This window comes from Malaclemys terrapin, chromosome 2, assembly GCF_027887155.1.
Source record: "Malaclemys terrapin pileata isolate rMalTer1 chromosome 2, rMalTer1.hap1, whole genome shotgun sequence".
In the NCBI taxonomy this organism is placed as follows: Eukaryota; Metazoa; Chordata; order Testudines; family Emydidae; genus Malaclemys; species Malaclemys terrapin.
The window spans coordinates 132,270,829-132,325,952 of NC_071506.1; the positions used below are offsets into that span (position 1 = coordinate 132,270,829).

A 55,124-nucleotide genomic window follows, 5' to 3' on the forward strand; every position below is an offset into this window, starting at 1 on the left:
GACCGCCCTGTAATCAGGGTCCAGGTCTGTGCTGTTTTGTCCTTTTGACATTATGCTCCGTTAGCTGACTAGTGTGAGTGCTCTGTAATCAGGATGCAAGTAACCTCCCCCTCGCTTTCGAGGGAATTGAGCTCTTTGGTAACTTGAGCAGTGTGACCACCCTGTAACTAGGGTCCAGGTCTTTGCCCACTTGCTCGTTTGGCATTACGCCTTATTGTGGCCCTGTAGTCAGCATGACAACCCTGTAATCAGGGTGCATGTCACAAGTATCTGTAGAATCGGACATATTGTGCCCTTTGATACTTTGAGGAGCTTGACCTTCCTGTAATTCAGGTTACGGTCTCTGCTATTTGGCTAATCCCAGTGACCACCCTGTAATCAGGGTACAAGTTGCATCTCTCTTTTGAAATCCGGGGGATTAGAACCATTTCAGTAACATGGGCAGCTTGACCTCCCTGTAACTAGGGTTTGGTCTCCGAGGCCCTTTGGTCTCTTGGCCCTGTGCTTTCTTCACAGTGTGAGGTGAGTGACCAACCTGTAATCAGGGAATCTGGTCTTGGCCCTCTGGTCTCTTGGCACTAGGCCAAGTGAGCCAACTGGTCTGAATGAGCACCCTGTAAACAGGGTACAGGTCTCCTCAGACACTATTTATGCTGCCCCCATGAAACTGTGTCCAGAGTCCTGGCCCTTCACACTGCGCTTCCAACTTGCCGGGAATTCTGCAGCCAAGTCTCCTGCTTTCTTCCTCATGTACTGTGCTCTTGGAGACCCAACATCCTGCTCACGTTGCAGGTAAGCTCAGAACGGGAGGGTCCTGTGTCAGTTCGGGACTAAGTCAATCCCGGCAGTATACCTGCTGACATAGATTTTGGAATATTTGTCAATTAATTCCATACTGCCCTTCATCATCCAGTTGCTCTTCATTTTGTATGGAGACTGCCTGGTGTAATAGTTGTCAACGGGAAACCTGGAAATTGTGGCTCTGGAGTCAGATGGGTCTGGTCCTTTTCCCACTCAGTGGGGCTGAGGAGGGGGGGAGAGTCCTTATGGAAGTGTCTGAGGACCACATCTTGGAGCTGAATATGCAGTGTGTCTGCAGACCCAGAAAACCACATCGGATCCGTAGTTTACACTCAGTTTGAATTTGGGACGTGGAGTTGTCATAAGTGCGTCTGATTTACACACTCGTGTGTGTTATCTCTGTTTCAGGCTGCTCCAAGCACAAGTGGACAAGAAGGAAATGTCAGGAATGTCGAGCAAAGACGAGGAAAGAGGACAAGTCACGAAGATGGAGAAGAAGGAAAGGGACTTTGGGCACAGTGACCTCTCTGTAATCAGATCTCTGGTCATGTAATGACACTGTATGGGGATCTCGAGCCTTTTAATACCTTGAGCAGCGTGACCACCCTGTAATTAGGGTCCAGGTCTGTGCTGTTTTGTCCTTTTGACATTATGCTCCGTTAGCTGGCTAGTGAGAGTGACTGCCCTGTAATCAGGGTGCAAGTCATCTCCCCCTGGCTTTCGAGGGAATTGAGCTCTTCGGTAACTTGAGCATGTGACCGCCCCGTAACTAGGGTCCAGGTCTTTGCCCACTTGCTCGTTTTGCATTACGCCTTGTTGTAGTCCTGTTATCAGTGTGGAAGTCATATTCCTATTGCTTCTGGGGGATACCGAGCTCTTTGGAACCCTGAGCAGTGTGACTCACCTCCCTGTAATTTGGAGTCAGGTCTCTGCCCTCTTGCTGTTTTGGCATCATGCCCTGCTGATAATCTAGTCAAAGTGACCACCTGTAATTGGGGTGCATGTCACACCACTCTGTAGTATAGGAAATACTTAACCTTTTGATACCGTGCGGAGCGTGACCTCCCTGTAATTTAGGGATAGGTCTCTACCCTTTTGCTCCCTGGCTTTATGCACCTTTATCTTTCTAATCAGAGTGACCACCCTGTAATTAGGGTGCAGGTCAAATCCCTCTAATTTATCAGGGATTAGGGTTAGTTTAGGGCCTTTAGCAGCATGACCACCCTGTAATCAGGGTTCAGGTCTAAACTTGTCTTCTGTGATTATGCTCCTTAATTCAGCTAATCAGAGTGACCACCTTGTAATCAGGGTGAGAGTCATATTTCCCTCGCTTATGAGAGTTACTGATGTCTTTCTTACTTGAGCCGGGTGACCTCCCTGTAACGAGGGTTGAGGTCTCTGTCCTTTGATCTTCTGGGATTGTGTCTTGTTCTCAGCCTGGTCAGTTTGACTGCCCTGTAATGAGGATGCAGGTCATGTGCCTCTTATTTAGGGAGGACTAGGTTCCCCTTAGTGCTTTGGGCTGAGTGATCACCCTGTAAGAAGGGTTCAGGTCTCCTTCTATTTTCTTTCTTGTTAATTAATTAATTAATTAGCCATTAATCGGCTAGCCCAAGGGACCGCCCTGTAAGAAGGGTTCAGGTCCTTTCCCCTTTGGCTCCTTTGGGTTGTTGGGCTAGTCACTTGGATCCCACCCTGTAATCAGGGTGCAGGTCTTGTCCCTTTTCCCTTTGTTTTTTTGAGGGGAGGAAGATTGGTCGAGTTTAACACTGTGGGTCGAGTGACCCGTTGCGATGAGCTCTCTTTCTGTTCTGGGAAGTCCCCCTTTGTTTTGTACGGATGCGTTTGCGAGAGCACGTGATACAAGTGGGTGTGCAAGATTTTTAATTTTTAGTTATTTATTTTTATTTTTTTACGTTAAATCGCTGCAGCGCTTTTTCTTTACTCTTCTCAGAATTGGAAAAAGAGCTCACAGTGTATTAATGTATTTATCCTCCTCCTCCCCACAAAAGGGAAGAGTAAGGGCTCAGATGTCATCTTTTAGTGCCTTGGACAGTGTGACCTCCCTGTAAACAGGAATCTGGTCTCTCCACTTCTGCTCTGTTTAGGTAGAGCTCCTTTTAGTGGGCTGATGGCAATGACTGGCCTTTAAGGAGGACAATTTAGGTCACATGTCTGTGACTCACAGGTAGTGCAGTATCCCTTAGTACTTGGGCAGCATAACCACCCTGTATCCAGGGTTCAGGTCTCTGCCCTTTATTCTTTTGCCACCATTCTACTTCAGCCAGTTGGTATGAGTCCTGACCCTGTAATTAGGGGAGAGTTTGTGTCCCTCTGGCTTCTGGGGGATATTGAGTTCTGTGGAGCCCTGAGCAGTGTGACCGCCCTGTAACTAGGATCCCGGTCTTTGCCCACTTGCTCATTTAACATTACGCCATGTTCTGGCCCACTAGTCAGCATGACAACCCTGTAATCAGGGTGCATGTCACAAGTATGCATAGAATGGGACATATTGAGCTCTTTGATACTTTGAGGAGCTTGACCTTCCTCTAATTCAGGTTATGGTCTCTGCTATTTGGCTAATCCCAGTGACCACCCTGCAATGAGGGTACAAGTTGCATCTCTCTTTTGAAATCCGGGGGATTAGAACCATTTCAGTAACATGGGCAGCTTGACCTCCCTGTAACTAGGGTTTGGTCTCCGAGGCCCTTTGGTCTCTTGGCCCTGTGCTTTCTTCACAGTGTGAGGTGAGTGACCGCCCTGTAATCAGGGAATCTGGTCTTGGCCCTCTGGTCTCTTGGCACTAGGCCAAGTGAGCCAACTGGTCTGAATGAGCACCCTGTAAACAGGGTACAGGTCTCCTCAGACACTATTTATGCTGCCCCCATGAAACTGTGTCCAGAGTCCTGGCCCTTCACCCTGCACTTCCAACTTGCCGAGAATTCTGCAGCCAAGTCTCCTGCTTTCTTCCTCATGTACTGTGCTCTTGGAGACCCAACATCCTGCTCACGTTGCAGGTAAGCTCAGAACGGGAGGGTCCTGTGTCAGTTCGGGACTAAGACAATCCCGGCAGTATACCTGCTGACATAGATTTTGGAATATTTGTCAATTAATTCCATACTGCCCTTCATCATCCAGGTGCTCTTCATTTTGTATGGAGACTGCCTGGTGTAATAGTTGTCAACGGGAAACTTGGAAATTGTGGCTCTGGAGTCAGATGGGTCTGGTCCTTTTCCCACTCAGTGGGGCTGAGGAGGGGGGGAGAGTCCTTATGGAAGTGTCTGAGGACCACATCTTGGAGCTGAATATGCAGTGTGTCTGCAAACCCAGAAAACCACATCGGATCCGTAGTTTACACTCAGTTTGAATTTGGGACGTGGAGTTGTCATAAGTGCGTCTGATTTACACACTCGTGTGTGTTATCTCTGTTTCAGGCTGCTCCAAGCACAAGTGGACAAGAAGGAAATGTCAGGAATGTCGAGCAAAGACTAGAAAAGAGGACAAGTCACGAAGATGGAGAAGAAGGAAAGGGACTTTGGGCACAGTAACCTCCCTGTAATCAGACCTCAGGTCATGTAATGACACTGTATGGGGATCTCGAGCCTTTTAATACCTTGTGCAGCGTGACCACCCTGTAATCAGGGTTCAGGTCTGTGCTGTTTTGTCCTTTAGACATTATGCTCCTTTAGCTGGCTAGTGAGAGTGACTGCCCTGTAACCAGGGTACAAGTCACCTCCCCCTGGCTTTCGAGTTATTTGAGCTCTTCGGTAACGTGAGCAATGTGACCGCCCTGTAACTAGGGTCCAGGTCTTTGCCCACTTGCTCGTTTAACATTACGCCGTGTTCTGGCCCACTAGTCAGCATGACAACCCTGTAATCAGGGTGCATGTCACAAGTATCCATAGAATGGGACATATTGAGCTCTTTGATACTTTGAGGAGCTTGACCTTCCTGTAATTCAGGTTATGGTCTCTGCTATTTGGCTAATCCCAGTGACCACCCTGTAATCAGGGTACGGGTTGCATCTCTCTCTTGAAATCCGGGGGATTAGAACCATTTCAGTAACATGGGCAGCTTGACCTCCCTGTAACTAGGGTTTGGTCTCCGAGGCCCTTTGGTCTCTTGGCCCTGTGCTTTCTTCACAGTGTGAGGTGAGTGACCGCCCTGTAATCAGGGAATCTGGTCTTGGCCCTCTGGTCTCTTGGCACTAGGCCAAGTGAGCCAACTGGTCTGAATGAGCACCCTGTAAACAGGGTACAGGTCTCCTCAGACACTATTTATGCTGCCCCCATGAAACTGTGTCCAGAGTCCTGGCCCTTCACCCTGCACTTCCAACTTGCTGAGAATTCTTCAGCCAAATCTCCTGCTTTCTTCCTCATGTACTGTGCTCTTGGAGACCCAACATCCTGCTCACGTTGCAGGTAAGCTCAGAACGGGAGGGTCCTGTGTCAGTTCGGGACTAAGTCAATCCCGGCAGTATACCTGCTGACATAGATTTTGGAATATTTGTCAATTAATTCCATACTACCCTTCATCATCCAGTTGCTCTTCATTTTGTATGGAGACTGCCTGGTGTAATAGTTGTCAACGGGAAACCTGGAGATTGTGGCTCTGGAGTCAGATGGGTCTGGTCCTTTTCTCACCCAGTGGGGCGGAGGAGGCGGGGAGAGTCCTTCTGGAAGTGTCTGAGGACCACATCTTGGAGCTGAATATCCAGGCTGTCTACAGACCCAGAAAACCAGACTGGATCCATAGTTTACACTCAGTTTGAATTTTGGACGTGGAGTTGTCATAAGTGCATCTGATTTACACACTCGTGTGTGTTATCTCTGTTTCAGGCTGCTCCAAGCACAAGTGGACAAGAAGGAAATGTCAGGAATGTCAAGCAAAGACTAGAAAAGAGGACAAGTCACGAAGATGGAGAAGAAGGAAAGGGACTTTGGGCACAGTAACCTCCCTGTAATCAGACCTCAGGTCATGTAATGACACTGTATGGGGATCTCGAGCCTTTTAATACCTTGTGCAGCGTGACCACCCTGTAATCAGGGTTCAGGTCTGTGCTGTTTTGTCCTTTTGACATTATGCTCCTTTAGCTGGCTAGTGAGAGTGACTGCCCTGTAACCAGGGTGCAAGTCACCTCCCCCTGGCTTTCGAGTGAATTGAGCTCTTCGGTAACGTGAGCAATGTGACCGCCCTGTAACTAGGGTCCAGGTCTTTGCCCACTTGCTCGTTTGGCATTACGCCGTGCTCTGGCCCACTAGTCAGCATGACAACCCTGTAATCAGGGTGCATGTCACAAGTATCTGTAGAATCGGACATATTGTGCCCTTTGATACTTTGAGGAGCTTGACCTTCCTGTAATTCAGGTTACGGTCTCTGCTATTTGGCTAATCCCAGTGACCACCCTGTAATCAGGGTACAAGTTGCATCTCTCTTTTGAAATCCGGGGGATTAGAACCATTTCAGTAACATGGGCAGCTTGACCTCCCTGTAACTAGGGTTTGGTCTCCGAGGCCCTTTGGTCTCTTGGCCCTGTGCTTTCTTCACAGTGTGAGGTGAGTGACCGCCCTGTAATCAGGGAATCTGGTCTTGGCCCTCTGGTCTCTTGGCACTAGGCCATGTGAGCCAACTGGTCTGAATGAGCACCCTGTAAACAGGGTACAGGTCTCCTCAGACACTATTTATGCTGCCCCCATGAAACTGTGTCCAGAATCCTGGCCCTTCACACTGCGCTTCCAACTTGCCGGGAATTCTGCAGCCAAGTCTCCTGCTTTCTTCCTCATGTACTGTGCTCTTGGAGACCCAACATCCTGCTCACGTTGCAGGTAAGCTCAGAACGGGAGGGTCCTGTGTCAGTTCGGGACTAAGACAATCCCGGCAGTATACCTGCTGACATAGATTTTTGAATATTTGTCAATTAATTCCATACTGCCCTTCATCATCCAGTTGCTCTTCATTTTGTATGGAGACTGCCTGGTGTAATAGTTGTCAACGGGAAACCTGGAGATTGTGGCTCTGGAGTCAGATGGGTCTGGTCCTTTTCTCACCCAGTGGGGCGGAGGAGGCGGGGAGAGTCCTTCTGGAAGTGTCTGAGGACCACATCTTGGAGCTGAATATCCAGGCTGTCTACAGACCCAGAAAACCAGACTGGATCCGTAGTTTACACTCAGTTTGAATTTTGGACGTGGAGTTGTCATAAGTGCGTCTGATTTACACACTCGTGTGTGTTATCTCTGTTTCAGGCTGCTCCAAGCACAAGTGGACAAGAAGGAAATGTCAGGAATGTCGAGCAAAGACTAGAAAAGAGGACAAGTCACGAAGATGGAGAAGAAGGAAAGGGACTTTGGGCACAGTAACCTCCCTGTAATCAGACCTCAGGTCATGTAATGACACTGTATGGGGATCTCGAGCCTTTTAATACCTTGTGCAGCGTGACCACCCTGTAATCAGGGTTCAGGTCTGTGCTGTTTTGTCCTTTAGACATTATGCTCCTTTAGCTGGCTAGTGAGAGTGACTGCCCTGTAACCAGGGTACAAGTCACCTCCCCCTGGCTTTCGAGTTATTTGAGCTCTTCGGTAACGTGAGCAATGTGACCGCCCTGTAACTAGGGTCCAGGTCTTTGCCCACTTGCTCGTTTAACATTACGCCGTGTTCTGGCCCACTAGTCAGCATGACAACCCTGTAATCAGGGTGCATGTCACAAGTATCCATAGAATGGGACATATTGAGCTCTTTGATACTTTGAGGAGCTTGACCTTCCTGTAATTCAGGTTATGGTCTCTGCTATTTGGCTAATCCCAGTGACCACCCTGTAATCAGGGTACGGGTTGCATCTCTCTCTTGAAATCCGGGGGATTAGAACCATTTCAGTAACATGGGCAGCTTGACCTCCCTGTAACTAGGGTTTGGTCTCCGAGGCCCTTTGGTCTCTTGGCCCTGTGCTTTCTTCACAGTGTGAGGTGAGTGACCGCCCTGTAATCAGGGAATCTGGTCTTGGCCCTCTGGTCTCTTGGCACTAGGCCAAGTGAGCCAACTGGTCTGAATGAGCACCCTGTAAACAGGGTACAGGTCTCCTCAGACACTATTTATGCTGCCCCCATGAAACTGTGTCCAGAGTCCTGGCCCTTCACCCTGCACTTCCAACTTGCTGAGAATTCTTCAGCCAAATCTCCTGCTTTCTTCCTCATGTACTGTGCTCTTGGAGACCCAACATCCTGCTCACGTTGCAGGTAAGCTCAGAACGGGAGGGTCCTGTGTCAGTTCGGGACTAAGTCAATCCCGGCAGTATACCTGCTGACATAGATTTTGGAATATTTGTCAATTAATTCCATACTACCCTTCATCATCCAGTTGCTCTTCATTTTGTATGGAGACTGCCTGGTGTAATAGTTGTCAACGGGAAACCTGGAGATTGTGGCTCTGGAGTCAGATGGGTCTGGTCCTTTTCTCACCCAGTGGGGCGGAGGAGGCGGGGAGAGTCCTTCTGGAAGTGTCTGAGGACCACATCTTGGAGCTGAATATCCAGGCTGTCTACAGACCCAGAAAACCAGACTGGATCCATAGTTTACACTCAGTTTGAATTTTGGACGTGGAGTTGTCATAAGTGCATCTGATTTACACACTCGTGTGTGTTATCTCTGTTTCAGGCTGCTCCAAGCACAAGTGGACAAGAAGGAAATGTCAGGAATGTCAAGCAAAGACTAGAAAAGAGGACAAGTCACGAAGATGGAGAAGAAGGAAAGGGACTTTGGGCACAGTAACCTCCCTGTAATCAGACCTCAGGTCATGTAATGACACTGTATGGGGATCTCGAGCCTTTTAATACCTTGTGCAGCGTGACCACCCTGTAATCAGGGTTCAGGTCTGTGCTGTTTTGTCCTTTTGACATTATGCTCCTTTAGCTGGCTAGTGAGAGTGACTGCCCTGTAACCAGGGTGCAAGTCACCTCCCCCTGGCTTTCGAGTGAATTGAGCTCTTCGGTAACGTGAGCAATGTGACCGCCCTGTAACTAGGGTCCAGGTCTTTGCCCACTTGCTCGTTTGGCATTACGCCGTGCTCTGGCCCACTAGTCAGCATGACAACCCTGTAATCAGGGTGCATGTCACAAGTATCTGTAGAATCGGACATATTGTGCCCTTTGATACTTTGAGGAGCTTGACCTTCCTGTAATTCAGGTTACGGTCTCTGCTATTTGGCTAATCCCAGTGACCACCCTGTAATCAGGGTACAAGTTGCATCTCTCTTTTGAAATCCGGGGGATTAGAACCATTTCAGTAACATGGGCAGCTTGACCTCCCTGTAACTAGGGTTTGGTCTCCGAGGCCCTTTGGTCTCTTGGCCCTGTGCTTTCTTCACAGTGTGAGGTGAGTGACCGCCCTGTAATCAGGGAATCTGGTCTTGGCCCTCTGGTCTCTTGGCACTAGGCCATGTGAGCCAACTGGTCTGAATGAGCACCCTGTAAACAGGGTACAGGTCTCCTCAGACACTATTTATGCTGCCCCCATGAAACTGTGTCCAGAATCCTGGCCCTTCACACTGCGCTTCCAACTTGCCGGGAATTCTGCAGCCAAGTCTCCTGCTTTCTTCCTCATGTACTGTGCTCTTGGAGACCCAACATCCTGCTCACGTTGCAGGTAAGCTCAGAACGGGAGGGTCCTGTGTCAGTTCGGGACTAAGACAATCCCGGCAGTATACCTGCTGACATAGATTTTGGAATATTTGTCAATTAATTCCATACTGCCCTTCATCATCCAGTTGCTCTTCATTTTGTATGGAGACTGCCTGGTGTAATAGTTGTCAACGGGAAACCTGGAGATTGTGGCTCTGGAGTCAGATGGGTCTGGTCCTTTTCTCACCCAGTGGGGCGGAGGAGGCGGGGAGAGTCCTTCTGGAAGTGTCTGAGGACCACATCTTGGAGCTGAATATCCAGGCTGTCTACAGACCCAGAAAACCAGACTGGATCCGTAGTTTACACTCAGTTTGAATTTTGGACGTGGAGTTGTCATAAGTGCGTCTGATTTACACACTCGTGTGTGTTATCTCTGTTTCAGGCTGCTCCAAGCACAAGTGGACAAGAAGGAAATGTCAGGAATGTCAAGCAAAGACTAGAAAAGAGGACAAGTCACGAAGATGGAGAAGAAGGAAAGGGACTTTGGGCACAGTAACCTCCCTGTAATCAGATCTCAGGTCATGTAATGACACTGTATGGGGATCTCGAGCCTTTTAATACCTTGTGCAGCGTGACCACCCTGTAATCAGGGTTCAGGTCTGTGCTGTTTTGTCCTTTTGACATTATGCTCCTTTAGCTGGCTAGTGAGAGTGACTGCCCTGTAACCAGGGTGCAAGTCACCTCCCCCTGGCTTTCGAGTGAATTGAGCTCTTCGGTAACGTGAGCAATGTGACCGCCCTGTAACTAGGGTCCAGGTCTTTGCCCACTTGCTCGTTTGGCATTACGCCGTGCTCTGGCCCACTAGTCAGCATGACAACCCTGTAATCAGGGTGCATGTCACAAGTATCTGTAGAATCGGACATATTGTGCCCTTTGATACTTTGAGGAGCTTGACCTTCCTGTAATTCAGGTTACGGTCTCTGCTATTTGGCTAATCCCAGTGACCACCCTGTAATCAGGGTACAAGTTGCATCTCTCTTTTGAAATCCGGGGGATTAGAACCATTTCAGTAACATGGGCAGCTTGACCTCCCTGTAACTAGGGTTTGGTCTCCGAGGCCCTTTGGTCTCTTGGCCCTGTGCTTTCTTCACAGTGTGAGGTGAGTGACCGCCCTGTAATCAGGGAATCTGGTCTTGGCCCTCTGGTCTCTTGGCACTAGGCCATGTGAGCCAACTGGTCTGAATGAGCACCCTGTAAACAGGGTACAGGTCTCCTCAGACACTATTTATGCTGCCCCCATGAAACTGTGTCCAGAATCCTGGCCCTTCACACTGCGCTTTCAACTTGCCGGGAATTCTGCAGCCAAGTCTCCTGCTTTCTTCCTCATGTACTGTGCTCTTGGAGACCCAACATCCTGCTCACGTTGCAGGTAAGCTCAGAACGGGAGGGTCCTGTGTCAGTTCGGGACTAAGACAATCCCGGCAGTATACCTGCTGACATAGATTTTGGAATATTTGTCAATTAATTCCATACTGCCCTTCATCATCCAGTTGCTCTTCATTTTGTATGGAGACTGCCTGGTGTAATAGTTGTCAACGGGAAACCTGGAGATTGTGGCTCTGGAGTCAGATGGGTCTGGTCCTTTTCTCACCCAGTGGGGCGGAGGAGGCGGGGAGAGTCCTTCTGGAAGTGTCTGAGGACCACATCTTGGAGCTGAATATCCAGGCTGTCTACAGACCCAGAAAACCAGACTGGATCCGTAGTTTACACTCAGTTTGAATTTTGGACGTGGAGTTGTCATAAGTGCGTCTGATTTACACACTCGTGTGTGTTATCTCTGTTTCAGGCTGCTCCAAGCACAAGTGGACAAGAAGGAAATGTCAGGAATGTCAAGCAAAGACTAGAAAAGAGGACAAGTCACGAAGATGGAGAAGAAGGAAAGGGACTTTGGGCACAGTAACCTCCCTGTAATCAGATCTCAGGTCATGTAATGACACTGTATGGGGATCTCGAGCCTTTTAATACCTTGTGCAGCGTGACCACCCTGTAATCAGGGTTCAGGTCTGTGCTGTTTTGTCCTTTTGACATTATGCTCCTTTAGCTGGCTAGTGAGAGTGACTGCCCTGTAACCAGGGTGCAAGTCACCTCCCCCTGGCTTTCGAGTGAATTGAGCTCTTCGGTAACGTGAGCAATGTGACCGCCCTGTAACTAGGGTCCAGGTCTTTGCCCACTTGCTCGTTTGGCATTACGCCGTGCTCTGGCCCACTAGTCAGCATGACAACCCTGTAATCAGGGTGCATGTCACAAGTATCTGTAGAATCGGACATATTGTGCCCTTTGATACTTTGAGGAGCTTGACCTTCCTGTAATTCAGGTTACGGTCTCTGCTATTTGGCTAATCCCAGTGACCACCCTGTAATCAGGGTACAAGTTGCATCTCTCTTTTGAAATCCGGGGGATTAGAACCATTTCAGTAACATGGGCAGCTTGACCTCCCTGTACCTTGGGTTTGTTCTCCGAAGCCCTTTGGTCTCTTGGCCCTGTGCTTTCTTCACAGTGTGAGGTGAGTGACCAACCTGTAATCAGGGAATCTGGTCTTGGCCCTCTGGTCTCTTGGCACTAGGCCAAGTGAGCCAACTGGTCTGAATGAGCACCCTGTAAACAGGGTACAGGTCTCCTCAGACACTATTTATGCTGCCCCCATGAAACTGTGTCCAGAGTCCTGGCCCTTCACACTGCGCTTCCAACTTGCCGGGAATTCTGCAGCCAAGTCTCCAGCTTTCTTCCTCATGTACTGTGCTCTTGGAGACCCAACATCCTGCTCACGTTGCAGGTAAGCTCAGAACGGGAGGGTCCTGTGTCAGTTCGGGACTAAGTCAATCCCGGCAGTATACCTGCTGACATAGATTTTGGAATATTTGTCAATTAATTCCATACTGCCCTTCATCATCCTGTTGCTCTTCATTTTGTATGGAGACTGCCTGGTGTAATAGTTGTCAACGGGAAACCTGGAAATTGTGGCTCTGGAGTCAGATGGGTCTGGTCCTTTTCCCACTCAGTGGGGCTGAGGAGGGGGGGAGAGTCCTTATGGAAGTGTCTGAGGACCACATCTTGGAGCTGAATATGCAGTGTGTCTGCAGACCCAGAAAACCACATCGGATCCGTAGTTTACACTCAGTTTGAATTTGGGACGTGGAGTTGTCATAAGTGCGTCTGATTTACACACTCGTGTGTGTTATCTCTGTTTCAGGCTGCTCCAAGCACAAGTGGACAAGAAGGAAATGTCAGGAATGTCGAGCAAAGACGAGGAAAGAGGACAAGTCACGAAGATGGAGAAGAAGGAAAGGGACTTTGGGCACAGTGATCTCTCTGTAATCAGATCTCTGGTCATGTAATGACACTGTATGGGGATCTCGAGCCTTTTAATACCTTGAGCAGCGTGACCACCCTGTAATTAGGGTCCAGGTCTGTGCTGTTTTGTCCTTTTGACATTATGCTCCGTTAGCTGGCTAGTGAGAGTGACTGCCCTGTAATCAGGGTGCAAGTCATCTCCCCCGGCTTTCGAGGGAATTGAGCTCTTCGGTAACTTGAGCATGTGACCGCCCCGTAACTAGGGTCCAGGTCTTTGCCCACTTGCTCGTTTTGCATTACGCCTTGTTGTAGTCCTGTTATCAGTGTGGAAGTCATATTCCTATTGCTTCTGGGGGATACCGAGCTCTTTGGAACCCTGAGCAGTGTGACTCACCTCCCTGTAATTTGGAGTCAGGTCTCTGCCCTCTTGCTGTTTTGGCATCATGCCCTGCTGATAATCTAGTCAAAGTGACCACCTGTAATTGGGTTGCATGTCACACCACTCTGTAGTATAGGAAATACTTAACCTTTTGATACCGTGCGGAGCGTGACCTCCCTGTAATTTAGGGACAGGTCTCTACCCTTTTGCTCCCTGGCTTTATGCACCTTTATCTTTCTAATCAGAGTGACCACCCTGTAATTAGGGTGCAGGTCAAATCCCTCTAATTTATCAGGGATTAGGGTTAGTTTAGGGCCTTTAGCAGCATGACCACCCTGTAATCAGGGTTCAGGTCTAAACTTGTCTTCTGTGATTATGCTCCTTAATTCAGCTAATCAGAGTGACCACCTTGTAATCAGGGTGAGAGTCATATTTCCCTCGCTTATGAGAGTTACTGATGTCTTTCTTACTTGAGCCGTGTGACCTCCCTGTAACGAGGGTTGAGGTCTCTGTCCTTTGATCTTCTGGGATTGTGTCTTGTTCTCAGCCTGGTCAGTTTGACTGCCCTGTAATGAGGATGCAGGTCATGTGCCTCTTATTTAGGGAGGACTAGGTTCCCCTTAGTGCTTTGGGCTGAGTGATCACCCTGTAAGTAGGGTTCTGGTCTCCTTCTATTTTCTTTCTTGTTAATTAATTAATTAATTAGCCATTAATCGGCTAGCCCAAGGGACCGCCCTGTAAGAAGGGTTCAGGTCCTTTCCCCTTTGGCTCCTTTGGGTTGTTGGGCTAGTCACTTGGATCCCACCCTGTAATCAGGGTGCAGGTCTTGTCCCTTTTCCCTTTGTTTTTTTGAGGGGAGGAAGATTGGTCGAGTTTAACACTGTGGGTCGAGTGACCCGTTGCGATGAGCTCTCTTTCTGTTCTGGGAAGTCCCCCTTTGTTTTGTACGGATGCGTTTGCGAGAGCACGTGATACAAGTGGGTGTGCAAGATTTTTAATTTTTAGTTATTTATTTTTATTTTTTTACGTTAAATCGCTGCAGCGCTTTTTCTTTACTCTTCTCAGAATTGGAAAAAGAGCTCACAGTGTATTAATGTATTTATCCTCCTCCTCCCCACAAAAGGGAAGAGTAAGGGCTCAGATGTCATCTTTTAGTGCCTTGGACAGTGTGACCTCCCTGTAAACAGGAATCTGGTCTCTCCACTTCTGCTCTGTTTAGGTAGAGCTCCTTTTAGTGGGCTGATGGCAATGACTGGCCTTTAAGGAGGACAATTTAGGTCACATGTCTGTGACTCACAGGTAGTGCAGTATCCCTTAGTACTTGGGCAGCATAACCACCCTGTATCCAGGGTTCAGGTCTCTGCCCTTTATTCTTTTGCCACCATTCTACTTCAGCCAGTTGGTATGAGTCCTGACCCTGTAATTAGGGGAGAGTTTGTGTCCCTCTGGCTTCTGGGGGATATTGAGTTCTGTGGAGCCCTGAGCAGTGTGACCGCCCTGTAACTAGGACCCGGTCCCGGTCTGTAATCAGGGTCCAGGTTTGTCCTTTTGACATTATGCTCCGTTGGCTGGCTATTGAGAATGACTGCCCTGTAATCAGGATGCAAGTCACCTCCCCCTCTCTTTCGAGGGACATTGAGCTCTTTGGTAACTTGAGCAATGTGACCGCCCTGTTACTATGGTCTGGGTCTTTGCCCACTTGCTCGTTTGGTATTACGCCGTGCTCCCGCCCAGTAGTCAGCATGACAACCCTGTAATCAGGGTGCATGTCACAAGTATCTGTAGAATCGGACATATTGTGCCCTTTGGTACTTTGAGGAGCTTTATCATCCTGTAATTCAGTTTATGGTCTCTGTTATTTGGCTAATCCCAGTGACCACCCTGTAATCAGGGTACAGGTTGCATCTCTCTTTTGAAATCTGGTAGATTAGAACCATGGGCAGCTTGACCTCCCTGTAACTAGGGTTTGGTCTCCGAGGCCCTTTGGGTCTCTTGGCATTGTGCTTTCTTCACAGCCTGAGGCGAGTGACTGCCCTGTAATCGGGGATCTGGTCTTTGCCTCGAGTCTCTTGGCACTAGGCCAAGTACAGCCAGCTGGTCTGCATGAGCACCCTGTAAACAGGGTACAGGTCTCATCAGACACTATATATGGTTACCCCCATGAAACTGTGTCCAGAGTCCTGGCCCTTCGCACTGCGCTTCCAACTTGCCTGGAATTCTGCATCCAAGTTTTTTGCTTTTTGCCCTGCTTATCTTGCTCTTGGTCACCTGTCATCCTGCTGCTGTTACTGGTAAGCTATGAAAGAGAGGGTTCCATGGAACCTTTGTAATAAATCTTTTTTTGTACAGTTTTCCTTTTCCAGTTAATTTTGGTATCAATGTTTGTTAACCCTATGTTGCTCTCAATCATCTAATTCCTGACGATTTTGTATGAAGAGTTTTGAACTGCTTGGTGCAGTAGTTGTCAACAAGTAATTTGGAGAGTTTGGCTTTTAGATAGGATTTATTTTGTAACATTCCTGTTCCTTTTTGCTTTCTGTGTATTCTGGTAATTTAGGGAGTCAGCTAGATTTACTTTTCTTAAAATACATATTTAGTCACTTTTAGTTATTCCCCTTTTACATTTGAGGCTTGTTCTCTGCAAATATACATTTTCATTTGTTATTCTGTACATCTGTCCACTTTATTGGTGCATTGCAGAGTTTGAAATGAATACCAGCAATTTGAAAATCAATCTTTTATTTCAATAACTGAATCAGTACTTTATCTTTTTGAATTTTATTTTGTACTGTCTTTAAACATTTAACATGTTTCGGTTATTTTTATCTAGAATTTCAAATGGCATTGCAAGTCTGCTATAACTGTCTTGCACACTCTTTACATCCTCTTAAGAGAATTGGACAAAACAGAAGCAGCCAACTTAAAAACAAGAAAAGAGATGCTAACCACCTGTGAAGAAGAAGAAAGGAAACAAATTCTGAGAGCAAAGTACAGTTGTGTGATCTATTTCAAAGGTAAATCATACTATAAATTCTCATAATGAATATAAATTCATCTAATATAGTTCATTAATAATTTCCTTAAGCAATATTAAATATTTATTGTGTAATGTAATTAACATAGCTTTAAAATAATATTTTTGTTTGCTCTTCTGGTTTATACCATGTCCATAGTATATAAATGCATTGGAAGGATAAAGTGAACAACGTGATTAGTATCTGTTACCTTTTGAATGCTGATTAATGTTAATAGGCAGTATATAACAAACTCTGAAGCACAATAACTTGTGGCACCACAAAACTGAAGAATAGAAAACAGTTTCCTTCTACAATCTTTCAATTCAGTAACTACCTCTGCCACATGAGAACTGATATGTTATCTTATTTTATAATGATGTATGCCCTCTCAAATTGTCTTTTCTAATGAGTCCATAAAGCATGCTTTGTGCATCATACTTTCACATTCTGGTAGAAAAGCAGGATGTATCTTTTTTATTTAATTCAAGAAACTTAATCTTTACTCTGCTTTCATGACATTGCTTGATGATTTGGGCTTCTGTTTAGCAAGTAGTCAGACTTACTTTCATAAAGTCTGTGTTGGCTACAGAAGAAAAGTTATTTGAAAATGATAGAAGAAAACTGAGATGTTGGGTGTGGGTGGCCACCCTGAAGAGTATTTCTCCCAGTTGATAAGAAAGCCCATTTTTATACCAAAATAGTACCATAGCTATGATGCCATATGGAATTTAACTAAATTTCTACCTATCACCAATTAGAAATTGTCAATAGAACTGGTTATTTGCATCTAAATGTTGATTTCATATACCTATGTAACCAAGTATTTAAAATGTGTTTTACCAGGTGACTACCTGATTTCATATAAAATAGTTATACACATCTTAGAAGATGTGCTCCTTTGACTTAAGTGTGTGACTTTTATATAGTTGGGCGACTAATGCTTTATGTACTTTTTGTTTTTACTAACAGGTTTGTCACTAGGCACCAAGGAATAATTGTGAATCTGTAATGCAGAGACCTTAATCACACAAGCACTATAGGATCATAGCTCACTATTATTAAAAATAAATAATAATTTCCTATTGGAAATACAAAGATGTAACTGAAGGGAAGGCATGTGTTTGTATTCTCCACTCATCCTCAATTCCTCTCTCCCCCCGCCCCCCAAATTCAAAAATAGTTATGGTGGAAAGATTAACATTTACTCCAGGTAACACCTACCTTAATATTTTAAAGCTCTGTATCTCTCATACATTGCTAAAAAACAAGCAAACAAAATTAAATGTTCTGGAAACTGGCAGTTACTCCCCCAACTTCACAACTTTCAAACATCTACTCTACTTCAACGGTCACACCAACCAAACTGTACCACACATTCAATTTTAACTTTGCACCTATTGTGTCAGAACAGTTAGAGTATTTTTTGGTAGTTGTGTATATTGATGTACGTGGTAATAGTGGTGTTTTAATAGGTTTTTATGCTTAGTGAATTAAGAGGATGTTGGAGGATGATGATGTGGATGTTTTATGTAGGTATTTTTCTGTTGTTAGTATTTGTGTAGAGGTGAAGTATTTTGTGGTGATGACTGTTTTTCAGGTATTGGTTTAGTGTGAATTGTTGAAAAATTTAGATGATTTTTGCATATGTACATTATTAGATGGACTTAGAGGGCAACGTTGAGGTTGCCTGTTTGGTGCAATTTTATTGGTGTGAAAGTTAATAAATAAATAAATAAATAAATAAAAAGTTAATTTAGAGTACGTGTTTGAAAGCCCTGAGGTTTGAATTTTAAGCTCAACAGGGATCCAGGACCCACCTCAGTTCTTACTGTCATTCCTAATTCCAAAATCTGGGATGAAGATGACCCGGCAGAATAAAGATATCTCCAGAGACTTTCAGGAGTTTAGCATTTCTGCAGCTTTACGGGATTCCTTAAATCTTATTGAGTTTTACAAAGTGTAATAATTGTGGGAAACTTCTGCTTCTGCCAGTTAAGGGTTGAACAATGACCTATATTAAGAGATTTATACTGACAGTTAATTCTGTTCTGTACTAAGATGATTTTGCTAATATCTCCACTTTATGATGTGTGAAATGAATTAACTAGGTTTGATTATACCTACTTGACAAAAGTTGGAATACTTCATGTTTAATTCATAGATTTAACTTTGACTGTCATACCACATTACTTTGCTTTCTGTAACTCTGTATTTATTAATATTTATGTAATTCAATTAATAAAATGTATACATTCAGGTATAGTCTCAGTTCTGTCTTTGGCTAAATAAAAAGGAATCTGGTAAACTTGTGAAGAATTTTGGTATCATTAATTTTAATTTAATTATCATCTTTTTACCCTTTTTTGTGTGGTCATTGGAAGTAACTATCCTGTAATGTTGCAAGTTTCATTTTTCTCTTACATCACACATTTTTTGGCAGATAGCAGTGTGGTCCTCTGGCAAGATCCTCAGCACTGTCTGCAACATTCCAGTTCAGAATTTTTTTAAGTTGATTAATATAATATTTTTATATTTAATTCAATCTCATGTTTGTCAGACATTAACTTTTACAGTGTACTAAATTTTTAATAAGCTGCTACATGTGAGGAAGTGTGGTCTAGTGGTTTAAAGTACTGGTTTGGGATTCAGGAGACCTGGTTTCTATTCCTGGCTGTGCTACTGGTCCACTGTCTGTCCTTGGGCAAGTCACTACACCTACCTGTGCCAGTTTACCCATCTGTTTAAAAAAAAGTGGGGGGAGATGGTGGTGAGATGATTGTACTCACCTCATTTGTGAAGTGTTTTGAGAGCTGAAAAAAGCACTAAACAGAATTTTTACTAAAAATGAGACTCCACATGGGTGGGAGAGAACTAGAGATTATCTTTGGTAAGGGTGCATAAAGATATAATTCACTAAATAAGTATTAATTATGCTAATGTTGTAAAGAAAACTATCTTGGTGAATAATGAATGGAAACACTCTCTCATGCTTGGTATTTGTTAATTCATTTCTAGTGTACCAGATGCTTTTTGTTCCACTGAAATATGTATGGGGATGCACTTTTGATTTATTAATCTTGCTCTATGATTTATTATTCAAAAATGGGCAACTTGAAAAGCAAGTACTCAATATTAGGTGATTGTTCACCCATTGTACAAAAAGTCTAAGGCATGGATAGTCAACAGATAGACCACTGCCAAATCTGGATTGCCAGCTGCTTTTGAATGTACCCTAAAATATTTTTATTTACTTATTATTTATTTTCTCTGGAGTCTGGACCTTGACTATACCTTGACCAAGAAATTTGGACCATGATAAAAAAAAATTGACTACCCCGGTCCAAAGAACGGCAAAGGCTAAAGGAAGCTGTGTTAGTCTGTATTTGCAAAAACAACAGGAGTACTTGTGGCACCTTAGAGAGTAACAAATTTGTTAGTCTCTAAGGTGCCACAAGTACTCCTGTTCTTTTTGAAGGAAGCTGAAACTATATAGATGGGATTAAGGAAGAATGTTTTAGTATTCCAACAGTAATTGCTAGAAGTTGGAGATGAATAGGGTTACCATCTGTCCGTATTTCCCCGGACATGTCCGGCTTTTGCATCTCTAAATAGCTGTCCGGGAGGAATTGGTAACAAGGTTAAAATGTCCAGGGTTTTTTTCTCCCTCCCTCTCTCCCTTCCATGCATAGTGCGGCTGCTGATCGGGCAGCTGGGCCGACTGACCCACTCCCATTGGCCTCCAGCAGCCAGAGCCCTCCCCTGCTCCCCCCTCCCTCTGTCTGCAGTCCTGTGTATCACACAAACCGACCCACCGGGCAGCGTGTTTTGCAAACACATGGAGCCAGAATGGTAAGGGTAGTCCGGGGGGGGGCAGTCAGGGAGCGGGAGAGTGTTGGATGGGTCCCCGGCCTCCACCTGCTACACCCCCCCCTCGGCACGTTCCCCCCCCGTGCAGGGCCGGCTTTAGGAAGGGCGGGGCCCAATTCGAACATTTTTGGTGGGGCCCCGGCAGGGATGACTAACAAAAAAAATAATGTAAAAAAAAGCCTTTCATTTCTTCCATGTATTATTTACTTTCCATAACTATATAAATAATAAAATTATATATTCTGTACATTGCATCATATATGCTGTTGATCGGTTATTAATGAGCTCCATTTCACGTGTCTGGGTCGCCGCCACGCCCTGGGGGTGTGCTAGGGTGACCAGATGTCCTGATTTTATAGGGACAGTCCCGATTTTTGGGTCTTTTTCTTATAGGATCCTATTATCCCCCACCCCCTGTCCCGATTTTTCACACTTGCTGTCTGGTCACCCTAGTGGTGTGCACATGTGTGGGTCCCAGCTGCTCCCTGCCCCCCTCATTGAAGCAGGTGTGCAGGGTTACTGCCCTGGGAACTGCAGGGCACCAGTGGACATGGGGCTGGCTGGAGGCAGGGCAGGGGCTCACTGGAGGTAGGGTCTGGCTGCAGGCAGGGCAAGGGGTGCGGGGCTGGCTGGAGACAGGGGTGTGTGGCTGGCTGGCTTTGGGCAGGGCCGCAGGGGGGTGCGGCAGGGGTTGCCTGGAGACAGGGCAGGGGGTGCGGCAGAGGCTGGCTGTGGGCAGGGGGTGCAGGGCTGGCTGCAGGCAGGGCAGGGGGGCAGGCCTGGTGCGGGCAGAACAGGGGGGGCAGGGCTGGAGGTAGGGCAGGGGTGCAGCAGGGGCTGGCTGTGGACAGGGGGTGCAGGGCTGGCTGGAGACGGGGCTGGCTGCAGGCAGGGCAGGGGGTGCGGGCTGGTGCGGGGACGGGGTGCAGCAGAGGCAGCTGGAGCCCCGGCCCTTTAAATAGCCCCCGAGCCCCCTGCTATCCCAGGGCTCTGGGGGCTATTTAAAGGGCCCAGGGCTCCCCTGCTTCTACTGCCCCGGCCCTTTAAATAGCCGCGGGAGCTCTGGGGAAGCAGCGGGGCTCCAGTGGCTATTTAAAGGGCCGGGTTGGTAGAGGCAGCGGGAGCCCCGGACTTTTTAAATAGCCCCCAGAGCCCCGCAGCCCTACCCCAGGGCTCCAGCAGTGGGGGTCTGGTGGCAACTTAAAGGGCCTGGGGCTCCAGCCCCTGCTGGGAGCCCTAGGTCCTTTAAATTGCCCCCTGGGGAAGCCGAGCCACCCTGGTGTAAGGGGACTGTTGCCCCCTTACTAACACTCAGTGGGGGTGTTTTGGTTGGCTAGCTCCCAGCACTAAAAGGGGAAGGGTCGATGGCAAATCAGGAGCCTGAGACTGACAGTCCCCAGGTACAATGGGGAGAGGCCAATGCTCCAGATCAGCCTGATTGACAGGGCGGGCAGGCTAATCAGAGAGTCAGGAGGCCAGAGGGGGTCCCGTCCTCCCTCCGTGTGAACTGGAATGGCCTGAGTCAGAGAGAGTGGGGCCGAGCTAAGGAGAGAGCAGGGGCCTGAGCTAAGCTGCTGGAAGCAGAGCGGCAGCCCCAAAGCCAGAGCACAGCCCAGAGAGAGCAGAGCTGCCCTGGGAGCAGAGCTGTAGCAACCAGAGCCAGAGGGGCCAGACAAGCAGCCAGGGAGCAGGTCAGAGCTGGGAGCAGAGTCACAGAAGCAGCCTGCAGAGCAGAGCTGTGCTGGGGGCAGAGCTGCAGCAACCAGAGCCAGAGAGGCCAGAGAAGCAGCCCAGGGAGCTGAAGGCAGAGCAGCAGCAGCAGCCGTGCTGAGGCAGAGTGGAGCTGGAGCAGAGGCTGGAGCAGTCCGGAGCTGGGTCTGGGGCAGTCCGGAGCCGTGTGCAGTCCGAGTGCGGTGAGCAGCTGGGGAGAGTGAGGGGGACCCTGGGCAGTGGGCCCAGCACAGGGAGACGCCTCAGCCAAGAGGCCTTGCAAGCCAGACTTGCAGGGGGATCATAACCCCGACCGGGCGGGGGCGACGCTGGAAAAAGGGTCCTGTCACCTAGAGCCTGAGCGCGTGTGGCCACCACTGGAGCAAGTGTCCAACCCACAGCGTCCCTGCAGCACAGACAGGGCCTGAGAAGCAGGCCTGGGACCTACAAGGAACAGACTGAACTGCCCTGATGTTCCAGAGACACTGTTTGTAATGTTCCCTGCCACAGAGCAGGGTGATGTGTTTTCCTTTAACCTTTCCCATTTTTCCTTATTCTTTTTTAAAATTAATTGTTAATTAAACAACTTGTATTTGCTTTAAATTGTATGAAATGATCAGTGGGTCAGGGAGGTGCCCAGTGCAGAGAGAGTACCCCGGAGTGGGGACACCCTAGCCCCTGTCCTGGGTGACCACCGCAGGGTTGGGGGTCGAGCCCCCCAGGAATCCTGGGCCCAGCCTTGTCGGGGTTTATGAGGACTCTGCCAGACAGGAGAGTGGAAGGGGAGCCCTCAAGGGCAGGAAGGCCTCTGGGTAAAGGAAGTGGGAGCGAGGACTCGGATCCTTTCGCTAGCCCACTTCACCGGGGTAGTGCAGAAACCAGGAAAGTTCCCCACAATAGCGGGACCATTCCCCCGCTTACACTGGTACAGCGCACCGGCTCTTGCCGGTACACCGTACCGGGGCTTGGGCCCGGGGCCCGATTCAGGGGAATTGGTTGAATTGGCCTAAAGCCGGCCCTGGTGGGGGTATGGCCACAGCGCCGCAGGGAGGGGAACCCTGAGGTGTGGGGGCTGGGTGGGTACTGGGAGTTCCTCCTGAAGGGATGGGGGTTGGCCAAGGTCACTCAGCCCCGGGGTGTGGGAGGGAGACTGGCTGAGGGCACTCAGAGCCCCAGGAAGTGGGGGGGGGGCTGAGAGGAGGACTGGCCAGGGGCACTCAGAGCTCGGGGGAGGGGCTGTCCGGGGATGTGGGGGGGCACTCACAGCCCCAGGAGGTGGGTGGGGGAGGGGCGCACAGGATTTCAGGAATTCCCTGGCAGTGAAGAGCTGCTGGCGGCAGGGAGGAGCCAGCCGTGACAATCCCCACTTGGGATCCCTGACTAGGCTAGTGGCTATGGGGGCCCGTGGCCAAGCTGCAGTGGAAGGTGACCTGAAGGAAATGCCTCGGCCTCCAGCTAGGAAGGGCCTGGGCCAGCAATGACCCACCGCACAGTGTCCCAGCTCCCTGCCCCACACCTGCGGGGCACGGCCCCTCCTCTGTAGGGAGGTTGGCATGTACCTTAGTGCTGCTTCCTCCATCCCCAAAGGCCTCTCCCAGCCAGTCTCTGGCAACCCCTGCCGTTCAGTACGCACATTACCCTGCTGTGACATACCGGGGGGGGGAACCCCTCGGGGATGGGGGGGCTGTCACACAGCTCGGCAATTTAACCCGGCTGGGCAGGAGAGACTGTCTCCCTGGAGCTGGGGTCTCAGCCCAGGTGTCTCTCTGCCCTTCCCCCCCAGTAGTGCCCCACATTGAGTTCCAGCCCCACATTCACACCCACAAGTGCTGGTGGGTTCCAATCCCAGCTGAACACGCCCACCCGGCCCTAGTGCGGAGCAGAAGGGCCCAGAGCTGCCCCACAGACCCTCTGGCTCTCCGAGCCAGCTCTTACCCATCACTGCAGCACGTCTGGCCCATGCTGAACGCTGCTGCTCTGTGCAGAGAGGCTGGCACTTCTCGCTCCTGCCGTACGAGGGGCAGGTGCTGCTACCGACTGCTCCCCCTAACCCCCGCCCTGCTGCGCTCTGGGGATGCTGCCCTGCTGTGGAGCTCTCAGGTGTCTTGAACTGGAATTTGTTTGGAGAGAAATTGCTAAGGAGCCTTATCAGCCCCGAGTAGAGAGTACCTGGGAGCCTGCCTGGGTCGGGCGGGTCTGGTACAGCCTCCCCCCAGATAAGGCTCTTCCCTGGACCTGCCACTCATTGGAATCTGGAACGATTCCCTCCGAGGTAACACCCGGGGCAGCCAGGGCAGGGCAGGGTACGGCCTGCTCCCCTGGAGCGTTAGGGCTTTCAGGAGTCAGAGGCGCCAGCAGAGCAGGTTGTACGTTAAAGCAGCGAAGGCAGTTGGGGGGCAGAGGAATTGGGTGCTTTGCCATTGCACTTGATCAGCTCAATTTGAAAATTCTTTCAAAGGAAATCCAGATGTATACATCTGACTGGGGTACATGTACACACATACACACGCCCACTCACATGTGCACACACTCATGTGCACATACACATATATACAGACGTACACATACACGCACACACGCTGTCCCTGGAGCGCCCCAGGATGCGACTGACGGGGTGGCTGGCTATTATGGAGGCAGAAGGGGGTTGGGAGAAAATAATCAAGAAGAACTTTTGCTGAAAATGCAAACCTAAGCTGGAAATCTGTGCAGGGCTGGGTCAGCGAAAATGATCTTTTGAGCTGTTCTTATTAACCGTGGTCCTGTACTTCCTGGTTTGCGTCGGACCCAGGCAGGAGACTGGGCTGCTCTGAGCTGTAGAAACCATTGGAATGAGCCAGGTCGGAATGAGCCAGGCCCTCAGAGCCTTCTGCCACCAATCGCCCCAGCAGTCACTGATCCAAACCAAAGCACGTCCTTCCAGTCAGGCAGTTTCATATGCACACGTCAAACCCTTGGTTTGCCACTCAGACACCACGGTGATGGGCACAGTAAGGCCCGAGAGACGCTAAACAGGCAGACAGACAAGGAAATAGTGGCCCTGCCTACAGGTGTGTGTGTGGTGCAAACGGATGAACACCAGTTGCTGGCTGAAGGCACAACCTTAATTCCTGTCTGTCAGCTATCGTTCGCTTGGCAGCCTGAGCTCCGATTTCTAACGCAGCGTTTTGCTCTGGCCTATTGTGGTTCTCATGTCCGGGGGCGCCTTGGCCCCTGGTATCAGGAGCGGTGCTAAGGAGGCTGCTTTTCAAAGGTCCTTAAGTAGGGTTGTCAACTTTCTACTTGCACAAAACCAAACGCCCTTGACCCAACCCCTTTCATGCCCTTCCCCAAGGCCCCACCCCCACTCACTCCAGCCCAGCCCAGCCCACCTCTCTCAGTCGTTCGCTCTCACACCCTCACTCACTTTCACTGGGCTGGAGCTGGGGGTTGGAGCGCAGGGAGGGGTGAGGGCTCCGGTGGGGATGCGAGCTCTGGGATTGGGCTGGAGATTAGGGGGTTGGGGTGCCAGAGGGGGATCCGGGCTGGGACAGAGGGTTGGGGTGCGGACTCTGGGAGGGAGTTTGGGTGCGGGAGGGGGCTCAGGGCTGGGGTAGGGGATTGGGGTGGGGGGGTGGGGTCTGGGAGGGATTAGGGTACAGGAGGGGGTTCCGACCTGGGGCAGGGTTTCTGGGTGCAAGCTCCGGCCAGGCGGCGCTTACCTCAGCCAGCTCCTGGTCAATGGCACACCGGTGCTAATGCAGGCTCCTGACCCCTGGTCTCCCTCTGCTGGCAGGCTCTGAGCAAGGCCTGCCCAGAGAACATGGATGACGAGCTCTCGATCCTGCTGACAGCACCCCCCAGCACAGACAAACTCCAGCACATCTTGGAGGTGAGCAGAATGGGGAGGGGCCGCAGGGGTTTTACCTTAGCCCTGGGGACTCCTAGAAAGAAGAGACTGGAAAATCCATGTTTCTATTGGATCCTTCCGAGTATGCATTGGTGATATAAACTCACTGGGTGACTTTGGGGTAACTCACTTCCCCCTTACGGCATCAGTCTTCTCCACTATCAAATCTACACTGGGGAAGAAGGACAGAAGACCCGACAATCACCTTCACCTCTGGTTGTCTGGTCGTGGGAGCCGAAACCAACTGGACTATCTGCCCCATCTCCTAAACTGCCCTATCTTTCCCTCCTAGGGCCTTGTCCTTAGTGCTCAGCCTGGCCCCTTCCCAGCTTGTCCCTCACCTTTAAAGGACGCTCCAAGCCCCTCCCATGCCTGCTTCCCTTGGGGTCTCTCTCCTGGCTGAGTACAGGTTGCCCTTCTATCTCTCAGCAGGCCTGGGTCCTAGTCACAGGCTGCGTCTTGTCACGTGACCCCCCACACTTATTCCCTTCACCCTAGGGACCTGCATCACCTGGGCCAGGTGCAGTTGAGCGCCAACCCCTTTCCTGGCCATCTCACCCTGGGACAGGTTGAAACTGGTAACCTGTGGGTAACAGTAACTGGTTGCTCCCAAAGGTGCTGAAGACACAATGGAAGAGGAAATCCTTTGGCCTGGATTGAAATTATTCCGACTGAAAGTGAATGAGAGAAAATAGGTCCAGAGTTCTCTTCCTAGCAGCAGAAAATGTAGCGATTGATAGAGGTTCAGGTCAGAAAGGACCATTATGTGCATCTAGTCGCCCCTCCTGTACAACTCAGGGCCTAGAATGTGACCAAGTGGTTCCTTCAGCCAACCATAGCATGGGACTGAGCCAGAGCATGTCTTTTGGAACGACATCCACATGCAGGAGAGCCAGCTGGCTACCAGAAAATCTCTCTTCTGCAGTGACGTGGGATTAAGGGACACGGGGGAAAAGACATGGAGGCTGTGACTAAACTTAGAGCAGCAAGGCCAGGAAAACCAGGGTTAGGTCCCAGGCCTGGCTATCAGATCTGCTGTTTTCTATTCCTGGCTTTGGAACCATGAGCGAGTCTCTGCACCGCTGGGTGCCTCGGTTTCCCCAGCTATCAAATGGAGCTAATCAAGGTTTTGTTTTTTCTCCCCATTTTACAGGGTGGGAAACCGAGACACAGTTGGGACCTGTCTACACTACAGGTCTGTCGTGCGTTTGTAATCTGCTGACCCCCACATGTTGTTCAGAGCCTATGGACAACACAGCTCCTAAAGATACCTTTGTTCTGTGCTTATCCCCTATGTACCAGCAGGGCTGGACAGCATTTCTCACTGTGATGTGGGGAGCAGGTCCTGGGTACTAAGGGTCTGAAGAAGCTCTCAAGAACTAATTTTTTAAAATAATTGTTACCAATGAATTGGCAGAAAACATAGAATCACTGCGGATAAGATTGGGGGGTGACAAAATACAGGCAGAGTGGTAATTCCTGATGGGGAGAGGGCAGTGATACAGAGCGATCTGGCTCATTCGGCCAGCTGGACCCATTCAAAGAAAACAAGTTGGAGCAGAGCCCAATGGAAGGGCCTATACGTGGCAACAAGGCACGCCGGCCACACCTCCAGAATGGGGATGTGGATCCAGGAAAGCAGTGACTCTGAAAAGGATTTAGGGGCCAGAGTGGAGAAGCCACTCAACATGAGCTCCCAGTGTGATGCTGTGGTGAACAGGGCTAAAGCCATCATTAGACGTAGGAGCAGAGCCGTGAGTAGGATAGGGAGGTGACACAGCAGCAGTGAGACTGCTATTGGAATACTGCCTCCAGTGTTGGTGTCCTCCTTTGAAAAAGATGGTCCTAGAAATTGGAGCTGGGGCAGCAAAGAGCCATGAAATGTTCTGAGGGCTGGAGAAAAATGCCTTCTAGTGAGCTATTGAAAGAGCTTAACCTGTTTAGCTTATCAAAAGAAGATTGAAGGGGACTTCATTGAAGTGTTGAAGTGCCTTAATGGAGAGAAAATACTGGGTATTAAAGGGCTCTCTAGTCTAGCAGAGAAAGGCAGAACAAGACCCAATGGCTGGAAGGTGAAAAGAGACAAATTCCTATGACAAATAAGGCACAAATATTCAACAGCGAGGATGATTGACCACAGGAAGAAGCTACCAAGGAAAGTGGTGGATTCTCCATCGCTTGATGTCATTAATAAAGACTAGATGCCTTTCCGGAATGTGTTTGCCCCAAAAGTAGCTATTGTGGTAGACAGGAGGCCTGTGATATGCAAGGGGTCAGATTAGACGCTCTAACTGTCTCTTCCGGCCATAAAGTCTACTCATTTCTGAGAAACCGAGTGTAGCATTGGGAGCAGCCTCTGATGTTTTACTGTCTAGCCGGCTTGCTTCCTAGAATGAACACTCATTGAGCGGGGTGATCCACAGGGAGTAGCTCAAACCTCCAAAGGGTCTGGCCTGCGGCAGGACATTAACACTGCAGGGGAGGGGTGGGTGTGGCAGTGACATCACAAAGGCCTTTTGCAGGACCTCAGCCTATTGGCCAAAGGTGCAGGGGAGGTGGTGACCTCACAGAGGGATGCTGACATCAGCCAGGCAGGACAGGGGCGCAGGGCCAGGGAAACCTCAGAGACACCTGTGGCTTTGCTTCAGCAAGTCTCCTTCTCGAGGGCTCTCTTTGAGGTCTGAGAGAGTATTTGGGTTCACGTATGTGAGCACCAGGAGGAACCTCTTTTGAGTTTTCTCCTTTCTTTTTCCTGATTTCACTAGAAAACTGACGTCCCTGTTTAGAAGGTAAGAGCCTCCGAGAGGTTTGGAACCTGTTCAGTCTGATGCATCTGGCGCCAGCTGAATTTTAGGCATGGAAAACACTAGCTTAAGGGGGCCGAATTTTATTCCCCACCTGGGATTTTGTCCCTTAGAATCACTGGGGACATTAGGGTTTGTCCTTTTTCTTTTACCTTTTCCTCCATCCCTCCCTCCTTTCTCGTCATCTCTTACTTCTTTTGTCCTTTCCCCGTTCCCCTCCCACTACCAGGAGGGGTGTGTGTGTGTCGTGGGGGGTGCTCTACAACTCCCATTGTGGGAGGTCCACCGAAAAATGTGGCGTTGAAATAGTGCTCAGACAGTGATCCCCAGCGGTGACCTGGGCCATCCTTTGGGCTCTCTGGTGAGAACCCTCATCCTCCCGCCCCTCGGTCGCTACCCTGATTGGCTGAGCAGGGGGTTATTGACAGGGAGGAGACTCAGGTCCCTGTTGTTTTCTTTTAAGACCAAGTAAATAGTCATAACCAGTCATATGTTCGACAAATTTTGCTGCTTCTCTGCAGTTCATTATTTTCTCTACCATTCCAGTTCTCCTAAAATACTTGCTGAATAATTACTATGAACTCTTGCTGGTCTGGAACTCACTTGAGAACACTTTATTCAGATCATTCAATGTCTGAAATTCAAGATCCGATGGTTAGTTTGAAAATCGGGGCTCTTGGGTCCTATTCCCAACTCTGCCACGGACTGGCTGTGTGACCTAAGACAAGTCAATTCTCCTTTCTCAGCCTTCGCTTCTCCCTCTTTCAAGTAGGGATAACAATCCGCTCCTACCTACCTCCCGACAGGTGGAGGATGGGGATCTATTGGAGAGTGTCACTAGGAGCAGTGCATAAGATGAGGTGTCCTATCACGTTTACTCAGATCAGATTAGGACATAATAGAATGGCTGAAATAATCTATTTTATTTGTATTATGTTGCAATTGTTAAGAGCAGCAACTACTTAGCTCAGACTGAAACATCTTATCTAATTTTTGAGATCTAAGTGTCTCCTCTTTGTGTGCGACGAGACAAACACGTACTCCTGTTCTTTTTGTGACACAGAAGATGCTTTTGTTTTGCAACAAAATATTTTTGCAAAGAATTTTCATGCCACTTGATATGATTTCAAGAAACAAACTGGTTTAGTTTGAATGGGATTTTTGGACAGAAACGGTTTCAATGAAACGGTTTCCCCACCATCTCGATTTATGGGCTCTATCCCTGTCTTTGGGGGGTTTGCTGTCTGTTAGAACAGGAGTCTGATTTGGATAGGGATAGAGACCTCTTTAATGTTTTTAATGAAGTAAATACTAATGGGAATTGTGTGATCATGGGAGACTTTAACTTCCCAGATATAGACTGGAGGACAAGTGCTAGTAATATAATAGGGCTCAGATTTTCCTAGATGTGATAGCTGATGGATTCCTTCACCAAGTAGTTGAAGAACCAACAAGAGGGGATGCCATTTTAGATTTGGTGTGGGTAGTGAGGATCTCTTAGAAGAAATGGTTGTAGGGGACAGCCTTGGTTTGAGCGATCATGAGCTAATTCAGTTTAAACTAAATGGAAGGGTAAACAAAAATAGATCTGTGACTAGGGTTTTTGATTTCAAAAGGGCTAACTTTAAAAAATTAAGGAAATTAGATAGGGAAGTGGATTGGATTGAAGAACTTGTGGATCTAAAGGTGGAGAAGGCCTGGAATTACTTCAAGTCAAAGTTGCAGAAACTATCAGAAGCCTGCATCCCAAGAAAGGGGGGAAAATTCATAGGCAGGAGTTGTAGACCAAGTTGGATGAGCAAGCATCTCAGAGAGATGATTAAGAAAAAGCAGAAAGCCTACAAGGTGTGGAAGATGGGAGTGATCAGCAAGGAAAGCTACCTTACTGAGGTCAGAAAATGTAGGGACAAAGTGAGAAAGGCCGAAAGCCATGTAGAGTTGGACCTTGCAAAGGGAATTCAAACCAATAGTAAAAGGTGTAAAAGGTTCTATAGCCATATAAATAAGAAGAAAACAAAGAAAGAAGTGGGACCGCTAAACACTGAGGATGGAGTGGAGGTTAAGGATAATCTAGGCATGGCCCAATATCTAAACAAATACTTTGCCTCAGTCTTTAAGAGGCTAATGAGGAGCTTAGAGATAATGGTAGGATGACAAATGGGAATGAGGATATGGAGGTAGATATTACCACATCTGAGTTAGAAGCCAAACTCGAACAGTTTAATGGGACTAAATCGGGGGTCCCAGATAATCTTCATCCAAGAATATTAAAGGAACTGGCATATGAAATTGCAAGCCCATTAGCAAAAAATGTTTAATGAATCAGTAAACTCAGGGGTTGTTCCGTATGACTGGAGAATTGCTAACATAGTTCCTAGCTTTAAGAAAGGGGAAAAAAGTGATCCGGGTAACTACAGGCCTGTTAGTTTGACATCTGTAGTATGCAAGGTCTCAGAAAATGTTTTGAAGGAGAAAGTAGTTAAGGACATTGAGGTCAATGGTAATTGGGACAAAATACAACATGGCTTTACAAAAGGTAGAGCGTGCCAAACCAACCTGATCTCCTTCTTTGAGAAGGTCACAGATTTTTTAGACAAAGGAAACGCAGTGGATCTAATTTACCTCGATTTCAGTAAGGCATTTGATACAGTTCCACATGGGGAATTATTAGCTAAATTGGAAAAGATGAGGATCAATATGAAAATTGAAAGGTGGATAAGGAATTGGTTAAAGGGGAGACTACAACGGGTCGTATTGAAAGGTGAACTGTCAGGCTGGAGGGAGGTTACTAGTGGAGTTCTTATATTATGGGAACAAGTAAATAACTTTTCCTTATTCACTTTCTTCACATCACTCATGATTTCATATACCTCTATCATATCCCCCCCATAGTCTTCTCTTTTCCAAGCTGAAAAGTCCTAGCCTCTTTAATCTCTCCTCATATGGGACCCCTTCCAAACCTCTAATCATTTTAATTACCCTTCTCTGAACCTTTTCTAATGCCAGTATATCTTTTTTGAGATGAGGAGACCACATCTGTACACAGTATGCAAGATGTGGGTGTACCATGGATTTATATAAGGGCAATAAGATATTCTCCGTCTTATTCTCTATCCCCTTTTTAATGATTCCTAACATCCTGTTTGCTTTTTTGACTGCCACTGCACACTGCGTGGAAGTCTTCAGAGAACTATCCACGATGACTCCAAGATCTTTTTCCTGATTCATTGTAGCTAAATTAGCCCCCATCATATTGTATGTATAGTTGGGGTTATTTTTCCCAATGTGCATTACTTTACGTTGTCCACATTAAATTTCATTTGCCATTTTGTTGCCCAATCACTTAGTTTTGGGAGATCTTTTTGAAGTTCTTCACAGTCTGCTTTGGTCTTAACTATCTTGAGCACTTTAGTATCATCTGCAAACTTTGCCACCTCACTTTTTACCCCTTTCTCCAGATCATTTATGAATAAGTTGAATAGCATTGGTCCTAGGACTGACCCTTGGGGAACACCACTAGTTACCCCTCTCCATTCTGAAAATTTACCATTTATTCCTACCCTTAGTTCCCTGTCTTTTAACCAGTTCTCAATCCATGAAAGGATCTTCCCTCTTATCCCATGACAACTTAATTTACATAAGACCCTTTGGTGAGGGACCTTGTCAAAGGCTTTCTGGAAATCTAAGTACACTATGTCCACTGGATCCCCCTTGTCCACATGTTTGTTGACCCCTTCAAAGAACTCGAATAGATTAGTAAGACATGATTTCCCTTTACCTAAACTATGTTGACTTTTGCCCAACACTTTATGTTCTTCTATGTGTCTGACAATTTTATTCTTTACAATTGTTTCAACTAATTTGCCCGTTACTGACATTAGACTTACTGGTCTGTAATTGCCGGGATCACCAATAGTGCCCTTTTTAAATATTGGCGTTACATTAGCTATCTTCCAGTCATGGATACAGAAGCTGATTTAAAGGACAGGTTACAAACCATAATTAGTAGTTCCGCAATTTCACATCTGAGTTCTTTCAGAACTCTTGGGTGAATGCCATCTGGTCCCAGTGACTTATCAGTTAATTCCAAAACCTCCTCTAGTAACACCGCAATCTGTGACAATTCGTGAGATTTGTCAGCTACAAATGCTGGCTGAGGTTTGGGAATGGCTGGAAGGTGAAAAGAGACAAATTCCTATGACAAATAAGGCACAAATATTCAACAGCGAGGATGACTGACCACAGGAAGAAGCTACCAAGGAAAGTGGTGGATTCTCCGTCTCTTGATGTCATTTAATAAAGACTAGATGCCTTTCTGGAATGTGTTTACCCCAAAAGTAGCTATTGTGGTAGACAGGAGGCCTGTGATATGCAGGGGGTCAGATTAGATGCTCTAACTGTCTCTTCTGGCCATAAAGTCTACTCATTTCTGAGAAACCGAGTGTAGTATTGGGAGCAGCATCTGATGTTTTACTGTCTAGCCGGCTTGCTTCCTAGAATGAACACTCATTGAGTGAGGTGATCCACAGAGAGTAGCTCAAACCTCCAAAGTGTCTGGCCTGCGGCAGGACATTAGCACTGCAGGGGAGGGGTGTGTGTGGGAGTGACATCACAAAGACCTTTTGCAGGACCTCGGCCTATTGGTCAAAGGTGCTGGGGAGGTGGTGACCTCACAGAGAGATGCTGACATCAGCCAGGCAGGACAGGGGCGCAGGGCCAGGGAAACCTCAGAGTCCCCTGTAGCTTTCCTTCAGCAAGTCTCCTTCTCGAGGTCTCTCTTTGAGGACTGAGAGAGTATTAGGGGTCACGTACATGAGCGCCAGGAGGAACCTCTTTTGAGTTTTCTCCTTTTTCCTGATTTTACTAGAAAACAGACGTCCCTGTTTAGAAGGTAAGAGCCTCTGAGAGGTTTGGAACCTGTTCAGTCTGATGCATCTGGCACCAGCTGAATTCTAGGCATGGAAAACACTAGCTTAAGGTGGCCGAATTTTATTCCCCACCTGGGATTTTGTCCCTTAGAATCACTGGGGACATTAGGGTTTGTCCTTTTTGTTTTACCTTTTCCTCCATCCCTCCCTCCTTTCTCTTCATCTCTTACTTCTTTTGTCCTTTCCTCTGTTCCCCTCCCACCACCAGGAGGACTCTGTGTGTGTGTCGTGGGGAGTGCTCTGCAATGGGAACAGGGACAATTCTCCAACTTTGGGCAGTCGAGAGCCTGGGTGAGATAAGGGGCGTTAAAGCCCTTTGTAAAGGAGAAAGGGGAGTTTCATGGTGTTGAGCACCAAGGAATTCTAAACTTTGCTAAAACATCTAGTCTGCAGAAACCAGAAATGGTTGGGGCCACATTGTAACCATTGTCTTTTTTAAAGCCCATTGAGGGATGTGAGTCCCACTCTTTTAGGTATCTGGGGTGCTGGGAGAAGAGAAGAGGTGCCTGTCTCCATTTTATGGCCTCAACAAACTAAGTGCTGTGCCCCAGTTCTCGTCAGAGATCCCTGAAAAAGAACGTCTTCCCATCCATTAACATACCTGGAAAGATACTGGAACTCCTTATTAAACAATCAGTTTGTCAGCACCTACAGGACAATTTGGTTCTTAGGACTAGTGAGCATGGACTTGTCAAGAACAAATCATTCCAAACCAATCCTAGCTCCTTCTTTGGCAGGGTTACGGGCCTAGTGGAGGTGGGTAAACAGTAGATGTGATCCATCTTGGTGTTAATAAGGACATTCTCACAAGCAAACTAGGGAGATGTGGTCTAGATGCAATTAGTATAATATGTGTGCACAGATGGTTGAAAGCCCGTACTCCAACAGCCCAGAACCAAACACTCCTCCTCCTGGGCAGTGCGCTCTGACCTCTAATGGTCAGATGCTGCTTAGCACTGTCAGAGCAGCTTTTGCTGGGGGGTTCTCCCAGCACTTTCCAATAGTGGGAAAGTATGAAATCCCCATTTGACTGCTGGGGATAGAGCCTAGAGCGGGGAGCAACTTACCCAAAGTCCCACAGGTCAATAGGAAACCAGCAATGGAACCCAGGAGTCCTGACTCCCAGTTCCCTGCTCCAGTCACTCCAGCGGAGCACACTCCCTCTCAAAGCAGGGGGACCGGACATGAAGGCCTGGTTGTAATTGCCAGCTATGGGAGGGAGTGTGCAGCAGTGGTTAGTGAAGGGGCCTGGAAATAAGGACTGCTGGGTCCCATCCCTGGCTCTGACACTTAGTGTGACCCTGAGCCAGTAGCTTCCCCACCCCAGGCCTGTTTCCCATCAGTAGGGTTGGGGTAGCAGCCCCTACAGACCAGGGGGGTTGGGAGGCTCCAGGAAGGTGTGTAAAGTGCCGGGATGTCAGGATACCAGAGGTGCTGTCACCCCCGCATTAGGCCAGTGTTCTGCACCCCCTGCTGCTGGCCGAGTTTCTCTGTCCCTTGGCAATAAGACAGACTCTTGTTTTCACAGCCAGTCGATCGCCCAGTGCTATCCCCCTGCCTGCTGGCTGGGCAGGGTAACTCCTCAGGTCACCACCACCCTCTCCAGCCTGCCTTGGCTTTGTGGAGTGAGGAGGAGGGCGAGGGACGATACTGAACATCCTCCATCCATCACTGAGACGGGGGAGTGTGGGGCCCGATCTGCCCTGGGTCCCGGAGGTGGGAAGGGGACACATTGCCCCAGCGTGCCCCTGTCCTTCCCCCGAGTGGCAGCAGGCGTCACCCTGTCCCCTTCTCTCCCTGGTGCAGGGACCGCCAGGGACTCAGGGGACGAGGAGGAGGAATGGGTGGACGTGGCCACAGAGGAGGCTGCTCTCAATAACAGCCGAGAGCAGCTCCAAGACGGAGAAAAGGTACGAACGTTCCCCAGCTGTGCTGGAACCGAGACTGTCCTGCCCCTTCCCAGCACCTGACCCCCTGCAGAGGGTCTTGTCCCTGATGATCCACCAGCCCTAATGGGGACCTTTCTCTTCCATGATCTGGGACCCCAGAGGTGGGGGTGTCTGTCACACACCAGCCGGGTCTCTTCCCCCCACAGGCACTGTCCCAGTTCCTGACCCTGCTTGTGGTGGAGTGGTGGGTGATTTGGACAATGGGCGGGTCCCCACTATCCCCCATTCAGGCCTGAGTCCTGCAGCTGCTGTGTGGGGGCAGGGAGGTCCCTGGCTAACTGGCTCTCTCTCCCCTAACCCCACTCCTGGTGGGTGCAGGAGGAGGCCCAGCAGCTCGTGTTCCTGCACGCCATCCACCCCGCGTCTCGCTGCACAGCAGAGAGGGCAGGACACACTGGAGTCGCACTGCTGCAAGGCGGCTGTGGCGGAGAGGATTGTGGTGAGCGAGACACGGCGCCCAGAGGGAGGACAGAGACATGGGAGGGGCAGGGGTCTCTCCAGGCCAATGGATGGGGGATGGCTGGTGCTGGAGGGGCAGCAGAGGGCAGGGATTGCTGGGGCTGAAGACTGGGGAGAAGAGACGGGAGAAATTCGGAGAGTGGTCACTATTGGGCAGGAATCGGAGGAGCGGGGGGCAGGTGGGAGGATCCTGCTGGCTGTGTGGGGCCCTGGCTGTGTAATCTCCTCACTGGGAAGTGTCAGTGAGGCCCGAATCTCACACGCTCCTTTGTCTCCTTTGGGTCTCACAGGAGCTCATTGAGGAGCTGCCTGATAACTCTCCACCCGGCGCCGTCCTCACCAACTCCCTGATTGCTGTGGGCAACCTCAGGTACCGAGACCCTCCGGTCCGGTTCCCCTAACCCCAGTGCTGCTCAGGCCCAGGGCTGGGAGTCACTGCCCCTCCCACTCCCAGGTCACCGCCCAAGGGTGGCTCCTCTGGCAGAGGTGCGGGGAAGGTTCACTCTCTCCTGGCTGGGCTGTTCTTTTCACTCCAGTAACATTGCAACGGCTTTGGGGAGAGGCTCACACCCAGGATCAGATACAGGAGGGGCAGCAGGGTGCAGGGAACAGGGGCTATTCCTGCCCTGCCACTGTCTGTGTGAGAAACCTTGGCCTTGTCATTCCCTGGCTCGGTGCCTCAGTTTCCCTTCTTGCCAGCCTGTGCCTATTTCCCTGCAGTTTCACCTGCGTGTTGGTGCCAGTCCCATCCCCGTACTGCACAGTCTAATACCGGCTCCTCTCTCTTGCCAGCACCATGACACCTGCCCTGGAGCCAGAGCTGGAGACCCACCTCCTCCGAGCTGCCCTGCACGCCGTCTTCACCCTGGGCATGGAGAAGGACACCGCCCAAGTGCAGGTAGATCATGCTAAAGTCATGGATTGAAGAGCCAGCTGTCATCCTGCCATGAGTCCTTGCTAATTGCCTGCAGTGGGATGTGAAGGAGAGAGGCCAGGATATGTGTTTGTAGGTCTCACCAGTGCTTCCCAGAGACCCGTCTTCCCATCCTGTGGCAAGTTTAGCCCCAGTTTCCCTAACTCTGACCCATGGCTCTCCCTTGCTTTCAGGATCTGCCTAGGGTCTTGCCAGACCTCCTGGACGCCATGCTGGGGAACCTGCTGGCAGAGTCCCCAGACACCGAAAGGCTCCAGTACATCTTGGAGGTGAGCCCGATGAGAGGGGTGGGGGCAATTTTACCTTCACTCTTAGATCCATTTTCCAGTCTGTCCTCCTAGCCGGGCCCCCAGTGGGCATCCTTGGTCAGGGCAGTCAGTGCAATGCCTCCTTTCCCCACAGCACATTAACTACTGGATCGTGTCCAGGGTGCCGCGCGAGAGAGCCAGGGCCGTTAAGAGCAGCACGGCCCTGCTCAGATTCACCATCACCCTCCCTGAGTTTGACGTAAGTGACCTCTGACCCCAGCTTCCTGACTCCAGGGGTAGGTGATCTGGCTCTGACGGGCTGTAGGATCTGCTGCTGCAGGGGCAGTGGGTTAGGAGTGTTCCTCTTGGGGAGGCAGAGTCAGAGCAGAGAGTGAGCCTGGCTTGAGTCAAGTTCTTCTTGTCCTAGTTAAGTGGTGACTCTGGGCTTTTAAGGGGACTGTGCTCCAGGTTCATGCCTCCCTGTCATCCTGGAGCAGCTGGGGAAGCAAGTCCTCATGGAGGGCCCTGTCCACAGCCCTGTGCTCCAGGCTTCCTTGGGGGCAGAGGAAATTAAGGGTCTGGCTCTAGCTCCTATCCTCTAGCATCTCCTGCAGAGGGGCTGAGGGGAAGGAGAGTCCTGGCCCGGGGGGGACTGGGAGCTAACAGGAAAATGCTGATGGAGTCCCCTCTCCCTCTCCCGTCCATTAGAACTCAGCGGAATTCCCCAGGATGGGTCACCACGTGGCACAGCTGGCTCTGTCCGTCAGTGACCCAGCCAAGGACATCAGCCGGCAGGCCAGGGAGGGGGTTTACCGGCTCTACCAGCTGCTGCTGCACCAGAGGGGTAAGGAACCCAGCTGGGAAATGGCACCCGCTAGAAGAGTGAGACTGGGACCCCAGCCAATTTCTCTCAGACTGACCCCGGCTGGAGGATGAGTCTCTCTATCTCTCTCTGTGTTCCACACCACGCCCTGCAATTCTGTTGGGCTGGGCACGCAGCGAGGACTCTGCCCACTGTGCAGCCACCAATGGGATTGGAAGGACACAAGCCCTGCAACCAGAAGGACAAATGTGTGTGTCTCTCTCCCTATCACCTACTCCCTCCTGGGGGAAACCCAGCAGCTGATGGGGGACAAGGTGAGCAGCTGCATTAGACTCAGGAGATTGGGGCGGGGCCCAGGCCTCATTCCCATCCTGTGGCCATTCGCTGGCCTGGCACAAGGAGCCTGGTGGGGAATGAAAGGGAGAGCAGGTGCTCCTGGGAAGGGAGATGAATTCACCTCCATGAGCAGGAGCGAGCCAGCTTGTCCCCGGAGCAGCTCCACCCAGCTCTTTAGCCAGGCTAATTAATGACAAGCTTTGCCTCATCCCAGACTTACGTTCTTAGGACAGGGTGCTATCGCTCTTGGGAAGGGCAGGAGAGTCCCCCAAGTGCCCTCTGCGAGACTCTCCTGGTCCCACAGGGCCGCACCCAATTCCTAGTGGTCTGGTGTCTGTGTCACCCGAGCCACCACCCAGAGTTGCTCCCATCACTGGCAGCCTGGGAGGCCAAGGACTGACGGGTGATGGCATCTGACCAGGCAGGGCTGAGGCACATGGGCAGGGGACGCTTGTCCTGCTGCTGGCAAGGCTGGACCCGTTCTGGAGAGAACAGGAGGATTCAGTCAGCAGTAGGGTTACCATGTCTAATAAATAAAAAAAGAGGACCCTCCACGGGCCCTGGCCCCGCCCATTTCCCCACCCCCTAACCCCGCCCCAACACCGCCCCTTCCCCGCCCTAACTCAGCCCCCTCCTCCCTCCCACTCCCAGCCATGGGGAAAGGGCTGCCCCAGCGCTACCGGCTTCACGGTTTGCCGGGCAGCCCCCAGACCCTGCGCCCCCGGCCGGCGCTTCCCCAGCGCAGCTGGAGCCCGGGAAGGGAAGTGCCTGGCCCGTGGCTCGGGGTCCGGAGGCAGGGGGGGCTGCCCGAAGCCAGTAGCGCTGGCTCGGGCAGCTCGGCTCTTAAAGTCTGAGAGGGGAGGAGCGGAGCAGCTCAGCTGGAGCCCGGGAAGGGAAGTGCCTGGCCGGCGGCTGGGGGTCCGGAGGCAGGGGGGGCTGCCTGAAGCCGGTAGCGCTGGCTCGGGCAGCTCGGCTCTTAAAGTCTGAGACGGGAGGAGCGGAGCAGAACAGCCGCGGGAGGGGAAGTGCCCGGCTGGCATTTTCCCAGACATGTTTGGCTTTTCGGCAATTCCCCCCGAACGGGCGTTTGATTGCCGAAAAGCAGGACATGTCCGGGAAAAAACGGACATATGGTAACCCTAGTCAGCAGGGGCTGCCGATCCGTCCCATTCACCAGGGCTGCCATCCTGCGGCTTCAGCATTAGTGGCTGTGGTGACTTGGGGAAAAGTCTCAACCTCCCCACATCCCACTTCACTGCTGCCAGAATCCCTCCTGCCCCCCCCCGCTACAGTCCCCTCCCTACCCAACCTGGGTGGGGCTGGAGGAGAGGGGTCTGAGAACTTGAGCTGTGGATTGGAGGTGGAACAGCTGTCAGGGGCACTGACGGGGAAGTGGCAGGAGCTCCCCGTACAAGGAGGGGGGTTGCCACTGGAGGTCACTAGGAAGGACAACAAGACTCCATCCTGGGGGTCAGGAGGGGGAATCCATCCCTCAGAGGTGGGCAGGGGCTGGGTGGAAATGCTGCTGGTTCCAGGGGCCGTTAATCCCCCCCTGATTCCTCGGAGGCGTCTGAGTCTCAGACAGGTTCTCGTTCCCTTGCAGCATGAGGACGTCACGGCCAATGTGATGCGCCAGCTCCATATCATGCGGCACTTGCGCCAGGTGCCCGAGGCGCTGCAGGGCCTGTGCCTCTGAGGCCACCAGCAACTCCCGCTCTCTGCTGCAGGTACTGCTCTGGCTCTCTGTAAATGGGGAGCTAGTGGAAGGGGAAATGGAGCCCCCTGACACTCACAGAAACCCTCTCCCCTCTCTGTGGAGTAGGGTCCTTTAATCTGCCCCCAAATTCCTTCATCTGGGACAGGAGCTCTTTCCCTCACACCCATTCCCCTCCCCCCTTTCCTTGATCTACCCCCATCCCATTCCCCCTGCGCCCAGGCAGAGCTCTGCCTGCCCCATATGGTGCAGAAAGGCCTGTGATATGCAGGGGGTCAGAATAGATGCTCTAACGGTCTCTTCTGCCCATAAAGTCTACTCATTTCTGAGAAACCGAGTGTAGCATTGGGAGCAGCCTCTGCTGTTTTACTGTCTAGCCGGCTTGCTTCCTAGAATGAACACTCATTGAGCGGGGTGATCCACAGAGAGTAGCTCAAACCTCCAAAGGGTCTGGCCTGCGGCAGAACATTAGCACTACAGGGGAGGGGTGGGTGTGACAGTGACATCACAAAGACCTTTTGCAGGACCTCAGCCTATTGATCAAAGGTGCTGGGGAGGTGGTGACCTCACAGAGAGATGCTGACATCAGCCAGGCAGGACAGGGGCGCAGGGCCAGGGAAACCTCTGAGTCCCCTGTAGCTGTCCTTCAGCAAGTCTCCTTCTCGAGGTCTCTCTTTGAGGGCTGAGAGAGTATTAGGGGTCATGTACGTGAGCGCCAGGAGGAACCTCTTTTGAGTTTTCTCCTTTCTTTTTCCTGATTTTACTAGAAAACAGACGTCCCTGTTTAGAAGGTCAGAGCCTCCGAGAGGTTTGGAACCTGTTCAGTCTGATCCATCTGTTCCACAAGTTCTTCAGTCCAATCCACTTCCCTATCTAATTTCCTTAATTTTTTAAAGTTAGCCCTTTTGAAAAAAAAAAACCCTAGTCACAGATCTATTTTTGTTTACCCTTCCATTTAGTTTAAACTGAATTAGCTCATGATCGCTCAAACCAAGGCTGTCCCCTACAACCATTTCTTCTAAGAGATCCTCACTACTCACCAAAACTAAATCTAAAATGGCATCCCCTCTTGTTGGTTCAGCAACTACTTGGTGAAGGAATCCATCAGCTATCACATCTAGGAAAATCTGAGCCCTATTATATTACTAGCACTTGTCCTCCAGTCTATATCTGAGAAGTTAAAGTCTCCCATGATCACACAATTCCCATTAGTATTTACTTCATTAAAAACATTGAAGAGGTCTCTATCCCTATCCAAATCAGACTCTTGTTCTAACAGACAGCAAACCCCCCCCCCCGAAAGGCAGAGATAGAGCCCAGGAATCGAGATGGTGGGGAAATTTCATTGAAACTGTTTCTGACCGAAAATCCTATTCAAACTAAACCAGTTTGTTTCTTGAAATCATAACAAGTGGCAATGAAAATTCTTTGTCACAATGTGTTAACTTGTCTCGTGGCACTCAAAGAGGAGACACTTAGATCTCAAAAATTAGATAAGATGCTTCAGTCTGAGCTGAGTAGTTGCTGCTCTTAACAATTGCAAAATAATGCAATACAAATAAAATAAACTATTTCAGCCATTCTATTATGTCCTAATCTGATCTGAGTAAACATGATAGGACACCTCATCTTATGCACTGCTCCTAGTGACACTCTCCAATAGACCCAGCAGTCCTTATTTCCAGGCCCCTTCACTAACCACTGCTGCACACTCCCTCCCACAACTGGCAATTACAACCAGGCCCTCATGTCCGGTCTCCCTGCTTTGAGAGGGAGTGTGCTCCGCTGGAGTGATTGGAGCAGGGAACTGGGAGTCAGGACTCCTGGGTTCCATTGCTGGTTTCCTATTGACCTGTGGGACTTGGGGTAAGTTGCTGCCCCCTCTGGGCTCTGTCCCCAGCAGTCAAATGGGGATTTCATACTTTCCCACTATTGGAAAGTGCTGGGAGAATCCCCCAGCAAAAGCTGCTCTGACAGTGCTAAGCAGCATCTGTTTGCTTGTGAGAATGTCCTATGGGACTGTGTCAAAAGCCTTATTAACACCAAGATAGATCACATCTACTGTTTACCCACCTCCACTAGGCCCCTAACCCTGCCAAAGAAGGAGCTAGGATTGGTCTGGAATGATTTGTTCTTGACAAGTCCATGCTCACTAGTCCTAAGAACCAAATTGTCCTGCAGGTGCTGACAAACTGATTGTTTAATAAGCAGAGGCTGCTCCCAATGCTACACTAGGTTTCTCAGAAATGAGTAGACTTTATGGGCAGCAGAGACCGTTAGAGCATCTAATCTGACCCCCCGCATATCACAGGCCTCCTGTCTACCACAATAGCTACTTTTGGGGGAAACACATTCCGGAAAGGCATCTAGTCTTTATTAAACGACATCAAGAGATGGAGAATCCACTACTTTCCATGATAGCTTCTTCCTGTGGTCAATCATCCTCGCTGTTGAATATTTGTGCCTTATTTGTCATAGGAATTTGTCTCTTTTCACCTTCCAGCCACTGGGTCTTGTTCTGCCTTTCTCTGCTCGATTAAAGAGCCCTTTAATACCCAATATTTTCCTTCCATTAAGGCATTTCAACACTTCAGTGAAGTCACCTTTCAATCTTCTTTTGATAAGCTAAACAGGTTGAGCTCTTTCAATAGCTCACTAGAAGGCATTTTTCTCCAGCCCTCAGAACATTTCATGGCTCTTTGCTGCCCCAGCTCCAATTTCTAGGACCATCTTTTTCAAAGGAGGACACCAACACTGGAGGCAGTATTCCAATAGCAGTCTCACTGCTGCTGCTGTCACCTCCTTATCCTACTCACGGCTCTGCTCCTACGTCTAATGATGGCTTTAGCCCTGTTCACCACAGCATCACACTGGGAGCTCATGTTGAGTGGCTTCTCCACTCTGGCCCCTAAATCCTTTTCAGAGTCACTGCTTTCCTGGATCCACGTCCCCATTCTGGAGGTGTGGCCGGCGTGCCTTGTGGCTACGTATAGGCCCTTGCATTGGGCTCTGCTCAAACTTGTTTTCTTTGAATGGGTCCAGCTGGCCGAATGAGCCAGATCGCTCTGTATCACTGCCCTCTCCCCATCAGGAATTACCACTCTGCCTGTATTTTGTCACCCCCCAATCTTATCCGCAGTGATTGTACGTTTTCTCCCAATTCATTGATAACAATTATTTTAAAAAATTAGTCCTTGAGAGCTTCTTCAGACCCTTAGTACCCAGGACCTGCTCCCCACAGCACAGTGAGAAATGCTGTCCAGCCCTGCTGGTACATACGGGATAAGCAGAGAACAAACACACTTTAGGAGCTGTGTTTTCCATAGGCTCTGAACAACATGTGGGGGTCAGCAGATTACAAATGCACGACAGACCTGTAGTGTAGACAGGTCCCAACTGTGTCTCGGTTCCCCACCCTGCTCTAAGTTTAGTCACAGCCGCCATGTCTTTTCCGCCATGTCCCTTAACCCCACGTCACTGCAGAAGAGAGATTTTCTGGTAGCCAGCTGGCTCTCCTGCATGTGGATGTCGTTCCAAAAGACGTGCTCTGGCTCAGTCCCATGCTATGGTTGGCTGAAGGAACCACTTGGTCACATTCTAGGCCCTGAGTTGTACAGGAGGGGCGACTAGATGCACATAATGGTCCTTTCTGACCTGAACCTCTATCAATCGCTACATTTTCTGCTGCTAGGAAGAGAACTCTGGACCTATTTTCTCTCATTCACTTTCAGTCAGAATAATTTCAATCCAGGCCAAAGGATTTCCTCTTCCATTGTGTCTTCAGCACCTTTGGGAGCAACCAGTTACTGTTACCCACAGGTTACCAGTTTCAACCTGTCCCAGGGTGAGATGGCCAGGAAAGGGGTTGGAGCTCAACTGCACCTGGCCCAGGTGATGCAGCTCCCTAGGGTGAAGGGAATAAGTGTGGGGGTCACGTGACAAGACGCAGCCTGTGACTAGGACCCAGGCCTGCTGAGAGATAGAAGGGCAGCCTGTGCTCAGCCAGGAGAGAGACCCCAAGGGAAGCAGGCATGGGAGGGGCTTGGAGCGTCCTTTAAAGGTCAGGGACAAGCTGGGAAGGGGCCAGGCTGAGCACTAAGGACAAGGTCCTAGGAGGGAAAGACAGGGCAGTTTAGGAGATGGGGCAGATAGTCCAGTTGGTTTCGGCTCCCAGGACCAGACAACCAGAGGTGAAGGTGATTGTCGGGGCTTCTGTCCTTCTTCCCCAGTGTAGATTTGATAGTGGAGAAGACTGATGCCGTAAGGGGGAAGTGAGTTACCCCAAGGTCACCCAGTGAGTTTATATCATAAATGCATACTCGGAAGGATCCAATAGAAACATGGATTTTCCAGTCTCTTCTTTCTAGGAGTCCCCAGGGCTAAGGTAAAACCCCTGCTGCCCCTCCCCATTCTGCTCACCTCCAAGATGTGCTGGAGTTTGTCTGTGCTGGGGGGTGCTGTCAGCAGGATCGAGAGCTCGTCATCCATGTTCTCTGGGCAGGCCTTGCTCAGAGCCTGCCAGCGGAGGGAGACCAGGGGTCAGGATTATGGAACCTGGGGTGACACCTGCCAGGATGACAACAGGCTCTGTAGTCCTTGCCCAGAGCAGCTCTCTGCAGAGAGTCTGGTGCACAGCAGTGTAGGGAACAGCCAAGCTGCTAGGGATGGGAGCTGGGCTTCCTGGCAGAGTCCAGCACCCAAAGCCCAGCATCTGCAAGGAAGGGATTCCCCACAGAGGGGCAACATCATCTCCCACACACAGGGAGTCTCCCTCTGACACTTGATTCATCCTATGGCCTGTTCCCATCTCTGCCCACCACACTCCCAACTCAGCAGCTCCAGCTACCGAAGGGAGCACGAAGCAGAGGCCTTCCTGCTCCTGGGACAGAGGAGTAGGTTGATGATCTACCTGGATGTGAGCGTTGGCCTTCCCCATGCCCAGGGTCTAGACTCCATTCAGAGCAGCGCACAGGAACTGCGATTCCTATTCTGGATCTAGTGGCAGCTTCAGTTTGCTGGCAGGAGACTGTACATGAGACCTTGCAGTTGCGGGGGTGACACAGGCACTAACATGTGCATGGGAGTTTGAGCAACAGGGCAGAGGCCTGTGTGGGGCAAGGAGGGCAGGGATTTGGCAAGCAAGAGCAGAGGATCAAACCCTTTCTTAATGTGGGTCGGGATGATCCCCATTTCAAAGATAGAGAAAGTGAGGCACCAGGTGGGAGAGTGACCTGGCCAGGATCATGTTACCGCTCAGTGGCAGGACTGCAAACAATCCATTCCCTGATCTCCTCACTGGACGCTGCTGCCCCTCCTGTATAACCCCTCCAGCCATCCTCGCCCACAGGCTATCCCCACCACTCTCCAATACCAGGCTGTTTCCACAATGGAAGCGGGCTTGTAACAGAGTTCACTCACCGATAGGTGCCCCTTCCTTCAAGGCCTGGGGTCACAGATTTCTTGGGATAGCACGCCCGCCAGCAGGTTTTTGGCTGGGAACTCAGCCCTTCGGCCAGGCGACCATCTTTTAGTCCACTCCTTCCTGGGTCGCGCTCATCCCAAACGAAAAGTCAAAAAATGTCTTTAACTGAAACAAGATCCTCTGTCCCTTGGGGGCTTTTCCTCAGCCTGACTTTGGCTCGGCCTGCCCTTGCTGGCCTTGGTAGTCCTTCCTATGGCCCTGTACATCCCCTTCCTTAGAGACCATGGGAGAACCAGTCCTACCCTGGATTCTAGGTTCTGCCCCAAGGCCCTGTACCCAACAGCTAGGCCTGCTCCTGTACCTTTGTTGCGGTTTCCCCTGGTTTCCCCTCAGCTGGAGCTCACTCTGTAATCCATTTGGCCTAGCTCCAGGCTTTATAGCCCACAGGCCAAGCCCCCCGTTATATACCCTCCTCCTTAGAACCTGGCCCACGCGGGGGCAAGTTCTATTCTTCTCCAAGCTTCATCCCTCCTCATCTCATCGCCGTCACCGGCTGCGCGCTTGTACAGCCTGTGCGCAGTGTCTGCAGCTCCACTGCCAGCTCGCTCGGGGCAAACCTTCTCTTCTGCAGTATCCCGACGCTCTTCCTGCAGCCACTCAGTCTCATGAACAGCTGCTTGCAGAGCCTGTTCTGAAGCCTTTAGCGTCTTCTGTTGCCTTTTTGCTACTGCCGCTGCATATGCCAAAACCTTTTCGGTCAGGGTCTGAGAACCCACCATGGACTGCTCCACCCCTTGTGTTTGTCCCTCCTCCAGTCTGCTTCATCTCTGGGCCAATCATTTTGTCCTTCATCTCCCTGCAGCACCCGACAGGGTGTGTTGGTGGAGGGTCTGCAAGGTCCATGGCCACCCCAGCCACCTCCACCTTGCCTGCCTCATGGGGGTTTGTGTCAGAGGACACCTTCTCCTTTCTTTCTAACTTCTTAGGGCCCTGGCCCCTCATTCAGCCACTCAGCAATTTCCTAAGCAGGCCATGTCTTTTGATATGGCCTGCTTCTCCTCCCCCAAAACAAAGAACTCTTGCTCCCATATTGGCATTAGGCCACGTTTGTACACTTTCTCATGCCCTTCTCCCTGGGCTAACCTTCTCAGCACAGCCCAGGCATGCTCTCCTTCTCTGCTCTTTTTGTCCATGGGCATAGCAGACCCTGGGTTGATTTCCCTTTGCAGGATCTCTCACAGGTATTGCTGCTGCTGCATCTGTAGCTCCACCTGCACTTCCTTCTGCGTCTGTTGGTCTTCTAGGAGCTGCTGGAGAAACCCCTAGATCTGCTTTGGCTGCTTAGCCAGTCCCTGGAACTGAAGTGGGAAATCCAGCGACCAGCTTGGTCCCTTGATACACCTGCTTGGGGGAGGGATAGCTCAGTGGTTTGAGCATTGGCCTGCTAAACCCGGGGTTGTGAGCTCAATCCTTGAGGGGGCCATTTAGGGATCAGGGAAAAAAACTGTCTGGGGACTGGTCCTCCTTTGAGCAGGGGATTGGACTAGATGACCTCCTGAGGTCCCTTCCAACTCTGATATTCTATGATTCCTTCAGCAACCAAGACTTCCCTCACGGATCACAGGGGGAACTCAATCCTGCCAACTATGCTAATCATAAATGAATCTACTCATCGTTAGGTGCCCCCCGGCAGCCAGGCATGGCATCACAGCCCTCTCGCTGGGCTAGCGTCCCCCATCCATGGTCGCTCCAGCACCACGGCAGTTTCTCTGCCTGGTAACTCCGGCCAGGTCACCACCTTTAGTCCACCCTTCTGGGGCCCAGCTTGCCTCACACTAAAAGTCCAAAGAGGTCTTTCCACAGACAGAAGTCCTTCTGCCATCGCTGGGGCACTTGCTCAGCCTCTAGCCCCCTTGCTGGGCTTGGGAACCCTCTCCAGGTGCGTGTACGCCGCCTCCTCTGGGGCCGGTAGGGGAACCCAGTCCCACCCTGACATTGATAGCAGCTCAGGGCCCTGGACCCAACAGCTAGGTCTGCACCTTTCTCTTTGCTGCACTTTTCCAACCTCTCTTCTCAAGTTCCCCTCCAGGCTTTCCTTGCTGCTCTGAACTTCCTACCTCGTTCTCAATCCTGTTGCTACCCCAGCTGGGGTGTACCACTGAAGTCTGGCTCTTTAGGGGGGCGGATATGGTGCCTCTCAGTTCGGGCTCATTCTGTAATCAGCTTTCTGTGAGTGCCAGGGGGCTCCATTTCCCCTTCCACTAGCTCCCCATTTACAGAGAGCCAGAGCAGTACCTGCTGCAGGGAGCGGGAGTTGCTGGTGGCCTCAGAGGCACAGGCCCTGCAGCGCCTCGGGCACCTGGCGCAAGTGCCGCATGATATGGAACTGGCGCATCACATTGGCCGTGACGTCCTCCTGCTGCAAGGGAACGAGAACCTGTCTGAGACTCAGACGCCTCTGAGGAATCAGGGGAGATTAACGGCCCCTGGAACCAGCAGCATTTCCACCCAGCCCCTGCCCACCTCTGAGGGATGGATTTCCCCTCCTGACCCCCAGGATGGAGTCTTGTTGTCCTTCCTAGTGACCTCCAGTGGCAACCCCCCTCCTTGTACGGGGAGCTCCTGCCACCTCCCCGTCAGTGCCCCTGACAGCTGTTCCACCTCCAATCCACAGCTCAAGTTCTCAGACCCCTCTCCTCCAGCCCCACCCAGGTTGGGTAGGGAGGGGACTGTAGCGGGGGGGGGGTAGGAGGGATTCTGGCAGCAGTGAAGTGGGATGTGGGGAGGTTGAGACCTTTCCCCAAGTCACCCCAGCCACTAATGCTGAAGCCGCAGGATGGCAGCCCTGGTGAATGGGATGGATCGGCAGCCCCTGCTGACTGAATCCTCCTGTTCTCTCCAGCAGGGCCGGCTTTAGGAAGGGCGGAGCCCACTTCGAACATTTTTGGCGGGGCCCCGGCAGGGATGACTAACAAAAAAAAAATGTAAAAAAAAGCCTTTCATTTCTTCCATGTATTATTTACTTTCCATAACGATATAAATAATAAAATTATATATTCTGTACATTGCATCATATATGCTGTTGATCGGTTATTAATGAGCTCCGTTTCACGTGTGTGGGTCCCCGCCTCTCCCTGGGGGTGTGCTAGGGTGACCAGATGTCCTGATTTTATAGGGACAGTCCCGATTTTTGGGTCTTTTTCTTATAGGATCCTATTATCCCCCACCCCCGTCCCGATTTTTCACACTTGCTGTCTGGTCACCCTAGTGGTGAGCTATAAAAGCCACCCTGCCCTTAAGAGTCTAAAGATGCTATACGGCCCCTTTGACGATCCTATTCATACACCTCAGCCGCTAAACAAAACGCTCGGGGGGCGGCGGGGGAGAGAGATGGGCCTTCTGCAGCAAAATCCAGATTTCAGGTTGCAATAGGTGGCGTAAGCAGGTTAATAACCAGCCTCCAGGGAACTGTAATGATACCCCAGAGGGTGAGAACATAAGAACATCAGAATGGCCGTACTGGGTCAGACCAAAGGTCCATCCAGCCCAGTATCCTGTCTACTGACAGTGGCCAATGCCAGGTGCCCCAGAGGGAGTGAACCTAACAGGTAATGATCAAGTGATCTCTCTCCTGCCATCCATCTCCACCCTCTGACAAACAGAGGCTAGGGACACCATTCCTTACCCGTCCTGGCTAATAGCCATTAATGGACTTAATGCAGAAGGGCGGTATGGATGGACTATGTAGAAGCTGTGACTATGTATGGAGGCATAACTATAATGTGGAGATGCAGAGCAGCTTTCATTGCACGGGAGCCCGATGCATTTTACAAACGATCTGTATAAAACTCACTATACCCACAAGAGAAGTCCGACCACCTCTTCCAGGGGGGATGGGACATAGCAGGCGTTTAACAGCACCATAGTTAACCTCAGGTAAGCAAGCATGCAGCATGCAGGTGGAATGTAAGCTAGGGTGACCAGATAGTAAGTGTGAAAAAAAGGGATGGGGGTGGGGGGGTAATAGGCACCCATATAAGACAAAGCACCAAATATTAGGACTGTCCCTTTAAAATCGGGACATCTGGTCATCCTAATGGAGGGCAAACCTCCAAATTAGATGCTACGTTCCCATGCTTGGAGAGAGTCCCAAGGATCACGACTTTGGTTTTATGCCCCGTCTGAAAGATGGAACATCAGAATGGAGCTGCCACATGCTCCTGGTAGAGCGCCCCTTGCTGGAGTGTTTGGGCACCACGTGCTTTAAGCTGCCTGAGTCTGAGCAGAGTTCAGGCACTGCCTCTGTTTGAACCCAGAGGGTGTCTCTATGCAAACTCTTGGGGTGCACATGCTCTGTCTAGCATCCCTTTCTGGGAGTGGAGACCCCACAGTCCAAGTGCCTAGGCACAGAGACTAGCGCCAGCTCCCCAGTCGCGTAAGCACACCCTTTCCAGAGCCCCAACCCTGGAGATCCTCACCCCTGTAGCTGAACCACGTAAGACAGAAGCTTTGCAAAAAGGGCTTCTAAAGCAGCTACTCTTTACTTTAGACAGGACACAAGATATACAGCTCCAGACCCAACAATCACCTTCCCTCCCTCAGTTCCCTCCCCACTCTCAAGTGTTTTTGGGCCAGGCCAGAGTCTTTTAAGGATTTCAGGGTCCCTCCCCCCTACAGCTCATGGCTTCTCTGAATCATGGAATCTCACTCTTTTCTCCTGCCAATTTCCTTTGCCCTTGGTCAGCCCCCGCATCCTTTGTTTTTCCTGGGAGCCCCCTCCTCACCCTGTCTCTGGTGCCCTACACCCCAGCCCCCTGCACAGAAGTTAGAGAAAACTGACCCTCCTCATTTCAGGGTGCTCCCATATGAATGGGAGCCATTCAGGTTAACGACTCTCCATTGTCTCTGCTCTGGGAGAGATGAGGGTGGAGCCCACGTACACCAGCGAACTCCCTTACACAACAATTTCATGAAGATCAGCCAGAATTCTGAAGTTGCACCTAGATTCCCCAAAGCGTCCCATCGGCACTGGCTCAGTGCTGACCCAGAGGGAAGAGCGCCACCTATTGACTCACCACCACCACTTCTGGCGGCACCCTGGGCTTTCCTTGGCGCTCTCCCATCCAATACTAGCGACAGTAGAACCTCAGAGTTACGAACACCAGAGTTATGAACTGACCTGTCCACTGCACACCTCATTTGGAACCGAAAGCAATCGGACAGCAGCAGAGAGACACACACGCACAAAATCAACTACAGAACCGTACAGTATTGTGTTAAACGTAGACTACTACAAATAAATAAATAAATAAATAAAGGGAAAGCGGCATTTTTCTTCTGCATAGTAAAATTTCAAAGCTGTATGACGACCATGTTCCTTTGTGAACTTTTGAAAGAACAGCCATAATGTTTTGTTCCGAGTTATGAACATTTCAGAGTTATGAACAACCTCCATTCCTGGACTCCCAATCCTGCATCCCTTGCGACAAGGTCACAGGCAGGGCTACCTGTTCTGGGCGAGTAGATCTTTGGACCCAAAGCTTGGTAAGCAGCATGGACATGTGGGCACGGTTGTGGTGGCGTAAAACTGCCCATTCCCAGCAGACTCGTCCTGTCCCCCAGCTGTGCAGAACAGAAGTACTCTGCTGACACCTCCTCTGGGCCTGTATGATATCCTCAACTGATTAGAATTGCACCTGGCTGCCAAACTCTCTAAACCTAATGGTGAACCTTCTCTTCCCCCGCCCACCCCGATTAGCTCCCCAGGGCAGCGGCTAAAGCTTTGCAGACAGTGACAGCCTGTTATACAAGACTTAGGCATTGTTTCCTTTCTGATCTTTCTCTCTCTCGGCAGGTTGGCATCACAAAGCAGGCACCAGGCTGCAGAGCGGAGATAACAGAGACCATTAATTCCATCAGGGCTGGGACGACAGCTCATTAGCGGCCGGAGAGGAGACTAATGGTTCCCTTTGTTCCTGCCATTTCCTTCCCTGAGCGGTGACCTTTTTGGAAGAAAGCCCCTGGCTTGGGGAACGCCACCCCCTTTGAGAGAGCATCTCAAATTTAATGGTGTACCATTAAATCGCTGCCTTCCCCCAGGACACCTTCCCCCCCAGAGCTGCTCTCCCAGCCTTGTGAAGAGTCCAGGGCCCTGTCTGTGCGAAGCCCCATCTCCTCTAGCCAGAAGGAGCAGCTCAGTAACTCGGCTCAGGAAAGCTCCCTGCAGCGGGTTCCCAGCTTTGTGACTCATCCCACACAGAATTTCAGGACAGACTGAGCATTGCTTCCCCCTGGCACTACATTGAAACGGTCTCTGATTTGCAGAGCATGCGGCTGCCTCTCCGTGGGTGCAGGCTCTGGGACAGAGTTTGGGGGCCGGAGAAGGGGTGGTGGGTGCTGGGGGGGAGGGGACTGCCATCACATGTGGCTTCCTTCCTCCCCTGCTGCCCCTCACCATAGCCTCGGTGGGGGATGGGGCTGCCCCTTGCCCAGTGTTTGCAGGAGTGGTGGCTGGGGGGAAACCCAGTCAAACTCTGGTTTTACTCTTTCGTTGATGGGTCACTTTAACCCCTTACAAACCCCTTCCCACCTCTCTCACCCCCCTTTTCTACTGGGCTTGTTTGATCTTTTCGGTGGAGCCAGATGAAAACCACAAACCCCAGCGAGAGCAACAGGCTGGAAGACTAGACTGAACCCACCACCCACCCAGTCTAGTCCACCCCAGAGCCCAGGACTGAGGGCAAATGTCCCCCCACCCCCGGGCCACGTGCTTCCACTCCTGGCCTCTCCTAGTGCCGCCAGAGATTCTGTGTGGCTGCATCAGGTGGGATTTCAACCGGACCCCCCCCCTGCTAAATTCACCCCTGTTTTGTGACCACTCTGCACCAAGAGCCCCTTCCTTCCCTACCCTAGAGCTGCTGGATGGCTAGAAAGCTGAGCTGGGCGTTTGATGGATCTGGAATGTTATCGTGCCCCCCCTCCCCCAAAAAACCTTAATGTCCACACAGCTTGGGGGGGGGATATTCCTCCCCCCCCAAGCCAGTCTATTTTATTGTTGTAGGGCAAATGAAGGAGCCAGAGTTTAATGGAAATATTCAGCCCCTACAGCAGTCTTGCAGCAGGGGAAGCAGAGTTGATGGGAAGGGAACTGGTTTGGATAGGAGCCCCCCGTCCCCCTCCTTTGCAAAATAATTTGGGGAGGAGAATCAGATCACTCCGTGCCTCAGTTTCCCCTCTCTCAGGGGAGAAGGGAGAGATAAAAGTCTCAGCCTGCCGTGTTGCAGACCTTTCGCATTCTCCCCTCCTGATGTATTTGATTTCCTCCTCCAAACCTCCCTGTCTCTCTCTCTCTCTCACCTGGAATTCACAGCACTAAGTACTGGCTCGGGGCTTTCTTCCTGGGTTACATGATCCCGAGTTTAGTTCTGAAACAGACGCAGGCAGGCACAACTCACCCTCAAACAGCAACACCACCGAAAACCACAAAACCAACCCAATATTACACACCTAGGGGGAATCACGGGGTCAAACTCTCACCGACCAAAGCCCCAGCAGCTGCTAAGGTGAGTGAGGTCCACTGCAGAGATTCCTGTCTCCCACCGGACCGGAAGCCCCCTCGGTGTCTCCTCCAGGTGAGTGCTGGGGGGAGGGGAGGGGAAGGCTGCAAAGCACATGTGCCTTCTTCCCCCCTCCCCCCTCCTGACCTGCAACAGCCGCTGCTGCCTCTGCCTCTGCCTCAGGCCCCTGCCGGCCAGCGTCTCTCCTTGCCCAGCAGCAACAGCTGCTGCTTCCCGGAAAGCCAGGGAGCTTTGCTTCAGGCAGGGACACTGCCCGATCTGCAAGGGGCCCTCTTAGGGGCGGGGCCCAATTCAGGGGAATCAGTGGAATCGGCCTAAAGCCGGCCCTGCCCCCGTGAGCCCTCCCGCCTGCTTGTACTGCCAGAGCCAGCAGCAACTGCCATCTGCTGCCCCCGGCTCCTAGCGTCCCCCATCCACTAATGGGAAGACAGGCTGCCCTTACCCTGCCCTTCCACCCTAGTCCTGAGCCTCTCCAACACCCCAAACCCCTCAACCCCAGCCCTCATCCCCCTGCACCCTAATCCTCTGCCCCAGCCCTGAGCCTTCTCCTGCATCATAAACCCCTCAGACCCACAGCCCTCACCCCTGCACCCCCTCCTATCCCCAAACTCCCTCCCAAACCCCCTCCCCCTTCCCACACACCCCCTCCTGCCTTCAACCTCCCTCCCAAAGCCTGCACCCCCTCCCTTTGCACCGCCTCCCACCCCCAAACTCCATCCCAGAGCCTGCGTCCCTCACCCCCTCCTGCACACCCACCCCCTGCCCCAGCCCGGAGCCTGCACCCAGCACCCAAACTCTATCCCAGAGCCTGCACCCCTCCTGCACCCTAATCCCCAGCCCAGGACCTGCACCCCAGACCTCCTCCCCCCACCCAACCCCACTCCCAGAGCCTTAGGCAGGTGGTGGGGGGGTGGGTTCTGGGCACCACCAAAATTTCTACAACCCTGCCACCTATGCGAGTGGATAAGGGTCGGGTCAGTCAGGGAACAGGTAGGGTCCTAGGGGTGGGGGATTCTCAGCAGGGGGCAGTCAGGGGACAAGAAGCAGGGGGGGTTGGGGTTCTGAGGGGGGCAGTCAGGGGGTGGGAAGTGGGAGAGAGTGGATGAGGGCAGGCCTCCCCCCCCCCCCCGTGTCCTCTTTTTTGATTGTGGAAATATGGTAACCCTAGAGATGAAACAATTCAAGTCTTTGTAAAACAGGCACCCAAAATAGCTTTAATCAGCATGCAGAAGAAGGGGTTTCCAAACAGGGAGTCTTGCCATTGAATTTGAATCAGTTTGAATTTCACAATTTATGATGATCAAAACATCCTCCAGGGGGATCTGTTGGCCTTCACTAATGGTGGCCAGGCAGCTGCAGCCTGGTACCAAAGGCTCTGGACTGGCCAACTCCTCCTGCCCTGAATTATTGTCTTGTCTGGTTGGACTGGCACTGAACTGTAAGAGGGCTGCATAATCGATAGGGGATTTACACTAACTCAAGGTGGCACTGCAACCCTAGAGGCTCATGAATAATAGATTAATAGATGGCATCTTTGTTAGTAGTCATGCCTTTTGCCTATGGAGCCTCCTAGCAGGCAGCAAAAAGGGGACGGCGCAGGCATAGAGACACAGCACTGGAGCCATTCAAAATACACCTGCCCTGACTTTTGTGCTTATTGGGGACTTCTCCCCTGATCCTTGTTGCAGCTCAGGGGGGTTAGGAAGCTCTGCACCTGAGAACAGAGACCTCACTGCCAGGGGTGGGGTAAGCAGAAGATGGAACTTTTAGCTGTTGGGTAGAGGCCAAGAGATAGGAGGGCTGTGCTGGGGCTCAGGAGGGATTGGTGAAGGGGCAGTGCCTAATCCTCATCACACTTCTTTCTAGCCATAGGAGTACCCCCTCACCCTTGCAGACATGCAATTAACTCAGCCTTACCTGCCCCTCTGCAGAAGAGTAATATTATCCCCCCCGTGTTACAGCTGGGGAAAACCGGGGGGCAGAGACTTGCCCAAGGTTCTTAGGACTTAGCCTCAGAATGGGGTGGTGGAGGCTGCAATGGTGGGATGCCTTTGACACTGTAGTAGCAATATTCTGGTAGCACCCAGAGGCCCCAGCCAAACTCAGGGCCCCATGGTGCTAGGCACTGTACAGACATCTAGTGAGAGACAGTCCCTGCCCCAAAGAGCTCATGCTATAAACAGGCCCGACACAGATGGGAGGTAAAGGAGCATAATGGAGGCTGAATCCCAGTCAGCACAGAAGGCTCATGCATCACCAGCTGCACCTTGGGGAAAGAGGAAAGGTTCTGGCAACCACAAGGGGGCGTATG

General features: G+C 50.6%; 1 long non-coding RNA gene across 2 annotated transcripts; it reads left to right on the top strand.

Moving 5' to 3' along the window:
* The first annotated feature begins 209 nt into the window (after positions 1–209).
* On the top strand, positions 210–18,412 carry LOC128832149 (uncharacterized). 2 transcript variants are annotated; one of them, XR_008443912.1, is made up of 11 exons: positions 210–792; positions 1,210–3,818; positions 4,236–5,222; positions 5,640–6,626; positions 7,044–8,030; positions 8,448–9,434; positions 9,852–10,838; positions 11,256–12,242; positions 12,660–15,430; positions 15,970–16,153; positions 17,126–18,412. It is a non-coding gene; the product is annotated as an uncharacterized LOC128832149 (long non-coding RNA). The 2 variants fall into 2 exon arrangements; XR_008443913.1 differs by having other exon boundaries at positions 16,032–16,153.
* Positions 18,413–55,124: the final 36,712 nt, after the last annotated feature.